This window comes from Watersipora subatra, chromosome 7 (genome assembly GCF_963576615.1).
Source record: "Watersipora subatra chromosome 7, tzWatSuba1.1, whole genome shotgun sequence".
Classification (NCBI taxonomy): domain Eukaryota; kingdom Metazoa; phylum Bryozoa; class Gymnolaemata; order Cheilostomatida; family Watersiporidae; genus Watersipora; species Watersipora subatra.
The window spans coordinates 15,481,173-15,553,261 of NC_088714.1; positions in this window are offsets into that span (position 1 = coordinate 15,481,173).

The window sequence follows — 72,089 nt, forward strand, 5'->3', positions numbered from 1 at the left end:
GCCTCATGCAGGAAATTCTTTACAAGCATTGAAGCTAAAGAAACTCCATGTAATCAATGAATAGTTTGAAATTTTAGGGAAATCGTGCATTTGCACAAGTGAAAGGTTCTAAAAAAGCTACAATTAAGCTACAATAATGTTTGGCATACTTGCTGGACCAAGTAAAATGACATGTGTACAAATTTTGAAGATTGTGTAGCTTTTTGTTTCGAACAGTTAGATAATTTTTAGCTTTCTAGATCATTTTAAAGTAGCTTGAGCGGACAGCTTCAAGGGCAGCTGGTGAACCGTCAGTTTGTTTTTAGCTTTTCTTTAGATTTACTACTGCATCACTATTCATTTAGATTTATAATAATAATTAAATATATATATATATATAATATTATATTTATTTGTATATATAAATATATAAAATATATTATACACAATATAAATTATAATAAGTTAATAATTTATATTTCATTTTTATAATAGAAGTTTCGGCATAAGAAAAAGCATGAGCATTCATGGATCATGCTGTAAGGGTTGGAAAATTGAGGTCAACAGCATCATTGCAGGCGAGCTAATCAAGTGCGATTACCACTTCATACCAGCAACAAAATTGGAAAAACTTATAAAAGCTTGGTTTTGTTCGGTTCACAGAACCAGTATTGGTTAATAAAGTGTTATAATACAACACATTGAATTTAGTACAGAAATTACTCACATGATATCCAATAGTTCCCAAAGTTATAATAACTAACAAAAAACTTTTTCTGATGCTTGGTCATCTTTTGTGCGCTGCTAGTTGAACTGTCAGCACAGGCTGGTGCTTGCAGTGCCACAGTTAATACTAGGTCAAGTTTTTTTTACCAAGATCAAAATAGTATTACACTGTTTTAGTTATGAATTTGAGCAGAAATAAACTTACACCTCTGTTTTTACAACTACGGCCAAAGGGAATATTGATAGAGATATCTGCACTTTCCTAAGAAGCTATTCTGTCACTCTTTACGTTTTCCGTGGAATAGCTAGCTGAATGACGGATTCAACGAAAGAAAATGGTTTGATTGAATCAAAATGTTTATGCAGTTTCAGTCGTTGTTGATATACTGCGATACTCTATGTATAGATTGGTAGTTTTTATGGCAACATGGTTGATGACCTCTCCTACTATAACAACATGCAGTTCTCTACTTACGACTATCCGGATGTCTACAACTGTGCAGTGACCCAAAGAGGCATTTTTGCTGTTTTGGCATGATTTGTATTTAGGTCTCTCGTCCTCTCATCTTTAGTACTTTATTCCGATCTACACACTTTCTTAGTCCACAAACTTTACACACCAAGTATCACTGCCTTTTTGATGTAACATTTAGAGAAGCTCCTTAGCTGCTGATTTTTTCTGAGACAAGTGTTTATTACAGTTTATAACTTACTGTAAAACCTCTATATGAGCAACACCTCTTATAGAACGCCATTATAGGGCAAGGGCTAAATAATACAGCACCAATTTTAATTGATAGCAAATTCTATTTAACCATTTAACCATTAACTATTTTCCATTGTTTTAATTTTTATAAACCCATAATGTAAAGCGATCAGTGGATAATACTTTGCAAAATGGTACAGATAATGACTAAGTTACATTAATAACAATTAATTTTCTCGTCGCTACCAAGGTTTTAGCGAAAGTGTGCCTGAAGAGATCAATCGTCACGATCATTAGAATTACACTTTGATTTGAAGTCAGAAAGTCTAAATCCAACTCATTGTTTTAAGATTCATTGATAAGGGTGCTTTAAAACCTGATATGAAGACTTTGAAACGCAGTAGCGCAAGTGGCGCTACTGCGTTTCAAAGAACGATGATAATAGTTTTTAGGAAGACCGTATGACGGAGTAACGGTCATTGTTCCAGCGTATCGAAGTCCTTTTTCTAACTCTAGAGTTTTGTCTTCTTTTTAATGTTTTGAAAGCACCACCATCAAAAGAAGTATTAATTGCATAGGTTTGACATGTTTTACTCAAAGTAGTTCCGTTGTTTAACTCGGTATGATATTTCGACGTATATGAGAAATCGTTTAACAAAAATGCTGACGCCGATAGCATTTCTGCCTTGCCTTAGAGAGAATGTAAAATATAGGCGAAGTTACCATCAAATTTATTAAACTAAATTAGCATTAAATTCATCCTTCCAAAGCTTTTGACAAGTTAGTCAAAAATACAGCGCTGTCATCTATTTAAACATCACCTCCAATAGACTGCCACTATAGGGGAATAGTTGAAAGATACAATGCAACCCTCTATTTGAGAGTTACCTTTATTAAAACGCCACTATAGGAAAATGCTTGAAAAATACAGCACCATGGCACTTAAATAGAGGTTTTACACAAATTGAGATTTATTTTTCATATATAGTTTTCTGTTTAGTCAAGTACCACTTTGTATTTTACAACTCTGTATGCAATAGTGTAAAGGTCTGGCCCCGGTAGCTGAGCCAGCTTTACTTCCCTAGCAAGGCAGTGCAGTCTGAACACTGGGCCTTCCCCTCGTCGGCCTGCCTGACACACCTAGCGGTCTGATCAGGCCGCGGCGGGCTGTCCTCAGTTCAGGCTCGCTTGGAAGGCTAGCACGGCCTGCTCTCTGAGACCCTATCTTGGCTAATTTAGGTCCCGGCTAGCTTACTGGAGGGCCTGATCTCCAATGCTATCGCATTTCTGATCAGGTCCGATCGTAACGCAGCCAACCCCTAGCCTTCCTTAGGTGTCTCCCCAAAGCAGTTCGTGCTTGAAACCAGATCAGTTTTGGCAGAAGGATCCTTATTCAGCCGACCAGGCAGGCATCAAATGCAGGCAGTTTGTAAGAATAAGTATATAGTGTATTTAACGTATCTCAGCACATGTACAACTTCGTCTTGACAGTATCAAATCCATAAGAAGAATCCCAAAGAGTTGGCCTATGCCTTCTCCTTTTATACCATTTACCCCGCCCACAATTATATAATATCCATTGTATTGTGTCAGGCCTGTAAGGCAGGCCCAGACAATAGGTATAATGGTGTGCTAGCAGGCCTGCGAAGCGGGCCCAAAAATATAGTGTTACGTAACAGGTTCACCAGAGTATTATGTAACTGGGTAAAGAAATATACATAAAGTTAACTAGGAATAACGTTGTCCCAAGCACAAGCACAAAGAATAGTGTTATTTAAAGATATGGTTAGTATTGTCTCGTCCTCCACAATAGTTTAGAAATGCTGGCTCTTATATGTTATGTTGAATATTTCACTTTTTGAAATTAAATTTTAAAACCAGTTAAGAACAAAAACATATCATACCGGATTTGGTTGCTTTAGATGTGAATTATTACAACTACAGGATAGTTTCATCCTCTTTTTATACAAATTATTCAACGATCAACAAAATGTTTGAGCAAAATTTGTTTTGGTATCCAAAGTACCATCTAACATACGAAATTCGACGTCTCTCGAAACATTGCAGCCTCTAAATCAGTGGCTATATTAGAGTTCTTCAGTTCTTCATACCTTTTTTATGAGTTTAATCATAGATCATAAGAAGGTGAGTGTGAGGGGTAGTAGAGGTAAAAAAATAAGCAGATGATGTTTTGTTTAGAATTTCAGCAAAGCATAGAAAAACATGAGCAAAAACTTTTGGATTTTTTGAAAAATCCGCAAAGCTGTAGAAGCGAAATGCGATGCTTACTCGAAATTCTGTTTCCCCTAGCATTCCCAGGTACTGCTGTAGACGTCTTTAAATGAGCCCATGGAAATACTTATTAAAGTTGCTACTCCAATCTTGATGAAGAGCTTATCATTGTTAAATAATAATCAGTCAGCTTTGTGTAAATTTTATGTTACATATAAGTCACTGAAAAGTCATTTTCCAAAGGCTTTGCTACACTTGGTTATCATTAAACCTATGGACATATTATTCATGAAACAACTCAAAAACCACAATGTTTGAGATATTATTTTTGGTATTAGGTCACTTACCCCCTGGCCATAATTATACCCCTGGTCATTTACCCCCTGGTCACATACCCCCCCTAGGCTATATACTCCCCAGGTCATTTACCCCCTCCCCATGATATCTTTGAAGAGTGAATGACAGGTGGTTGCATTGAACCTGGAATTACCTCCTACATCCATAATGATAGACTTTGAAAATGCTATTAAAATGCACTTCACACTGTATTCCCTGATACTACATTACAAGGATGCTTTTATCATCTATCGCAAGCAATCTACAGGAAAGTTAAAAATGAAGGCCTCCAGGTCCAATACCAGAATGATGTAGATATAAATATGTGTATTTGCTCTGAGTCAGCTCTCACATTCGTGCCTGTAAATGACATCGTGGAATCATTTGAGACATTTTCAGATAATATACCTGCAGTCACCCAACCAGTTGTGGAACATTTTGAAGACATGTACATTGGGCGACAACAATGTAGAGGTCGGCGTGAACCAAGATTTCCTCACACAATGTGGAGTATTCACGAAAAAGCTGTTAACAATTTGCCTCGCACAAGCAATAATGTTGAAGAATGGCACAGACACATGCAAGCAAACATCAGTGCCTACCATCCCAACTTCTGGCATTTCTTGATCATACCTCATAGAGAGCAAGCAATAAATAAAGTCCCCATCACCCAATTGATAGCTGGTGAACCGGCATCAACACAAAGGCCAAAATATCGAGCTATACAGTATTGTAGAGACTACAGACAATAGTTACGGACTATGATAATAGACCAATTTTTGAATTCTTACATGGTATAGCACACAATATTCAAATGTAACTTCATGATTGTCCAAAAATAAATGTCCATACACGTACTTGTATTGCAAATAAATGTAAATTACTGTCTGGTTGTATTAAAATAAAATTTCGTGATTAGATTTTAAATAAATGCATTTATTTTTAAGTGTCTTTTTAATTTTTCATTATTAACTACTAATTAAACCATGACAAATTAGCAAGTGGTTCATGTGATTTAAACCAAAGATTAACTGATTTAAGTTAAACTGTATTATGTGTTATGGGAGGGGGGTACTTGACCTAGGGGGTATATAGCCTAGGAGGGTATGTGACCAGGGGGTAAATGACCGGGGGTATATGGCCAGAGGGTAAGTGGCCAGGGGGTAAGTGACCTAAAATCATTATTTTTCTCTGATATAAACTTGCATTTTAGGCTGCATTCTCTTTTATCAGTTAATATTTAATGTGGACAAATGACACCTTCATTCATATGTTGATCGTTTCGTTGTTGCAAAGATTTTTCTTGAGTAGGAATTAGTTAAAGTGTTATATATTTATATAGACTAGTCCTTTCATAATCTTTGAGTCAATCTTTTTGTTTTTATACCAGCTGACAAAGTTGTAAGGCCGGTTATCATTTAAACATCTTTTTTGTTTTCTGAACATCAAGTTTGGTCATGGCAGCTGCAATCAGAGTGCAGTTACGGTTAACCAAATGACAAATAGTTTATAATGAGTTTCAATTGCAATTTAAGAGATACTGAATGTTAGGAAACAATTTTAGGTAGCAATTTTGAAGATGTTATGTTTAAGAACTCACTCAACTCGGTTTTGAGACATGATTGCCTTCACCCTTAGCTCCTTTGTTGCTGCAAGATGACAAACTTTGTTCCAGTAAATTGGCAGCTTTGCAGCTTATACCCCAAAAAATAAAAAAATTTTTAATTTTAAAATAGATGTAATACTTTTTGTTAAAAGCGTTGTATGCTTTATTGAACTCGAAGTTGTTGTCATAAAACTAGTGCTACGAGATGTTTTATATTGAGCCTTTTATTGGCCTTTTATTTAACTTGATAACACCATGTGTCAAAATAGTCATCAGTGTCATCAAAACAGGGATTCCAACTTACTGCCGTTTTCCTGATGGCTGTGATTAATTGTTTATTTTTGAGATTTTAAGAGCTTGCAATCACATTTCTACATATTTTAAACCTGTAACACCGCAGGGTAAAACATGGTAAACCTTTTGATACTAAATAACCGTAATGCAGCTTTTTGTTTCAAGTCAACCTTTAATAAAAAATGTTGCAGCTTCCTAACAGTAGATAGACTGAGTAAGTAGAAGGCCGCTAATGCACAACTGTACATCTTTTAAAACAATCTCTATACAAAGTGGTACATACCTGTAATAATAAGAACCCACCTTTTAATGATATATTTTATATATCATTTCGAAAAAAATTAAGTACAGTAAAACTGTTTTCATTTTTGGGTTGTGTTAGTCCTCAAGAGTAAATTTGCAACCAATTTTCAACTGCTATGTTTTAATGTATTCGGTTTTATTGGCACAAATAGTTGCTAAACACGGCTCACACAAGGCATAGAAAGTTTATCTTTTCTGATATTCGCCTCATAAATCGCAATGGTAATACACTAGAAAATTTGATCTTTTGAATATTGCAATGTAAAATCTAAAACAATTACACATATTTCAAGTGATTTTATAAGGAAAAACTATTTAATCAATACTGAATACAAAAACTTAAATTATGTAGATAAAAAATTAATTAGTAAAGTAATAATCGGTAAAAGATGCTTTTTTATTGTTACTTCATTTTAGAGACATGCAAATTTGTGGCCGGAAATGTGTAGGTTGGGAAAGTAGTAGTATGATGCGGTTCAATTTATTTGAATCTTTCGATTTTTATTACTTTTATATTTTATTGTCAATTTCTAGCAGCTGTTTTTCCATTTAAAAAGTTGTAATATTTCTAGGAATTTCCGATGTCATGTATTAAAAATTATTTCATATGTCCAGACAAATATTTGCTCAACTTTTTGTACTATATATTGGAAGGTTAGTGTATAGGAATGATCATAAATTGATGTTTGACTGTATATAATTCATTTTAGTCGACATAATCTGATCTCTTACCAGTTTTATACGACTAGAATTACTAACAGACTCCTTAAAACCACCCTCCATGTAGAGTATTAACTTCTTTGTAGTTGGCTGATTATACAACTACTGCAGCTATGCACTCTTGAATGGATTCTACTATAGCGGAGGTTCGTTTACACCTTTAGGGGGTTTTTATTATAGCGTTCATTAGAAGGATCGGTTTGGCTTTGGATACTCCCTTAAATATACCAGAATGTTGGTTTCTCAAAAATGGGGTTAAATGAATTTGGCGAGGTAGCATACAGACAGACAACTAGAGCTACCTATCAAATTAAATAGAGGTACATAGAGCTAGCTTGCTGGTTTGTAAAATAAGTAGATGTTATAAGTGTTTGTCTATGTATATATAGGAGCTATAAACATTCATATATCATTTATAAGTATGTTATTCATATAGAGCTATAGTACCAGATGTTTTACATGAATTTAGCAAGATAACTTACTTTATATTTTGCCATAGGCTAGTACCTATAAGATAACTTTTGTACACTATTGAACAGCTGTTGTCAAATCACTCTATATTCCTGAGTTTAATAAAATGTACTTACAGTTTTATTTCTTTTGCTTTCTCTTGTATTTTATCTGTTGCTTTTTGACTTGGCATTGTTGAATCTTTGCTTTTGCTAATAAATAAAATCTCTATATATCTCTAAATTTAAGTATATAGGAGTATGGAATGAGTGTACTGGTCAAGAGGAGACTCGCTAGTACATGTTCTGTTTGAGTAGTCGGATGCGTCCCACTATCAAAATATTTTTATAGGATTTACGTACATGTATGTAGGACACAGGGATTACGTGTTTGTCACAATTTCCATTTCCATAACATTTCCATAATTCATTTCTATATTATTTCCATTTCCATAACATTTCCATAATTCATTTCCATATTATTTCCATTTCCATAACATTTCCATAATTCATTTCCATAGTTTTTTCCATTTCCATAATATTTCCATAATTCATTTCCATATTACTTCCATTTCCATAACATTTCCATAATTTATTTCCATATTATTTCCATTTCCATAACATTTCCATAATTCATTTCCATAGTTTTTTCCATTTCCATAACATTTCCATAATTCATTTCCATATTATTTCCATTTCCATAACATTTCCATATTTCTAAAATAAAATTTCCATATCCATTTCCATAAAATTATGGAAATATTTATGTTTATGGAAATGGATATGGAAAAGTAAACATTTCCATAATATGTTTAGCGATCCCTGCTTGATAGTCAACAGAATGGGTACGCTATATCAATATAGGTTCTTGATAGTCAACAGAATGGGTACATTATATCAATATAGCTTCTTGATAGTCAACAGAATGGGTGCATTATATCAATATAGCTTCTTGCTAGTCAACAGAATGTGTGCATTATATCAAGTAGATGGGCAATAAGGTTGGTATTTATTTCAAGGCTATCATATTTAATAACAAAGCTTCTCCCCGTAGGAGCAGCAAACACACCCATTTGCTTTCATAAATATATAAATCTAACAAAGTTCTCAATGGCTGGTTTGAATCCACCCACATATGTATGAGCACGAGCTAAAACAGGCCACGCTGTCAGCCTTATATGATGACAGATCAGATCGATTCTGATGACAAAATGAGTCATAACTTGGCTTACAGCAGCCCCACCTAGATGTTGATTATATGATTTGTGGCAGTGTTGTGTAATGTAGGACCTTCGTGGCAGCGCTGTGTAATGTAGGACCTTTGCTCAAAACTCTGCAGATTTACCTCTCGGCTAGCTAATCTGCTGTCTGTATTAAAAAAATGTAAAAGCGTAGCTCTGACGCTGCTCTTGCATAAATGCTGACTTTATTACCTCTCACACGACCTGCTCTAATCTGCCGTTCATGCAGTCAGCCTAGTGCGCTCACTTTGCCCACTTGCTTGCAATAAATTGTGCAGTTTTGGTCATAAAGCAACAAATCTCGGCGGAATTTTAGCCTGCTAATTGCTTTATTACATAAAAATGGCTGTTAATTTTGTATTATGTTTATGAACTCGTTAATTGCGGTCTAGTGCTGTCGAGAGCTGATGCTGCCAGCTTTAATGAGCTTTAGATGGCGGTGGAATTCAATTCTAGCAAAGTTGTTTAGCTGGTAGCTGAGCATGAGGAGGAATGGTAGCTCATCCGCGTTACTGGGCCGCGCTATCGTTTATTGTATCACCTGTTGAGTGACTTCAATAGATGATGACTCACACATTGATACCGTCGTGTCTGGTCTAAAGTAGTTGTCGATATTAAAGTAAGCACGAAAGCTTATTGCATTAGCCACTCTTTTAAGTGACCATTGTTTCTAATAAAATCTTTATACTTTTCATTAAGGTGTAATTATTTATCTATATATTTGTTCATTTATGCTTATGCCTACCAAAGATTTCTCAATAATTTTATTTATTAAATAAGTCAAATTTTATGAACATCAAACCTTCAGAGGTATTCAGACGCAACACTAAATGAATATTTCACAGAGTCATGGTGTATACAAGGAGCGCTTAGTATCTTTTATTTGGAACAGAAAAATTGCCGACAGTATTTCAGCACGTATTTATAGTAACTTTATTGGGACAAATGTCATTCAGGAATAAATTTTTAAGATAAATACATAACTAAGTAATTACCTAATTACAGATAATAATATATATTTTATTCAGTTGTTGCTTTCAGCCAGTAAAATGCTGAACTCAAACATCTCACAGCATTGTATAGGACTATAGGGGAATGTATAATATATGTATCACTAGGCTAAGAAATGTACAATAGATGTATCATTATGCTGGGGAGTGTTTAATAGATGTATCACTATGCAAGAGAGTGTACAATAGATGTATCACTGTGTACGTATGTCTGCGCACTTGCGTGTCAAATGAGCGTGTGTGTGCAATCGTCAACTCTTCCCGAACATGTGATTAATTTATACATAATATGAATATGATATTTGCTTGCTAATATACTTTATTTAGGGTCCAGGCAACATCAAAGCTGTATGCTACCATTGCCTATAACTAAGCCAGAGACGATTTGAGATAGTTTCTTTCAGACTCCCTTAATAGTTTCTGTAATACCACTGACGTTAGCTGTTTGTGTATTACCATTGTCTATTCATGTAGCCTAGTCTATACAATATAACTCCCCTCTGTTTATATCTTGGATTACGTGAATGTTACAATTTCCATAATTCATTTCTATATTATTTCCATTTCCATAACATTTTCATAATTCATTTCCATATTATTTCCATTTCCATAACATTTCCATAATTCATTTCCATAGTTTTTTCCATTTCCATAACACTTCCATAATTCATTTCTATATTATTTCCATTTCCATAACATTTCCATAATTTATTTCCATATTATTTCCATTTCCATAATATTTCCATAATTCATTTCCATATTATTTCCATTTCCATAACATTTCCATAATTCATTTCCATAGTTTTTTCCATTTCCATAACATTTCCATAATTCATTTCCATATTATTTCCATTTCCATAACATTTCCATATTTCTAAAATAAAATTTCCATATCCATTTCCATAAAATTATGGAAATATTTATGTTCATGGAAATGGATATGGAAAAGTAAACATTTCCATAATATGTTTAGCGATCCCTGGTAGGACACCATCAAAAAAAATGTTTCTTAGTACACCAAAGCATCTAATTACATGTATGGATGTTGCAAGTATACTGCAGATATGCACTCTTGAACGGATTCTAATATAGCGGAGCTCCGCACTTACCTTTCTAGAAATATCTATGATAAAATTTATTGGAAGGATTGGCTCGGTTTTGAATACTCCCTTAAATATACCAGAAAGCTGATTTCTCGAAAATATGACTATATGAATTTGGCGCTATCTAGATAACTATCTATTGCAGATAACTACTCTATGGCAGATAACTAGAGCTACCTATTAAAATAAATAAAAGCACATAAAGCTAGCTTGCTGGTTTGTAGAATAGGTAGATGTTGCAGATGTGTGTCTATGTATATATAGGAGTTATAAACATTCATATATCATAAGTATGAGTATATATCATTTATATAGAGCAATAGTACCAGATGTTTTTCATAGATTTAGCCAAAAATAACTTACGGAATATTTTGCCCTAGCTTTGTAATTTTGCATTAACTTTTGTACACTATTGAAAAGCTGTTGTCAAACTACCTTCAAATTCATGCATTTAATAAAATATACTTACAGTTTGTTTTTTTTCTTTCTTTTGCATTTTTTATGTGATTTTTTGACTTGGCATTGTTGAATTTTTGCTTTTGCTAATAAATAAAATCTCTATATATCTCTCAATTTAAGTATATAGGAGTATGGAGTGAGTGAACTGGTCAAGAAGTGACTTGCTGGTACATGTTCTGCTTGAGTAGATGGCTGAGTAATATTTTTATACGATTTAAAAATGTAGCATACCACCAACAGGAATGCTTCATAGTAGACCAAGGCTTCTAATTAAATGTACGGATGGTGCAAGTATTCTGGGGAATTTTATTGTACACAATTGAGTTAATTATGCTTTTCCTGTCTGGAAGGAAACTATTGCATTCAGGAAACATGCCCTGTGCTGTCTCAGTATTTGCCACGTCTGAATATTGATTTACAGTTTCTCATCTTAGCAATTTCCAAAAGTGTCTTTTAGCATGTCGAGTTCCTAACTCATATCATTAAATGTATATGTTGTCAAACAACTCTTTAGGATGGTTAAACTCGTTTGCAGTAAATATAATCACTCAGTTCTATGCCTGGACTGATAAGTGCCATTGTACACAGTGTCTATTAGATCATATGTTTCATGTTGTTGTTGTGAGTGAGTGATATTTCCTTGAATTCTACTTTCAATAGAAGTTAACTTTTATCTTTTTTCTCGACTCAAATGCCAATTTCCTTTGGTCAATCGATTGATTTTTTGCAAGTTGTTGATTGGCCGCAGTGTAATAGGGTACTATTGATTATCCAATAAAACTAAGGAGTGTGACCCATGAATTACCTTTGAGATGAAGTAAGAGTCAAGTAAGTTGCAAAATTACTGAACTATTAGGAGCCTGACAATGGCGACTCTCTTACATATAAGTGCACTAGAGACATAAACGTTTGTGAAATTCTTTGTTTCTGTCGATCCTACCCATTTTTATTGTGTACCTTCCCAAAACAAAATATTTTAGTAGTTGGTCAATTACTTGACTCCTAAAGCGATTTTCTATAAAGGTCTAACTTTCTTACACGTGCGAAGCATCTCAGGTGTTACCTTGAGTCATGACTTTATTACCTAACTTTCTCTCTCCAAGTACCATGTCCTGTCAGGACATAAGTGGTCATCATTCTCCTCCACTTCCTATAGCCATGACTTTGCTTGGCTGATTTCAACAGTGGTTTGTAATTGCCTTTTGTTGGGTGTTTTTATTGAGACACCATCTCTAGCTAGCGGGTTCTTAGCTTGCCGAGAAGCTCTTTTGACCTTTGTCAGGTTTTGTTTTTAATCTTGCAGGGTTACTAGGCACCCGCCTCATTCACACTGGAGCACAGATGATGGGGCGGTTCAGTCACCGATCCTCCTAGTGGACGCAGGAGCAATTTGCTTGGATGCCCCTCACTAACACCACCAATGGTCACTATGCTACTCCAACCACTGACCTATGCATCATAAGCCAGCCTTAACCATTGAATCACGGCTGCTCCATCCACTTTAATTAAAACACAATGATTCCATCATGGCTAAAGGACAAGTGGCAATTTCACCATCTAACCACTGCTGCCCCTGTGCTGTATTTTAGATTGAGAAAGTCAAGTGTGACCAACCTTACGTCTTCTATTCCTTAATTTAAAACTTCAAGTGCATTATTTATGAGTGAAGTTCGCAGTTGAAGTAATTTTCTCTTTAAGCTGTTAGTGAGTCCCCTGACGTCCTCTATCTTCATTCTGCAAAAAAATTTCTGGAGTCCGGTGCAAATTTTTAGATAGCAGTGTGACTTCTACAATGAGCCAACTTTTTCTTTTATTTCGCAGTCTCTGTACTGGTTATCAATGTAATAAAGGTCTGCACCACACTTCAACAAATTATGCAGAAAGCTTATAGCAGGTTTAACTTCATTTATTTCTTCCTAAAATATCTTATTGTTCTAAGTTTCAGGGAAACTATTTCATAGTATTATTTCCTTATTAATCCATGCTTGAACAAAAAAGAAACAAATGCAAAATGTGATTAAGCCTCAAAATGCTGCTTCAGTTAGGCCTTATTTGCATATATACCATTGCCGTGTTGTAAGCAAACACCAACCTTAAAGGATCCCATATCACAAGAGGAAATTAAGGCCAAAATCAATAAATATGAGAGATTCTAGTGATCAATACAAATGCATAAAATTCACTAGACCATTTTAATATATGGCTATATATGGCATCCTGTGTGTCATATCCTGTCTGATCAGGTGACTTCCTTTTTAGACACTTGATATACTTGGTTTGCTCTGGGTGAACATGCATGCTGCTTATCATTGAGGCAGCACATTTCTAGAGAACAAGACCTAAAAATGACCTCCAGGATCATCAGCCTCCAACTGGGTAAGTGTATGGTTTAAAATATACCTAAAAAAATAATTATACCTCTTACAACAAATAACTAATTTTTTAAAATTAAAATGAAACGATTATTCATAATGAGCTTTTCAATGACGCAAACAGACTGAAAATTAATGATTGTCTTGAAACATTAAATATACCATATTTGGTTAAAAAATGTTTGTTCAGAATGTACATTAATACTAAATATAGACCATGCTATTTCATTTCAACGAATGAACTTTCACCCTCACAAAAATTTCCTTGTTTTTAAAAGAATTAAAAAAAACTTGTATAAAAAAGAAAATGTGGTACTTCTGTTACTATCTGCTATTAGGTACAAGACTTATCAGAAGCTATTTCCTAGCAGAGTTATTCAACACAATGAATAATTGTATTTATATCAGAGACAAGGATAAGCTACATGTTTAAAATACTGGCCTATTTGAGCATTCTGTTTTTTACATCCAATTTATACATATATGGACTTTGTAAGGGGTAAATCACAATCAAAATGTTTTAGAGCTCTTTGTCGTAAAAGAGAAAAACAATTAACAGGCCTTAACACAGGTTAACATATTTTAACATAAGTTAGTATATCTTAACATAAATTAACATATTTTAACATAACCTAAAATATGCTAAAATATATTAATATATTTTAACATAGGATTGAAATATGTTAACATACCATGGCATATTTTAAGTATGTAATGTGTCTTGACATTTGTTAACATATCTTAACGTAGACTAATATATTTTAAGGGAAATATATGTTAATATACATTTATATATTTTAGCATTGGCTAACATAACATAAAGCTCTTATATTTTATTATAGATTGACATATATTAACATAGGTTTCTTCATCTTCACATAGTTTAACATAGCTTAACATAAGTTTCTTTATCTTAACATAGGTTAACATATCTTAACATACATTCATATACCTTTAAGAATAGAATAAAACAACTTATTTCTTACAAACCTTAATATGGGACATAGTAAAAAGGTATAAAGGCAAACTATAACATGTAAAACAAACAGTATTGTCAAATAGGATAATATTTAAAATTTATAGCTTATAATTATCTTTCCAGAAAACAAAACTACCTGAGTTGAACGATTCTGTAATAAAATTAGGACATGATTTAAAAAGATTTTTGATGACTTGTATCTATAGATACGCTCTAAAACATATGTCCCTAATACTCTTTTATTGGAGAACTGTTGTAATTAACATTTGAAAACGCAGAACAAAGAGTATTTAAATAATGATATATATCTATTTTGACTTGTATATCAACACAAATATTATTAAATAAGAAGGTTTTACAGATAAATGCACAAAAAGAAAATTTAGCAAGAAGAAAAACCAGTAGGTCTATATATGTACTCAGCTCAGTACAAAATTGTCTTTAAAAATAGATTTATATCTTCATATTTTGTGTTCACTACTCTTCATTAGCTTTTCTTGCATATTTATTATTTTGGTAATTATTTACTTCGGCAGTATATTTACTTTTATTGTGTATAAATATATATACTGTATTTAGGAAAATAATTATACAGATTTATTCACAATATATATAAAAATACATATATAAATACACATAAAAGTATATGGGTAAAGTTTATTCAATTTATTGCTCCAACCATTGGTTTCATACAGCCAGCAAGCTAGCTGCAATCGTCAGTTAGTGTGAATGTGTATAGAGCAGTTGTTTTCATCACTAAATGTTAAAAGGATTAAAAGGGTTAAAAAGCTAAAAGCTTGAAACTCAAAGTTGGAATTGCTATCCATAGAGGTATAATTGGCCATTATGTGTTCTTAAGTAAATATTTGTTTTTGTGTCTACATAATGACACGAGCTCTGATTGCTTATTTAAAGTTGCCTGCTCGGGTCTAAATATAATGTACAGCTTCTCTGTTCGGCATAAGTTATAAGTCTTGGTTACGTTGGAGTACAACTGCGCTTTGGTGACAATGTTCCATGATGTTGTATATCTTATATTGCTGCTCTTACTTTAGGTGCCATTTGTGTTTGCTCAGCTCAGTAGCGTTTTGGTTTTTTGCGTGCGTGAAGGATGACTTGTGGTTGGAGAATCATGTCTTGAAGCTTCCTTCAGTGAGTCCTGCATAGCTTTCTGTCTTGTTGTTAGATGTTACATTGCATTAGTAGATGACACTGCTCTCAAGGCATTTTCCATTTAACGGGCACTGTGCAGGTTGTCGACAGTTGCATTCCTTTGAAGGTGATGGGCTTTCTTTGTTGCTTAGAGTTCTCTTATTTTTGCTGTCAATGATTTTAGCAATGTTTGGCATTCATGAGTAGCTAACCTTCAGTGTTGCGCGTTTGAAGATTTTGCATAGCTTGTGATTGGCTAGAAATTGTTATGGCACAATTTTCAGGAACTCACGGCCAATGTTGGTTTTTACACTCTTGCGGTATGGTGGGTTATACCAGATTATGCTACGCTTGCGTTGTTTTCCACATTGTCTGGGTGTCTCCTCTCTGTATTCTAGCCTATATTTATATCCACTCTTATCAATAGCTTCTTGTTATATCTTGACTGTCTGGTAGAAGATTCCTCGTCGGATGATATAGCTGATAGTCTTCTATTAATGGATTCTGGGATGTTTTTAAGGATAGAACGTGGGTGATTTGATTCCTGATGCACGTATGTAGGTGTATTTCCTGGTTTGATGTAGGGTTGATGTTTGCCAGTATTCAGGTTGAGCGTTACATCCAGATAGTTAGTTGTCTTTGTGTTTGCTTCAATTGTGATACTTAACTCATTATCTTTAAAAGTTTTGCATATTTCTTTTTTATTTTCTCTGTTTGTTGGAGAGAATAAAAAAGCAGATGGAAAGCAATTCCAACTTTGAGTTTCAAGCTTTTAGCTTTTTAATCCTTTTAATCCTCCTAACATTTAGTGATGAAAACAACTGCTCTGTACACATTCACACTACCTGACGATTGCAGCTAGCTTGCTGGCTGTATGAAACCAATGGATGTAGTAATAAATTGAATAAACTTTACCCAAATACTTTTATGTATTTTAGCTCTATTTTATATTGAGCACTCTTAGTGTACATATATGAAACAAAGTATGTATGCGTATATAAATATACATGTGTATAAACAATTGTTTATATGCACTCACATATATATTTTCCTTTATGCATGTATTTCTATAAATCTATTCTATTTCTATATATATATATATATATATTTCTCAAAGTCTGTCCTTGTGTCGTCGACGGAAATCCGGCTATAGATCTTAAAATCTTGGAATAAATATTCCGTACCGAAGAGGATTCAATCTCGGACCAAGTCGTTCACCAGTCTGACACCTAGCCCACGAGACTACGGAAATCGAATTGCTAGCTTGCCAATATAAGTCATTATATCAGAGCAAAACCAAACCGCTTTGCGTCTGACGGGGGTCGTAGCATAACGTCACGAGAAGCTGTTCGCTCACATTATTAAACTGGCTAATAGCAAAACTCTCACTACTTCTCATTGTTTATAAGACAAAAAACCTTTCTCATGATATGTAGTTTGAAAGTTAGAATGGCAAATGTTGTTATATGTTAAATACAAATCAATTTTCTGTCCAAATACTTTTCTATTACACGGGCAACGCCGGGTGGCACAGCTAGTGTTTATATATGTATGTTAGCAAGAATCAGGCTTGGCTGCAACAATTAAGATGCATTGTTTTAGTTGCATTATGCACTAATAGCATTGCATTTGATTATCTAGAAGTTATTTTAGGAGACCATTATTAATGCTTGTGGATTTCATTGAGATTGACATTGAGAATAAATATTTTTTAATTAATAAATGCCTTGGAATCACTCTAATAAGATAAATTCTCCTGATCTTATAAGTGCAACTTTTATTCATAGTGTAAACCATGATAAAAGCAGACTTAAAAATTGATACATGCATGTGGAGGTTCTTGTTGAAGATAAACTTACACAGATGTTTACTATCTTTTATTAGAAAGTATCAGTATTTTTCTATCGTTTGCATTAATTTGTTTGATGTTTGAGGTCATCCGACTGCCGGAAGGTTTCAAGATTATAATCGATGAAACATGATCACAGTTAAAACGCTCAGAAAAAAAGTGACAAAATAAAGTCATTTGCTAAACTGTCTGTCTCTCTTTATCGATAGCGGCTATTGAGTTCAAATTGCAGCGGCACGTCTAGCTATTCTGTTGGTCTCTTTGCTGAAGTGCAACTTTAGACGTCATAATTGCACGTTCGCTTGAATCCTAGTGTTTTAACCCTAATCAAGTGTTGTCGATTTTCATCTTGAAATATCCTGACAATCAGATCATCTCAAACATCTTAAGCAATTGCAAAAGATAGAAAATACCGATAGTTTCCAATAAAATTTACTACAATTCTGTGTAATTTTACCTTTAAGCAACAAATTGCAACCTTGCTGAAACTCTGCAATGTCACACTAGTCGGCACAGCAAATGCTTCAATTATACCTGCTATGGTAATGTCTCTAGCAATCTCTTACTAGCTTGTTGCTTTGAATGTCCAGTCTAGCTTGTACATTGCTGTAAACACCCAGTTGCTGATAAGAGTTGCTGATAAATTGAAAAATGGTTGAAATAGCTGAACTTCTAAATTGAAGTCATGCTTTAAGGATTGATGTTTGTGTATTGAGACTAAGTTGTGAAAAACTTACCATTTCTCACAGAAATAATAGAGTGCTTAATTGAATATACTTTGATTAACATGGTACAATGATTGATTCATACATAACTGTCCAATCAAAGACACCATTCATATATAATTATCCAATCAAAGACAGCAATCATATGCAGATATCCAATCAGAGATAGCATTCATATATAACTATTTGATAAGAGGTAGTATTCATATGTAGCTATCAAATCAGACACATCCCTCATACTTAGCTGTTAACCAGAGACGTCACACAAATTTATTAGATTAAATTGCCCAGCTTACACTTTGTAATGGCTGTCACACTAAAATAACAATAAGCCTTCTGATTTTAGGAGGTCTTCTGATAATCTTCACAGCGGCCATTCTTGAGGCATCATTCCTTCAGTTGCAGACTGATCCCAGCCAATGTAACCTTGAGGTATGGGCAGGCATGTCCAGCATATCAACGCCCAGTTCTTTTATCCCGATGATTGCAGGAGGGTCTGAGGCATACCTTGTTGGCACTTCAGGAGAGCTTGCTTCAGTCACTGAGGGTGGTCTCAGCAACAATATTTTGCACATAATGTAAGTCTATGTCTACATAATGTAAGTTTGTCTACATAATGTAAGTCTATCTCTACATAATCTAAGTTTATGTTTACATAATCTAAGGATATATCTACATAATCTAAGTCTATGTCTACATAATCTAAGTCTATGTCTACATAATCTAAGTTTATGTTTACATAATCCAAGTCTATGTCTACATAATCTAAGTCTATGTCTACATAATATAAGTCTATGTCTACATAATCTAAGTCTATGTCTACATAATCTAAGTCTATATCTACATAATCTAAGTCTATGTCTACATAATCTAAGTCTATGTCTACATAATCTAAGTCTATGTCTACATAATCTAAGTCTATGTCTACATAATCTAAGTCTATGTCTACATAATCTAAGTCTATGTCTACATAATATAAGTATATGTCTACATAATCTAAGTCTGTGTTTACATAATTTTATTTTATATTTTTAGTTTTATATATTAAAACTTATTGAAAGAATACAGTGAACATTCTGGATATAAGTGTTTTCAAACTTTTAAACTTCATATCACATTTTATCCCCCAATCGGCCACATCATAAAGCGGACATGATTCCTGGATGAGGCACAAACATGTGTCTTTTTAATAGTTAACACCAGACATTGTTAGTCAAACTCTACTAATTTATGCTGTAGCGATAGTAAGGATTAGACGCATTTTGGATTTGTAAAAATATATAAAAACACAGCCTGGCCAGTTGTCTTACTTACATTTATTGATACAGCTTGATGATAAAACTGAGCCTCCTGATGGTTTGATGCCTGCATTTGTGCCAAGAATTGTCTATATAGATCACAACTGACTTAAATTGATCAAGAATTATTGGTTTGATATTGTTACTTACTATTACAACTGATATGTTTCAAAAGTCACTTAATAAAATGCGGAGGTGTAAGTGAGTTGTGGCATGTAAAAATTCTGCACTAGTTGTATACCAGCAGTGCTATTCATCACTGTAAATAAATCCTTGTTAGATCAGCCAAACCCAAGGCGTTCTCATAGCTTACCACCCAGAGTGAAAGTATACATGTAAGTTCTCTCCATTCAATGGTACACACACATAAACTGAGTTAATTTTTGTTTTTGGTGTTGAGAAAAAAGAGGATCAGTTCCCAAAATTTACATAATCTGCAGCGACCTTGCATTTTTCTATAAACAAATGCTCAATCATGAACTGTCGGTTGGAAGACAGAGTACCAAATATCAACAAAGCCACTTCCTTTTTTTCATCAGAGCAGTATAGTTTCACAGAGTTCTGCGAGCAATGGAAGCAAATATGGAAGCTCACTCGTTTCTAAACAAACAGGCTGCGCCAACTATTTTTTTATACTGCAAGTTATAATGGAGAGGCCGCAACATTAACCAACAAAAACTACTCTCATTGGCAGTTGCTTTAAAGTTGATTGTTGTATTATACGCCATTTGAAAAAGGACAAAAATTTCCAACAAAAAACTACAAATTTTTTTCTAAATAAAGTAAATGCAAAAAGTGAGATGTTTAGAGCGAGGTAAGAATATGCCATTAGAGATCATTATGTCGATCGAGTTTGTTTGGAGACAAGCGTTTTCATTTCCGGTTTTTGATGCGAGACTTTGAAGCTATACGGCCCTGGTTTTGATAATGTCATATAACGTGTCACAAACGCGCTTTCTTGGCTTCTCTCACGAAAGTTTTGGGGTGCTAATTTTCTCTCGCACACGGCTTTTTGGGCGTTTAAAAAAAATGTTTTTGTCATAAAGAGGCATTGTAGTTCAACCCTAGCTTGTACACAAGATTTAAAGAAATTTGGTTAATGTTCTAAATAATTTAATGAAACCTTCGGTAATTGGACAAATAACATAGGCTGATAAACTGTGTACCACATTTTCGTACCTGTAAATTGGTCCATGTCTCAAACAGTCTACGTTTGTTACAGACACCTTCGGCAATTGGACAATGCAATAGACTGGTGAAATGTGCACGTTTTTCTCGTGAAATGCGCACGGCTTTATGGTTTTACTATTTGTCGCATGGCTTGATGGGCGTTTTGTTGGCCGGTCTCAATTTTGATTAAAAAGGCTTGTCAGCTTTCAATGGCGATTTTAGGGCAAATTAATCTTTTTTAGTTATGCATATTCCGATCAGATGGGTAAGTTTTAGGATATTGTCGACACTTTTCAAAGACTTGGTAACATATTTAAATAGGTTTATATGTGTTTTGTATCATTATTATACTTAAACGACTCCACAGAAAAATGGTTAAAATTTTGATGGGATTTCGTTACAAAGGTTTGGGTTTGGTGTCGATGGATAATTTTCGGGAGTTGTGTGCACATACGCGTTTATCATAAAGCTCCCAAACACTCGCTTTGCTCGTGTTTGAACGCGGGATTACTGTCTGACAGATTCTAAAAGCAGGGAGCAAATATGAGCATAGATTTACTGCATTTAGACATGGTATTTGAAGGTCATCCAGAGGTTACATGAAAATGATATTAAACAAAATTGCTACCAGTACAGCTTAGAACTTTGCAGCTCACCTTTACAGCCAAGTATTTACAGTAAAACAACTCTAAATCACATTTACATTTGAAAGAAATCAAGCTTTTCTTATCTTTGTAGAATTGAATGGTTCATTTCTTAAATTTATGAAAAGCACTGTCTCATAAAAACTCAATGTTTATGTTAAAGTGAGACTGGTGTTGATGTTGGAGGAATCGCTCTGGATGAAGATGACAATGTGTTGTTCACTGAGACTTCTAGGTATTGTATCCAAACGATCCTTCAAACAAATGCCATTACAACATGGGCTGGCGACTGTGGAGTCTACAATAACATCCTCGGTAAAATCTAGATACCTTTTACTGCTTAGATACACTGTGTTTCCATGACGCCCATGGTACGCAAATTTGAGCCAATCCACAAATTAACTGCATCATAGAAACGTCATGAGCCCGCAAGCTAAGCAAGTTTTGCAATTCCCAAACTTTTATTGAATCCATCATGCTTGCGAATGATGGAACCGGCGCTTGCGAATCATGCGCATTAAATATCTCTGACTATTCCATTCTAAACATTTTCACGCTTCAGTCATTTTTATTTCGATTTGAGCAGTCTCAATGCGCCCATGTTAAGTCATTAGTTAGGGTAATACTTGACCTATGGGATCAAGTATTACCCTAACTCGTGTTAAATATGCATCGGGCAGATGATCATCGAAACTATTGCAACTCATTGTAACTCAACTGCAAAGTAAAGCCAGGTTTTCACATGACAGCACAATGATTGTGCACGGCGCAAAGATCGTGCGCAATGCATTGCGTCGGCTGCGATGCAGTGTTTCCATAGCCCGCGTAGGCGCCGTGCTTGCATCGGACAATAGTGGGTAATTTCCACTTACTCTTTTGTATAGGAGATCGATTTATTCGCGATGTAAGCAACATGGTGACAGGCAGACGGAGGCTTCTACTTTTGCTGTACCTCAGGAGAAGGATGGGCCATAAAATCAATGCACTCAGAAAAGGAAACAACTTGGCCAATATCATACTCTTTTTATCATACTATATATACTGTATTATACTCTAGCTTTATCATACATAGCAGGATATTCTCGAATTATTGAGAGTAGCTCCGAGATATTAACCGCTACGCTTTCCTCTTCATTTTTTATCGCCACGTGCTCCGCCATGCTGATTTCTTGTAATGACTAAAACAGCTCTTCGCTTGCATTGTGGGATAGGTTGAAAAGGTCGAGCGGTGTATTGTGGGATACATCATCACACGCACTCATCGCAAAGATCCATTCGGTTCGATCCTTGCGATCAGCGTACATTTGTCGTAAGTTCGTCATACATTCGTCTTGCGATGAGGTTTCCACATCACAGCCAGCCTATGAACGATGTCGTGCGCCTTGTTGCGTACCTTGCGCCGTCATATGGAAAGAAGGCTTTACTCAACTTGCGAGCAGCCACAAAAGCGCCTGCATCATGCGAGTCATAGAAACATATCGAGAAACAAGTTTGATCTTTTTAGTCGAAACTGTTTGCCTATCTGATTGAGATCTGATTGACACCTTGATGCACTGCATCTAAAATGATCAAGCAGTCGCTTGCACTTATAGCTTGCTACTAATTGCTATGAATAAAGCAAGTCACTACAGTAAACAATTACTAGTCAGGCTTTCTCGTAGGCAGTATTAGATTAAGGATATTCTGCGTATGCTTGAACCACCATGCAGGTCTCATGGACTGCTAATGTTCAGATAATGCTGGTTTATGATTAAGGAAAACTACTTTGCTTTCTGTTCTAGGTACACTGGTTCATATGTATTAATAAATATGCATAAACATAGGGTTTGTGCATAACTCAAGCTGATGTATTCTTTGAGAGACATAGCTACTTGAACCTTTGCGGATTAGTTGCAGGTCCTACAGCTGTGAATGCTTGTACATGCTACATCTGATATGCAGGCATTATTGAGTCCTATTCTTATGGCGATTGTTAGTCCATATACTATTCCTTTTATTTGCTAAGATCTTTGTATTTCTTTTAGTGAAATCTATTTTTTTTCCATTTTCTGTTCCTATATTGGCTGTATTCTAGTCTCAACTACCCTATCAGATATGCTTGCCCTTTTGTGTTTTGCTTGATTTCTCAAAAATAGTTATCTATTCTAATTATATGGAAATACAAAAAGAAACTTGGCTTACCCATTTCGACCAGTTTTATCTGCATTCTACACCCTGTGGTTTGGCTGTAAGAAAGTCAATTTGTCACATACTACCACAACAGTCTGTGGATGTTACTTGGTGCTGTAAATATCTGCCAACTATTTGTACCTGCCCGTATCTGTTTTTGTATCATCTCATTTTCAATTGCTCTTTCTACGATAGATCTGTGTTTAAAGTTTTGAAGTTGACAGCACTTACTCTCATTCAGCCAGGATTCTTGAATTTATATCGGCTTCTGAATTGTCATTGGGTATCCCCTTACATTATTTGCTAAGATTCTTACTGGCTGAAAGCTGTTAGTCACAGACACTGTTAGTCTGCTACTTTGGCTCTTTATCGTCAGAGCTGAGTTAATTTTGGAGGTTGTCTATAAAAGCTGAAGAAAAATTTTAATAAATAAACATTTACATATAAATATTTATACAATATCTATCAATATTTATATAATAATGTAATATATAATATAATATTTATAAAACATTTGTATATTTTATATTCATATAAAATATAAAACATTAATATTTTAATAGTAATATTATTAAATATTAGTATTTTTTAATCAAGTAAGCCTCAAATCTTTGTAGAAATAAAGCAAGCTAAGCAGATGCCCAATAAACATGTCAAGGCTCAATGCAGTTTATAGTGAACCAAAACTAGATCATTGGAAGCCTGTAATTTCAGTTGAATTCAATGATTCCCTATATTCATGTTTTCATTCTAAAATCACATGCTTATACTGCTTTAATATCTTTTATATCTGCTTAATCAAAAGAATGCCTAATGTTTTAGGCACGAGGAGTAATGCTAGATTTGGTCAGCTCTATAACATTGCTGCCAATGCTGAAAGAAACAAGTTTTATGTGGTTGATAGGAGAGAAGTGATTAAAATGATCGAGACTGGTGAGTTTACATTCCTACATTCTTTATAATTTATTTGTGTTTGTTAATATGACCAGCTCAATGCGTCACATAACTTGGGTAATAAAATCATTACCTAATGAATTCGAATGACTTACCTAGTAAACCTTACTAGGTAATTCACTCAAATTTTAGACCTTAAGTTAATCTAAATCTTTACTATAATAATAGCCGTAAAGCCAGCTTGATATTACGCATCATGTCAAGCTGGTCAATAGTATTTTTGCAACCGCTGCATAAATATATGCCCTATATTATGCCACAGTATGGCAAGGACAGCATAGTGCATTGAATTTGGGTGCTGGTCTGCAGACCTGGTGGTTCCAAGTTCAAATTCAATGCAAACAGATTTTTCATTCTTAAAGATTTATTGCTATAAAGTTTTAGGAGTGAAAAAGTTCAGTTATATACATGTATATATGTATATATATATGTATATTATATTTATATATGTATGTATATATGTATATTAAATATATATATATAAATTAAATATATATATTTGATATATATATATTATATATATTAAATATATATAAAAACATTGTTTCCTCACTCCGGTCAACCCATATGGGTGGTAATTTCTACTTTAACTCGGGTCTCCTACCTAGACCTGGGAGTTTGAGCACTTGCCTCAAGATCTTAGCTGTTCCCAATAGCACACTTTTCTGCAACTCACCTGCGTTGATTGCTGTCGGTATCTGAGCAAGCCACATTTTATGCGCTGGTGTTAGTGCGCCCAGTGCCCCAATGACTACTGGAATTACAGTCATTCTTACATTCCAGCATTTTTCAATCTCTTCTCCAAGAAAGAGATATTTCTCTACCTTTTCTGTTTCTTTGCCGGCTATATTGTAATCATTGGGTACTGCTACATCTATTATAGTAGCCCTCTTGTTCTCCTTGTCCACCACCACTATATATCTGGTTGGTTTGCTAGGACTTGCTTGTCAGTCCGGATGTAGAAGTCTCAGAGGATCTTAGCGCGGTCATTTTCATTGATCTTACCAGAAGCTTCCCACCAGTGTTGTGGTTTATTAAGGCCATACTCATCACATACACTTCTATACACAACACCTGTGACATGATTATGCCGCTCAGTGTATGCGTTTCCTGCTAGCTGCTTGCATCCACTGATGATGTGTTGGATGGTCTTAGGTGCACCTTTGCACAGTCTGCATCTAGGATCATCTCTAGTGTGATAGATTTTTGTTTGGAGTTGCCTTGTTGGGAGCACTCGCTCCTGGGCTGCCATGAGTAGCGACTCTGTATTGGCCATCAGGTTTCCTTTGTTCAGCCACATATATGTCTGGTAAAGATCGCCAACCTTAGATATTTGTCGGTGGTATATATATAGGTATATATATACATATATATATATACTTCATTAATCCATCAACCTTCTATATATATAAATATATATATCTATATAAATATATATATATAAATATATATATATAAATATATATAATATAGACGGGTTGAGGAAGCATGCGATATTTGCTATAATAAGAGCCGTGTCTGCCTGTTGTTCCAAAGACGCAGTGTGAGATTTGGAAAAAAGATTGCACAGTAAACAAACCATAGTATTCAGTTTCTTAGCAAAGTGCACTACCATCTGCATCACTCAACCACCATTCCATAACTAAGAATAATTGTACACATAGTTATTACACATGACGATATCTCACATCGCTATCACTCATGATGATATACCACGGTGTAGGAGACCGTCAGCATACAAGTGAAATGATAATAAGAACTAAGTCTGTCTGTCTGTCCAAAACTATGGGTAGAAGTTGGAAAAAAGGATTGCTTTGTACCAGGTTCAAACGGGCAACAATGGGCTCCAGCACCAGGCACCTACCACCTGGGTTACTTACTCACCTTTCATGCTAGTGAATTATTGTGCATGTACTTAATCTCTGCGCTATGTGCTCTGGCACTAATTTGCCGACATGCAGAATGATCTCTCATAGCTTACTGGACTGCAAACGTGTAAGTGCCAAACAACATTATGAAGACTCATATCCTGTCAGTCCTGTGCGGCATGAAAGATCGTCAGGTGTAATAATTATCTGCACAATTATTCCAAAATATAGTAAGGCGGTTGATTCGCCCTGGTGTTGGTGTGTCAGCCTAGGAAGCTGAGATTCGTGATTTCAAATCACATTTAATGTGATCTTTTTTCTCAACATCCAATCATGGCTTTGCATATACGAACAGACAGAAGTTGCTTTTATTATAGCAAGGATTGAGTTATATCGTAAACAAATTCACTATTTGTACTCACTTTGGCGTACTTAGTTATTGACATACTATTTGAAATTTGCAAATTGCGCAAATATTTTGCTCCACATCCAACATAATTTTGTGCAAATTTCTTTTAAAGTCTCTCAAAGTTTCTGAAGTGAAATTTGAATGGGAAGAGAAACTTAAAGATACAACAAACAGTAATAAGAAATTAGCAAATAATGTGTTAAGTATCCTTATCTAGTCTTTACCTACATGTAGGTAGTGTATCTTCATCACCACCTATACTTCTTAATCTTGGCATCGTCAAGCGTACACTTCCATTTTTGTGTCTCATTGGGTAAAACAATGATAAAAATGTTAGTATATTGGCTGCAGTTCAATTTTAGTTTTCAGCCACAACATGTTTAAGGGAAATGTTAAAAGAGTGATACGCTTTAATTTTAAAACAATTTTTTCATTACAAAACATATCAATACTTTTTATTCATTCATAACTACAAAATGACTTGTAGTTTCAAATACCTGATTGCTTCTTTTAGTGTTAATGTTGTAGATACTGACATGGTAAGCGAAAAGGTAACAGGTATACAACAGCTGTATGCGTTGGTGGTAGCAAGCAACGGGGATTTGTACTTCGCTGGTCAACAAGCCCTATACAAAGTTGGTGAAGATTCAAACACTAAAGAGGTGGTTGCTGGAGCTCCTAACCAGTCTGGGCATGGTGATGGCACACTAACGGAGGCTCGGTTTTATAACCTGATGGTAAGTGTTTTCCACAAGTAGGATTACATGGCAAACAACAGCTTAAATCCTATTCATAGCAGCCTAGTTAACTAGTTCATTTGTGCTACTTACCATTTCTGCTTTTTCAAAACATTTGCATGTCAAATTTACACAGTACCTTTTGAAGATATTCTTAAATTTTTTCTTAGGTTTTTTTTAGCTGGGATGTAAATATTTTTGGAAACTTTACGGAAGCTATTTCGAACATGGCCCAACATTTTTTACCATGATTAATTGGTAAGTTTTTTACCATAACTCTTACCCTAATAAGAATTGATCTAATGGCTACGGAATATAAATAAGAGTGACCAGTACTTTATTTCAACAACATGAACTAATTTTAATAAGTGTAAAAAATGCTAATTATATTTATATTTTTTTTACAATTCGAGATTACAAAAATCACAAAGTTGCCATGAAATATTTCTCTCCTCTCGACTTTCCTTAGAAGCATTAGTTATAACCAAATATTCTAAATTGCTTCTTTATGCATATGCAAATAATACAAAGAGCCAATTTTTAATACTTGGAAGCTCTGCTAGTAAGAAACTTATTAAAAGCATTCCTTTGCTTAAAATTATTTTAACATCCTCTCAACTCATTAAACCATTTTGGTTGAACAAACTCTTTTTCTTGACTCTATCTATCTGGTACTTGTCATGGTTTTACCTGAACCTCCCTTCACCTAAATTTACTTGCTTTATACATCTGATGTATATTCTATTATTATGATCTTGCAATAAAATTGAATCACAAATATGTATCATATTCTCTTACAATATAAAAAGAGCTGCCATTAGTTTCTGTGTTTACAATTTTTGTCCATCTGTGCAGTAAGTGTGGATATGTGTAAGTAATTTATGTCACATATTACCCGCCTGATACAAAACTGAAAAATATACTCTATATGATTTAAAATAGAAAGATTGTCTTTTATGCCAGACTTAGTAATGACACATGAGAAGACAATCTTAACCATAATTATCTTAATATATTAGAGGGATTACTCTAATCATAAGCTGTGTAGAAGGTGAGTAACAATGGTTTGAGCTGTTTACTCCTACTCCAAAAGCTGTACAGCTAATTATAAGTGTATGATAATGTAACAATCATCTCTTCCTGTATGAATAATTTTTAAACAGTTTTTGTTCTAGCCCTTAGTGAAGTACTTCTTTGTTTCACAAGTATGCTAATCCATTGCACCAAACAAAATTTTTTTTTTAAAGTGTCAAAAAATAAGACCAAACTTTATACCTTTCAGTAATATATATGTCTGACAGTTTACCAAGGTTCCACTCAGTCATCTTTCATTCTCATAGACAAATTCATGTCACCTAATTTGGAGCTGTCTGCAAACTTTGTGGTTGCGCTTTATACATCTATTTTCCATTTTTTTAAATTATTTCAATTAGTCTGGTGAACAATCTTTATAGGCATCAGTGTCACAGCAATGGCAGTAATGTTACAGTAGCAGTGTTGTGACAACAGCTTTGTGGCAGTAGAATCATGGTAGAATCTGTCACATTCGTAGAGTACCACCATAGTATGCTATTTATGTGATTTATTCACGTCGTATTCATGTAAATATAACAGAATATTTCGATGTTTTTCTGATTTGTTGGCTTTGACTATCTACTGTAACTTGACAAGCTGTATTTGGAGTTATGCACACCTGTACTAAACTTTGAAATGTGTTAAGTAGATGGTCAGGTTTTCCTTGTCAATTATACTGTAGGGTCTCGTTATTCTGGAAGACTCCAACTGGATCGTTGCAGCTGACTCAAAAAATTCTTTGCGAATTATTGACTTAGGCGGAGAGACAGTCAGCACCACTGCCACAGGTAGCCATATAATTCACAGTGTTTATAGCTGCTGTGACCTTTTTACGATTAATTTAGTAGAAACTCATTGATTCACATTGGCCTTGCAATAGCTGAGTTGAAATCGATGTCTTCACATAGGTGATTGATGGCTCGCTACTTTTCAACTGTATCAAGAGTGAGATGCTCCCAAATCAAAAGTTTACAAATATTAACTTCTGTAAAGTAACTGTTCAAATAAATTTTACTACGCGAGTGTTATTGTATTTTGGATATTTAATGATCATCAGTCCATGTACATGTAAATGTTATTATTTATCACATTTCTTGTTGTAAGATATGTGTAAGTGATTCATTCACTTTTTGCCCAAGTAAACATATTTTAACCTACTGTTATGACTTAATTTATATGAGATAAACATTTACATTTACTTGTTTTGATTGGCTCAGTTGTTTTTGAATGTGATTTGGGGTTTACTAGTGTAAAGCTGCTAGTGTATAATACATTGTGAACAATTTATTATACACTAGCATATTATATATAGTATAATAAATATATGTAGTATATTTAGTACATATATGTATCAATAAGAATTGGAGCTTCACGATATCCCAAATATCACCAGATAATTCGATAGAGCAAATAAACGATTCACGATGCTACGATATTATTATGTAAAAAAAACTTGCTAAGTTTTCTTAACATTTTCTTGTATATTTTAACTTAAACTGACACTGTTTTGTGTTTGTTAAAATTAGAAATATTCATTTTATTAATGCTCATGACCGTGGAAGGCGATAAAATGTGCTTAGTATAAGACTAATAGGCCTGGGAGTTTTATTTCCAGTACTGTTCACTCTGAAAATTGTCAGATGTGAGATAAATTGCCATTATATAAATATTATTTACATGATTATTCTACTTTTTGTTTATACAGTATTTCTTTAAACGATGGCAATTTTTAAATCATGTACTTTAAAAATCGTCACCAAACAAATAAATCCTCATATAGTAAAGCGCTAATAGGAAACAGGTTTAGCTGCATTGTACAAGCTTTAGAATGTGCACCATAAACTGCTACTTACAACTCTGAATTTTAGGGTCTGAGGATGTCACGGACTGCACTTTGGATGAATGTAAACTGAAAAATCCTCTTGCTATGCGGCTGGAAAATGGTCGCCTGGTTATGGTTGACGATTACATGATCAAGCGTATCACATGCCCAGGTAAAACTTGTTTTTGTTATAACATAAAAGGAGGTCTCAAACAGAAAACTTGTGTCTAAATTAAAACATAACAGCAGAGACATAAGTGGTAGAAAAGGCAAAACAATCAACCCTTCAACTACTAACATTGTCGGAAGGAATAGTCTGAAAAAATAAGATCTGATGAACTTTGGGTGAGCTGTCTGTATTGCATTAATTTTCAGAAGAAATAGATGTGAAGACTTTTACGCTGAAGGGCACCATGATATAACCTTTAGCTGTCGCTGACCATTTATATAAACATTGTTTGGTGAAAAGAATATCACTTCCATTTTTCTCTCAATTTCCTTAGATCTAGTTCTAATGCTACCACTGAATCTGTTATAATAGGCTCACTACTAGCCGCCGCAACAACAAGCACAACTCAAGCTCCCACAACAAGCACAACACAAGCTCCCACTACTACGAGCACAGCTCACGTAACAACTACAACATCACAAAATGCCCTTCAACCTAATGCTACAATGGTTTCTATTATGTACAAGTATACAGTAATTGGAGACAGAACTGACACTGCCATGGTGGTAGAGAAAACTGGGCCTGGTCAGTTTATCTGTTCAGGTACAATGCTGGAGAGTTTCAACACCTATCAAGTGAAAAACTGTTTGTTTTTCTGTGTGAAAATGCCAAGTTGTGAGTGCTTAACCTACACTCAAGGGTTGTGCCATGCTTACACATTGTAAGAATTTTATTAGATGGCTGCTAACTTTCACAGCCTCTGGTAATAAATACTTAGTGAACTGTTATAGCTAAGATCGAACTTGGTCGTGAAAACTAAAAGATTGCTGTTGTATTTGCTATAGGAACAACAGTTTGCTTTGCTTTTGAAGACAAATATGCTTCTTTCTGACTGTATAGTGAATAACGTACGCAATGTTGTATTTTTGTGGTCACATTATGTTTAAGCTATGTGAATATTCACAGGTAAATGGGGTGATTTATGTCAAGTTGCTAGTAATAGTATTTATATAAACTGGAATCTCTTTGAGTTGGGACTATGTAGCTGGATACAAAAAACTGAGGCTGTAAGAAAAAGGAGTGTCATAATGAATAAAGGTGAATAGAAATGAGACGAATAGTCTTTTGATCATGACAAATAGCAGCAGGTGCTTCTGATTCTAAGAGCAATAAAGCTAAAAAATAAACAGCTAAGCCACTTTAAATGCAGTATTTTGGCAATAATAAACAAAACTATTTTAATCACATATTGACAGTTCTGACTTGAATGAATTCAAATGGTTTGAAAGTATAAAAATAAACGTTTTATTATTGAGCTTGAATTCTTTTAGTCAGCGGCTGCCTCAAACTAGCCTGACACAGTCGAAAATCAACCAAGTTGGTAGTTTAGTATTTTGAAGGTCTGTCAAATATTACCCTCTTAAAACAAAAATATGTTCTACAAGCCGACATCATCTTTAGTCTAGTTATCAGTGCAATAATAAAATTTCAAAACAGATAAACCTTTTAAAATAGTATTGCTTATCAGCAATTAAGTATATATTCAACAATGCACAACTAAATGCAAGTCAGATGTAAAATAATTTCACTAGTATTTTATGTTAAAGTACGTGTATATTGAAAACCATTAAAAAACTCGAGTTTGACACATTTTCACACACCGTGGTGACTATTTATATCATCCTACTATCATGATTGTCATTATTGTACCATTTTGTACTTATATTTTACTGTATATTTGTTTGTAATTATTGTACAGAAGATCTGGCTGGCTGAATCATATTAGTATTTGTTCATAATCTTAAGAATGAGGAGAAGTTTTCATGACACAAGTCCTCTCTCTATTGTTGAGAAGAATACTACACAGTGAAACACACAAACATAACTTACAAAGCAATATATAGGTCAGATGACCATTTTAGGCGCATTAAGCTACATGAACGTAACATATGAAGCAGTAAGCCAGACAATCGTATTAGGTATGCTACTGCACTTACACATGACCTATAAACTAGTAAACCAGAAAGTCGTATTAGGTATGCTAGTGTACTTACACATAACCTATAAAGTAGCAAGCCAAACAGTTGTAATAATTGTATTATGCACACTGCTTGAGATGTTAACAATAGTCCACTTTAGTATTCTGCGACCATTCAGAGACTTGTCGAAGATATCAAACACTGTACTGTCAGAGATATTATTGCTTATTTACATATTTCTTTGTATATAAATTCTAATCAGCTACTCATGAAATCTTTGTTGTTGAATAATTTGATCTCCGAAAACCTGGTGTTAATTTTTATATCTGCATTTTTAACTTTTGAATTAAGAAGCCATATAAACAAACACTTTAGTAAGTTCCAACAAAATTAGCCCTTTTATAAGATGCTGTCATAAATGTGCAATATAGTTACCAGTTATCAGTGTGGTCCTTTCATTCATTCGAATAATAATAAATGGTAATTAGGAAGGTCTTTTTAAACTGAGGAACATCTTTGACTGGATTATATAGTTTTTGTATTTAGCCTTACGTCTTGCTTTTATCATCGGATAACCCTTGACCCTTGCCAAATTTCATTAAATGGCGGTTGCTGGCAATTAAACAAGAACAAGCCTGGAAACAAGTTATAAATACATGTAGATGAATGTTTAGAAAGAAACTACTGTGTATGTCAGGAACATAGTAATTTAAATTATCCGAACTCTTGCATGAACTGACATTCTATGACAAGCAATATGCATCCAAAATAACTTCCAGTAAGTATTACTAGCACCCTGGCAGTCTCAGGTACTCTGAGAGATCATCAGGTGAGCTGATAAAGAGCAGATAATGTTTATATACACAATAGCTTGAAGATATGAAAGGTGAATAAGTAGTGCAAGTGGTGACATACCGATGGGTGATGTCCATCATTGAAGGTTCAAATCTTGGGAGGTGCAATTCCTTTTCCCAATCTCTAATAGTAGCTTCTGACAGACGGGTGAGGCCATCATTTTCATCTATATAGATGTTACTCAAGATATGTCTGTGGATCGGTCATTCTGGCTATAGCTATAGCGCATGCTGATTATTTTACCGATGTGACCATGTTTTAAGATGCCCTGTTAAGAAATGTTTTTGTAAGGTGTGATTACTCTATCTGGGATCAAGGCCAATTCTTCTTGCGCAGACAATTATATTGTCTCCGTATCGCCGTATTCAAAGTTTTGATAAATAGCTTTTGGTGGAACAGTAATCTTTTTTATACACACGCTTCTATGCAAGACTTGTTATTATTAACTCTACATATTCAAAGTTTTTATTTTGTTTTCTCAGTTCGTATTAATTGTATCATTACCGAGTCATCTTTTATTGTAATTGTAGCAAAACCAAATTAATTTAGCTATTACTTGCTAATTATTTCACGTTTACATCTAGACCTTTTTATAGTTGAGTTATTTTTTAAAATTTATTTAACCTGCATGAAACATTTTCCTCCTGATATGAAACTTAAAAGTTGTTTGACAAAATCGCTATGAATCGCGATGAAGAGTTTATCATTGTTGAATAATAATCTTTCAGCTTTGTGTAAATTTCATGATTCGAACAATTAATTGAAAAATAATTTTTAAAGGCTTCACTATATTCGGTTATCATTAAACCTATGGAAATATTATTCATAAAACAACTCAACAGTCAATAAGTTTGAGATATTCCTTTTCTCTGATATAAACTTGAATTTTAGGCCGCATTTTCTTTTAACAGTTAATTTTTAATGTGAGTCATTTTTAATGACGCTTTCATTCGCATGATGATCGTTTCGTTGTTGCGAAAATTTTTCTCATTGAGTTAAGGACCATTTAAAGTGTTATATATTTTTATAGACTAATTGTTTGATAATTTTTGAGTCATTCTTTCTGTTTTTATGCCAGCTAATCAAGTTGCAAGGCCGATTATCATTTAAATATCTTCTCTTGTTTTTTGAACATCCAAGTTTGGTCATAGCAGCTGCAATCAAAATGAAATTACAGTTAATCACGTGAAAAATAGTTTATAATGAGTTTTAATTGCAATTTAAAGGATTCTAAATAGTAGGTAGCAATTTTGAAGATGTTATGATTAAGAACTCAGTAAAACCGGTTTTGATATATGAATGCTTTTACCCTTAGCCTTTTTGTTGCTACAGGATGACAAACTTTGTTCCAGTGAATTGGCAGTTTTGCAGCTTATATCCCAATAAATCAAGTTTTTTTAAATTAAAAACAGATATAATACTTTTGTTTAAACTTAAGAAAAATGTTGCAGCTTCCTAACAGTGGATAGGCATAATTAAGTAGAAGGCCACTAATGCACTACTGTAAATCTTTTAAAATGATCTAAATCCAGAGTTTTAAATACTTGTAATAGTAAGAACACACCTTTTAATAAGATATTTTAAAATCATTTAGAAAAAAATTCAATGCATTAAAACTGTTTTCGTTTTTTGGTTGTGTTAGTTCCAGAGAGCAAATTGGCAACCAATTTTCAACTGCTCTGTTTTAATACATTCGGTTTTAATGGCACAAATAGTTGCTAAAACATGGCTCACACAAGGCATAGAAAGTTTATATGTTCTACTATTTGCCTCTTAAATTGCAAAGGTCATACATCAGAATCTTTTGATCTTTTGAGTATTGCATGGAAAGATCTAGAACAAGTACACATACTTTAAGTAATTTTGTATAGAAAAATCTATAGAAACACTACTTTAAAAATACTAAACATAAAAACCTAAATTATATAGAAAAAAACAATTAGTAAAGTAAAAATCGGTGAAATATGCTTTTTTATTGTGACTTTATTTTAAAGAATCATAAATGTAGAGTCAGAAATGTATAGGTTAGTAGATTGGTAGTATGATGCAGTTCAATTTATTTGAGTCTTTCATTTGTATTACTTTTATACTTTATTGTGGATTTCTATCAACTCTTTTTTTATTTAAAAAGTTGTAATGTTTCAAGGAATTTCTGATGACAAATTTCAGAAATTATTTAATATATCTAGCCAAATATTTGCTCAACTGTATGCCTATGTCTGAAGATTTGTGGGTAGAAATGATTGTATGCTGACGTTTGACTGTATACAATTTATTTTCGTCGACAGGATCTGATCGTTTACCAGTTTATATGCTAGTTACTAACATTACTAACTGCCTTCTTAAAACCATCCTAGAGTATTAATTTCTTTGTAGTTGGCTGGTGGTACAACTACTGCAGCTATGCACTCTTGAATGGATTCTACTATAGCGGAGGTCCGTACACACCTTCAAGAGGTTTCTATGATAGGAAGTTTCTATGTTGGAATTTATTGAAAAGATTGGCTCGGCTTTGGATACTCCCTTAAATATACCAGTATGTTGGTTTCTCAAAAATAAGGCTATACGAATTTGGCGAGGTAACATACAAATAGATAACTAGAGCTGCCTATCAAATTAAATAGGAGCATGTTGAGCTAGCTAATTGCTGGTTTGTAAAATAAATAGATGTTATAGGTTTGTGTGCGTGCGTGCATGCGTGTGTGTGTGAAGAGATAGGTGTGTGTCTATGTATATATAGGTGCTATAAACATTCATCTATATACATGTATATATTTCTCTAAATATGTCCGTGTTTTGGATGTCGTATGTCTGTCTCCATTCCGGCTGTAACTATTATTAGAATAACTGCAGCTGGACAACAATGCTGATGCAATGTCATGAAAAACCGTCATTAGAAGCCTATCAGTTTACTAGAATTTTTCATTGGCAATGTGCCAGGCTAATAGCTTAAAAGTTGCAGTTGTTTGACAAAGTTTTAAAACCTTTACAGTTGTTTTCATTTTTCTTTCAAATTATTTCAACTACACAAAACACTTCTCTCATGATATGTAGTTTGAAAGTTAGAATGGTAAACATTGTTATCTGTTAAATACAAATCAATTTTTTGTCCAGACCTTTTTATTACCCGGCAACGCCAGGTAGCACAGCTAGTATATCATAAGTATAAGTATATGTTACTCATATAGAGCAATAGTACCAGATGTTTTACGGGAATTTAGCAAGATAACTTACATGATATTTTACCCTAAGCTAGTACTTATGCGTTAACTTTTGTACTCTATTGAAAAGCTGTTGCCAAATCACCTTATATTCCTGAGTTTAATAAAATTTACTTAAAGTTTCATTTGTTTGACTTTCTTTTGCATTTTTTCTGTTGCTTTTTTGACTTGGCATTGTTGAATTTTTGCTTTTACTAATAAATCAAATATTTATACACAGTATATATCTCAATTTAAGTAGGCCTATATAAGGAGTATGGAGTGATTGTGCTGGTCAAGAGGAGGTTCGATAGTCCACGTTATGTTTGAGTAGTTGGCTGCCTACCAGTTGGCTGCGTACCACCATAAAAAATACTTTTATATGAATTAGGTACAGTATGTAGCACACCACCAAAAGGAATGCTTCATGGTACACCAAGTCTTCTAATTAAATGTACAAATGGATCAAGAATTCTGGAGAATTTGGTTGTACACGATTAAGTTAATTATTGTTTCCTTGTCTGGAAGAAAGCTATTGCATTCAGGAAACATGCCCTGTGCTGTCTCAGTATTTGTCATGTATGAATATTTATTTACAGTTTCCCATCTTAGCACTTTCTGAAAGTGTCTTTTAGCATGTTGAGTCCCTAACTCATATCATTAAATGTATATGTTGACAAACAACTCTTTAGGAGGGTTAAACTTGTTTGCTGTAAATATAATCACTCAGCTCTATGCCTAGATTGACAGGTGCCATTGTATGCAATGTCTATTAGATCATATATTTTATGTTGTGTTGTGAGTGAGTGATATTTTCTTGATTTTCAATTTTCAATTTGATTAGTCGATTAAACAAAAGAGTTAATTGTGATGTTTTTTTCGGCTCAAATGCCAGTTTCCCCTTGTCAATCGATTGATTTTTTGCCAGTTGTTGATTCGCCCCGGTGTAATAGGGTACTATTGATTATCCAATGAAATTCAGTAGTGTGACCTATGAATTACCTTTGAGCTGAAGTGTCAATTGAAGCTAAAAATAGAGTACGCCAAATGTCTGCAGATGAAGTAAGCTGCAGAATTATTGAACTATCAAGAGCCTGACAGTGCTGACTGTATTACTTGTTATACAGTTGTTATAATGTTTTTGAAATACTTTGTTCCTGTCAATCCTATGCACTTTTATTATTTATCTTCCCAAAAACAAAAAATCTCAGTAGATAGTGAATTATTTCACTTATATAGCAATTGGTCCTTCCTTAATTTTCTTACACAGGTGAAGCATCTTAGGTGTTGCCTTGATTCATTACTTAATGACTTAGCTTTCGCTTTCTCCAAGTACCATGACTTGTAAGGACATAAGCGATCAGAGTTCTACTCACTTCCTACAACCATGACCATTTTGGAAAGCCTCAACAGAGAGTTGTCATTGCCTTCTGCTGGGTGCTTTTATTGAGACACCACTTCTAGCTAGCTAGTTCTTAGCTCGCCAAGAAGCTCCTTCAACCTTGAATAAGGATTTTGTAGTCTCGCAGTGTTGCTAGCCACCCGCCTCATCCACACTGGAGCGCAGATGGTGGGCCGGTTTGGTCGACGATTCCCCTACTTGACACAGGAGCAATTGTGGTTGAAAGCCCCTCCTAACACCGCCAATGGCCATTTTGTGACTAGAACCACTGACCTATATATCATAAGCCAGTGTCTTAAACCTGGTTCCCATATGCGCTGAAAGCACCACTGACGGCACCGCAGAGCTATCAGGGGTGATATGGTAACCTACGCGCCGAGTACCGTGGGTAGCTGCCGGCAGTCAGCGCAACAGCTCAACGCTGTTCAACTTTTGCGAAAAGTCGCAGGTCAAACCATTCCTAAAAGAACTGTACATGTGAAGGTCAGCATTTTCAAAACGACATGGCGAGTGAAGATTTTTTATGCGATTATCAGCGCTGCAGCTTTATGCGAACGGAAGCTGCCGAGCCTGCCGAGTGTTTTGCTGCGCAAGACTACCGCCGAAGTTTTGCAGCTGATACGAGAACCAGACTTTAATAGATGAATTGCTCCATCCACTTTAATTAAAATACAATGATTCCATCATGACTAAGGGACAAGGGCCAATTTCACTTTCCAACCACTGCTGCTCCTGTACAATATTTTAGATTGAGAAAGTCAAGTGTGACTAGTCTTACGTATTTTATTTCTTAGTTTAAAATTTCATGTGCATGATTTGTGAGAAAAATTAGTAGTTGAGGTAATTTTCTCTTTAGGCTGTTGGTGAGTCCCCTGACATCATCTACCTTCTTCCTGCAACATAAAAATTCTAAAGTCGGTTGCAAGTCTTGAGATAGCAGTGTGACTTCCACAATAGGCCAGTTTTTTCTTTTGACTAGAGTAAACCAGAGAAGACTGGCAAGTAAGGAAAAAACAATCTGTGCAGCATGAGATGACGAAATGAACTATAATGACATATGGCACACTCACGAATGCACCAGCTAAGAGTGAAGTAAGCACTAAATATTGTACATCAAATCCTATATAGGGCAATAAGAAAAGATGTTGTAGAAAACATCATTACAAATTGTCTCACATGTTAGAGATTGTATCCTTCACCATTGCTCTGAGAAACGGGTACATTAAGTGGTGAGAATGTGTGGCACAGATTAGCCACTGACAATTGTCATTATAAAAAGGTCCCCTAATTAACCCTTATAGATTGTGGACTGAGCAGATTTACGTTATGGGCAAGACTCCATGAAGACAGTGCAGATGCTGTTGCTGTACAATTATTGGAATAACTAGCTGTGCTACCCGGCGTTGCTCGGGTAATAGAAACGTCTTGGGACAGAAAATTGATTTGTATTTAACATATAACAACATTTCCCATTCTAACTTTCAAACTATATATCATGAAAGAAGTGTTTTGTGTAGTTGACATAAATTGAGAGAAAAATGAAAACAACTGGAAAGGTTTTAAAACTTTGTCAAACAACTGTAACTTTAACGCTATTAGCCTGGCATATTGCCTATGGAAAATTCCAGTAAGCTAGTTGATAAGCGCTAAGCTTCTAAAAACCGTATGCAATGACTTTGCATCAGCATTGTCCAGCTACACTATTCTAATAATAGCTATAGCTGGAAAGACACACATACTTTCACATTTATACATTATATATACTAGCTGTGCTACCCAGCGTTGCCCAGGTAATAGAAACGTCTTTGGACAGAAAATTGATTTGTATTGAACATATGACTAGAAATTGCCCTGTCATACAGCCCACGACCAAAGCGATAATGGAAAAAAGAAAGGGTACTGCTGGTTGTTGAACAAGTAGTTTTCAGCAGGAATTGACAGAGTACAGTGTAAATGAGAGTTGTTCGAGATGATATAAAATGTATTTGAGGGAGCACGACTCCAAAATGGTGCACCTAACAATTTATTTTGGGGGTAAAGTTGGGTTGAAACCAGGTATATCAATAATTGGTTGATTGTTGATATTATTAATATAAATAGATATATAAAGGTGAAAAAGTTCTATTTTAGAAGTGGAAGTATATAAAATGATAGGAATGTTGTGAATGGAAAGTATATAGGGAATGTAAAGTTATATATAAAGTAATAGAAATGGAATATGATATAGAATAATGTTGTAAATAGATTTATATGTAAGCCCTATATAAGTATATGTAAAGTATTTTGTATACAAACTAATAACAAAGAAAACATATAATAATAGAACAATATAGAAAAGGAGACATATAAAGTGTTTAGAAAAAAGTTCATGTAAAAACTAATAGAAATAGTTTTGTTAGATAAGTGAAGTGTTCTGTTAATGGTCGGGCAGTCTAGTCGCCTCTCTTTTACGTTGTAGGATTTGGTCATTGATAGCTAATCGAGTAATGCACTCCCTAGTGAAGTTGTTAAGTAGTAAGTCATTAATATTTCAAACTCGAGAGAGGGAAAAGTACAGTTCATATTGGAAAAAGTTTGTTTCCTGTTACAACGATAAAATAGTGAGAGTTGGTTTGTGCGTATTTAAACAGGTTTACATGTGTTTTGTATCATTATTATACTTGAACGACTCCACAGAAAAATGGTTGAATTTTTTGATGGGATTTTGGGACAAGGGTTTGGGTATGGCCATAGATGGATAATCTTTTAGAAGTTGTGTGCACATATGCATTTATCATAAAGCTTCCAAACACTCGCTTCGCTTGTGTTTGGTCGTGGGACAACATTTGCCATTCTAACTTTCAAACTACATATCATGATAAAAATGTTTTGTCTTATAAACAATGAGAAGTAGTGAGAGTTGTTCGCTATTAGCCTGGCACATTGCCAATGGAAAATTTAAAGGTTGACTTGCAACAAAATTCACATTACAGTTATTTGGTATCAAAAGATTCGCCATGTCTTACTCTGTTGTGTGGTAGGTGCTAAATATGTGGGAATGTGGGAATGTGATTAAAAGCTCTTAAAAGCTCAAAAACAAAAAGCCGCCGTAGATTGGAATCTCTTTATTTCGATGATGTATCCGCGCCGTTTGGTTATTGTCTTGTCACGTGAAGTTCTTGCGTGAATTGAAAGGCCAATAAAAAGCTCAATATCAAACTTATCGTAGCAATAGTTTATGACAAACACTTCGGGTTTTACCGAAGACCCCGTATCAAATATAGATGCTCGCTACTTTACAGTTTCAGCTTGGCCATTTCGTCCGGCTATTCAGCATACGTGTACATGTCCGAGTTGCGATCATAAAAAATGTCAAATTCTGAAAAGTTAAGACCCTGGCGTTTGTAGCCTGACGCTCTATCTGAAGAAGATACTAAACAGAATCAAACCTCCCAGCAAGTAAGCACCGCCACTAGCCAGCTCTTATGTGCCAAGCTAGCTAGTAGTAATAGTTTTAGCTTGAGAGTGATAAAACGAATATAATTATATATATATGATTTTAATGATGATAATTATCGCTTCAATATTGTGAAAAAATAATTACAGATTTTTCTCGAATGACAACCTTAACAATTTTAATATTTAAATCTAGTGCTGCACTGATATACTGTTGGATAACATCGACCTGATGTATTAGCTATGGTTGCATAGACATATCTGTTCATTTCTTGAGGAGCTAATACCACCAGCTACAGAGTGGTGTGTCTGCAAGCGCTGTCAAGACATGCCATCTCTTCCTGAATGTTTGTGCTGCCATGATACTGAGTTTGCGCATCGTCTCCATGACCACGGGGAGCATGAATGCCTGTGTATGCATCCTGGTGTGGACGAACTTGTGGCGCCCACCCCTTGAGTTGGGGTGAAATAATTATCTGCGATATCATAGTGAGTTGGATTTTCATTTAATGCCAATAACACCAAAGCTATGCTAATGTGTCATGCATTATCTACAATTCTTGTGTTACACATTTAATGCATCGGTTGAACACACATATTCTGAACTAGTGGAACACAAGGAGAATTGTTATATTTGGCTTGTACACTTACTACAGTAGAGAGTATTAGTTTTACGATTTTATTATATAAAGATGAGATTATTTTGATGATCAGCAATTATTGTTTTTCAATAATTGTTTTGGTAGATAATCTATTCCCATTTGGAGAGCCATCGCCAAATGCTTGGAAAAGGTTGTGTGCATACCGCAATCTTGTGTTTTGGTTTATGTCGCAAATCTTGTTTGCAAGTCTGCAAACTCTTCTTCATCATCCGTTGGCGAGAAAAGAGCCCGAATCTTAGACACCAAGCAGGCAGGTAGAGGCCGTCGCTCACCGCGACGAATTTGCGGCATAAGCCAAAACACAAGCTTGCGGTATGCACACAACCTTTGTAACAACATCCGTTGTAATGGACCTCACTCTCAGGCCGTGGGAAATTAGATCGGACTGGCACCGCTTGAAGCCTTCCAGCTCCATGGCGTTAGAGCTGGTGGTCTCCGTTGACTGCAAAGTAAAAAAGCTACGACCAACAATCACTTTCACATTATTTGAATAAATTATTTAGCTAGATCAGCAACTTCATGTTTATGTATTAATAACTACTAGAAAATTTGGGTTTTTGTCAGGCTGTGAAATAAAAACTGTCAAAGTTTTACCTTGACAAGATGGCTGCTGACTATTAAACTGCAGCTCTGATCCATCATAGTGTAGGCCCCGTATAGTGCGCAATGCCCCGGACTATCACATCTACTGTCACCTGCCAAATCAAGCTCCCAATCGATTGCTGCCATCGGTCCCTCGTTATGCAGGGTGTACTGCTCAGCAATACACTGTAAAATATTGTAAAACTTCATTATACAAGATTAATTTGTATCATTATCATTAGTCTAAGAATGTAGAATCCTCTTCCCCCTTTTTGTGATATATTATGATGAAGAATCAGAATTTCAAATTATAATATATTTCGCTTGAAGGATGACATATTTTCATTTCAAGAAAAAAATTGTTTCTAAATGTCGTTATTCAGTTAGTGTGCCTAGCTTTTACTCACATTTTCCAAGTTTATGGGTAAATATTAACACTCAGACCATGTAAGTATTCTCTTTGTTGGTAGAGGCAAATGCTGTGGCTTGGTACCTCGATATTCAGGAGTGACAGAAAACGGAGGTTCTGCGTAAGGCATCCGCCAGAAAAGAGTGATGCAGCTGCCAGCAGGGGGTTGACGTAAACTCTGTTCACCCTGACAGTTTTTTCCCAAGTGTACGATTGGTGACAGGAGGCACATGTAACCTTGAACTCTACCTATCTGCCTTCTCGCACCATCGTGAATGAGCAGGGGAGGGCGCAGGCGTGACAGTGAAATAGTCGCTGGAGTGCTGTCACACTTACTATTATTTTCTCCTCTTTGAAGGATTCGGGTCTGGAATCACAACACAATAGCTGACTTGCAATGAGATTTGTACAGCATCATTTCCTGTTATTATATCATATTTGCTTGATCAGAAAAAGAATAAATATATAGCCATGCAATCATGACACAGATTTTACAAAACCTTATCAGAATCCATGATATTGTAAACATAACAATGTGAGTAATAACTCTATGGATATTCTTTATATTTTGTCAAGTTTAGTTAAGTTCAGCTCTATCTTACATGTAATTGGAGAGTGTTTGACGCTGGCCAACATAGCACTCAAACTCTTCCCAGTCTTCAGTGGTTGGCACAAACTCTTCATAATCTGATACTAATAATAATCATCTAATAATACTAATATGCTATTAACGATGATACCAGAAAATGACAATAAATATTTCATGTAACATGTCTATAAGTGAGTGGGGTTAAGAAATTTGGCGAAATTAATCGTGAAACTTATAACATTATTTTATCAATTATAGATTAATATATTACGTTTTACAGATAGATATGCAGTATGAATTAGTTTTGTTATTATAATGAGAGTAATACACATAATTAAAAAGATAAAATACTAATAATATCATATTACAATTAAATGACATTAATATTGTAATATTAAATATAGATTAATACAGTAGTATTAGGAGAATACTAGAAAATAACCCGAGTTACTACTACTAATACAAGTGGTTCATAAAACAAATTACTCACGTGCTTTGGTGGAATGTAGAGTATGCAAACAGGTTAGAAAACATGTCGTCTTTGAAATGGCGAAAACAAAGGTAAGAGTAAGCAGGCGAATAAATAAAGTTTGTCACATCCAGCTTCACCCAGTTGCTCCACGCCCGGTGAAGGTCTGGTCTTTTCTCTGCTCTTGGCTAAGAAACAAGGTGCTTCTCAGCTTGCCAGCTGCACAAACACGATGTGGCGCGTTAGAGATTATGACGAATTGAAATTAACAAGTTTAATACGAGAAAGCTTATCTGTTATTTGCGATAGATCAAACTTGAACTGAAACTAACATTATCTGATCATGTGACTTACCATTCCCGCCATATGGCGCAAGCAACTTCTACAGCATTTTTCGACCATCATAGCGGACCAAAAGGCTCATCATTTTTATCAGTGGATGATATGCAATTGTTCAAGCTAAGTTTAAAAAATTAAACATATTTTTATGCTATGTTTTGAGATATCAGTGCTCAAAGTTGCAGCATTACGATGCCGAAAAAATAGACGCGTAAGAACAATAGACATGGTTTTTATCGCAAGCGTGAAGTATATTTGTGAAAATAGTTCGACGAATAAGGATGCATGAAAGTATAAAGATAAACCATTTGGCACACATACGCCACATTTTAGCCGTTTTGGAAAACGAATCCAAACTAGGGCGGTCTCGTTTCGCTGCGATTTTCTGTTTGTTTTTGAGCTTTTAAGAGCTTTTAATCACATTCCCACATATTTGGCACCTATTACACAACAGAGTAAGACATGGCGAATCTTTTGATACCAAATAACTGTAATGTGAATTTTGTTGCAAGTCAATGTTAATGTGAGCCAACAGCTTCTGTGATGTTACGCTACGACCCTGCGTCATACGCAAAGCCGTTGAGTATTTGCTCCAAAATTGCGACATTAATGGCATGGCTAGTCTATCAGTCTCGGTGGTCTATTGGGTAGGGTATTGGACTAACAAATGATTGGGTATAAGATCAAATCTTCTTCGGTACTGATACTTTATTACAGGATTTTAAGATCTACTTTTAGTCGGAGTGTGCACAGATCCACATACGATGACAGAAAACCGACGGACAAACTTTGAGAAATATATATATACTAGCTGTGCTACCCGGCGTTGCTCGAGTAATAAAAAAAGTATTTGGACAGAAAACTGATTTGTATTTAACATATAACAAAATTTGTCATTCTAACTTTCAAACTAAATATCATGAGAAAAGTGTTTGTTTAGTTGAAGTAATTTGAGTGAAAATGAAAACAACTGTACAGGTTTTCAAACTTTGTCAAACGGCTGTAAGTTTCAAATTTAATATCATGAGGAAAATGTTTAGTGCAGGTCAAATAAATTAAAAAAGATAAAATTAACATAAAAGGGATTAGATGTAAATGTGAAATAATTAGCTAGTAACAGCTAAATAAGGTCGGTTTGGCTACAATTACAATGAAAAATGATTTGGTAATGATACAATTAAAACCGACTGAAAGGACAAAATATTATTTCTGAATACGTTGAATTAATAATAGTAATTCTTACATAGAGGTGTGTGGGTATAAAAAGGTTACTGTTCCATCGAAAGCTATCCATCAAAACTTTGAATACGACGATACTAAAAATAATGTTTAAACTTCAAACAGGATATTCAAATTATTTATTATTATTAAATTTTAAAGAATGCAAGTTGAAATAATAACGACGATGAAACAAACTTTAAAAACTTATATGCAAACTTCAAAAGTTATAAGAAGTTTATAAATGTAATAAGAGAATGTAAATTTATATATCTATATACATGTATATATTTCGCAAATTACGTAAATATAAGAGAGTGAGGAATAACTGATACTTGTAATCTTACATGATAAATCTTACAGCAATCTTACAAATGTTTGTTGTGATATGTGAAATTAATTACGAATTACTAATTGGTTACGTTTAGAAGGAAAGATGTGTAAGCAAATACATCTATCTGTACAACCAGGCGTTAATCAGGTAATAAAAAAAGTTTGTGGGCAAAAATTGATTAGCATTTAACACGTAACAACATTTGCCATTCTAACTTTCAAACTATACATGCCACGAGAAAAGTGTGTAGTGTAGTTGAAATAAATTGAAAGAGAAAATAAAAACAGCTGTAAAGGTTTTCCAACTTTGTCAAACAACTGTAACTTTTAAACTTCATATCAGGAAAAAAATGTTTTGTGAGGGACAACTAAATTAAGAATAAATAAAACAATTGCAAATGTTTTCAAACCACTGTAAACTTAAAATTTATATATGCGTATATGTAAATATAGATATAGACGTGTATATATAGACGAATATATTTTAACAATGTACAGTGGAACCTCGGTTCAAAAACCCAGTTGTTAGAGATCTGAAACAATTTTTCCCATTAGAATGAGTGTAAGTAAATTTTAACCCATTCCAAGGCGAGAAATCAGCTTCGGTAAAGTATTTTACATTTTACACCATAAACTGTACTGTTTACTGCATACTATAAATAAAAACGAATAGATATAGATCGCGTTTAATTTTAATAAAAGGTTTTCTATTTATGATGATGGAAAAAGAAACAAAAGTAAACATTTTGTATGTTTTGCTCGTAACACATCAAAAACATTAAAGGTTAAAATACAATGACAAAAATTGCAGAATTTGATAATGAAACCAGCAAATAAATGCAACAGATCAGTTACATCAAAAATTGCAGAAAAAGGAAAATATAAACAGCAATGGCACGTTTACTTCACATCTTTGAAGGAGAATCCTTCTCCGAAAAAATTTAGGGCAACTCGACTGGACGTGTGTGTTATCTCTCTAAAAAATATATTTGGCAAATTTCTCCGTTCCAGATGGTTACTTCTTTTTTGTAAAAGATTTATGAAGTGTAAATTGCTTCTCCTTTTGTTAACAAATGTCCGCATGTTGTTACTGGAGCTGTTCCAATTTCAATGCGCATGATCTCAAATTTATTCTCGAGATCCGAGGCAAACAAATCTCAAAATCTTTGGTGTACAACCAAGTTGGTTGAGAACCGAAGCGTCCAAGAGCCGTTAAACTGCATGTATATAATCAGTACAAAGTTGACAAATTTTAAGTTTGATATAACTTATTGTCGATATCGTGTGGCCGAATAAATTAGTCCTAACGAAAAATAACAAATAAGCATCGCGTTGCATATATTTAGGTCCCAAAATATTTTTTAACAGGAGCATCGTAACTCATGGAGACAAGGCTAAAATAATTAGCACACGCATGGTGTATCCAATATATGAAAAGTAATTTGATTGCTATGGCATTCTAGCTCAGTGGAAGAGCGTCTGCCAATGAAACTTGTTGATGCATTAGTCGTGCGCTCGAATCCATCCTTAAACGAAACTCTTACTATCAAGATTTAAAAATCTATAGCCAGAAAACGTACAAACATACAAACATATCCACAGACATACTTTGAGGAATTTATATATATATATATATATAATAAAGAAGTTTGATTAGCAGTCTCTGTACTGGTTATCAATGTAATAAACATCTACATCACACTTCAACAAATTATGCAGGAAGCTTCTAGAAGGTTTAACTTCATTTATTTCTTCCTAAGATATCTTATTGTAGTACATTTCAGGGAAACTATTTCATATTATTATTTTTTTTAAACCATACTTGAATAAAACTGCAGCGAATGCAAAATGAGATTAAGCCTCCACATGCTTCTTCAATTAGGCCTTTGCATATATTTATGGTATATATTTGCATATATACCATAGCCGTGTTGTAAGCAAACACCAACCTTAGAGGATCCCATATCACAAGAGGAAACTAAGGCTGAAATCAATAATTATAAAAGTTTCTAGTGATCAATTACAAATGCATATATTTTACTAAACCACTTTGTTTTAGCCTAGGACACAATGCATGGCTATATATGACATCCTGTGTGCCATATCATGTGTGATCTTGTGACTTCCTTTTTAGACACTTGGTTTGCTGTTGGTAAATGTGTATGCTGCTTATCATTGAGGCAGCACATTTCTAGAGAACAAGACCTAAAAATGGCCTTCAGGATCATCAGCCTCCAACTGGGTAAGTGTAGAGTTTAAAATATACCTAATAAAATAAATATATCTTTCACAACAAATGGCCAGTATTTAAAAACAAATTAAGAAGTCCTGATCATACATAATGAGTTTTTCATCTACCCACACTGACTGAAAATCAATCTATTGTCTTGAAACATTAAATAGACATTTTTGGTTAGACAATTTTTTATTCAGAATGTAAGTTAATATAGGGTATAGGCCATGTTATCTCATTTAAACAAATAAACTTTTAGCCTCAAAAAATTGTTCTTCTTTTTCAAGGAGCTAAAAAAGGAAACATTTTCTTTATTTAAAAAAAAAAAGTTCTATTGCTGCTACTATATGTTATCAGGTACAAGAGTGATCAGAAACTATTTTCTAGCAGAGTTACTCAACACGATGAATAATTGTATTTATACTAGAGACAAATAAAAGCTACATGTTTACAATACCGGCCTATTTGAGCCTTCGGTTTTTCCATCCAACTTATAAATATACAGGCTTTGTATCAGGGTAAATCTCAATCAAAATGTTTTAGAGCTCTTTGTTGAGAAAGAGAAGAACAATTAACAGATCTTAACACTGGTTAACATATTTTAATACAAGTTAGTATATCTTATCATACATTAAAATATTTTAACATAGCTTAAAACATGCTAACATGCGTTAACATATTTTAACATAGACTGGCATATCTTAAAATACATTAATATGTCTTAACATTAGTTAACATAACATATGTTCCAATGTTTTAACATAGGTTGACATATATTAATATAAGTTCCTATATCTTAACATAGGTTAACATATCTTAACATACATTCATATAACTTTGAGAATAAAATAAAACGACCCATTTTTTACAAATTATTATATAAAACATAAAGAATAAGCGTAAGATCAAAACTAAAACATGTAAAGAAAATAGTATTGACAAGTAGTATTGACAAATACTACTATCTACGGCTGAAACCCTTGCAAAGTTTAAAAGTCAGACTTTACAAGCCTTTAGTGAAGGGAAGTGTGTGTTAGTAATTTTTTTGGATTTCAAAAAGGCTTTTAATACCATCAATCATAACATTTTGACAACAAAACTTGAAAAACTCGGCTTTCACACTACATCTTGTCAATGGTTTAAAAGTTATCTAACAAACCAAACACAATCAACTAAGATTCAAAATAGCATTTATTCGTCGCTAACATTACTTCATGGAGTTCCTCAATGCTCAGTCTTAGGTTCTTCATTGTTTATAATTTATATAAGCGATCTACCTAACTGTTTGTTACATTTTCCCTGTATACTATATACCGATGATACAAATTCATTTTATGAATCAAAAGACCTTAACAAAATTTCCAATGATCTAAACAATTACCTTCAAAGTTTATATACTTAGTGTACCTCAAAAAAATTGACTATTAACATGGAAAAACCCAATACATTGTTTTGCAAAACCACCAAAATAAGTTTAAATTTACTGATAAAATCCTTAACATGAACTTGCAAATTGTTTCTAAATATGACACTACTAAATTGTTAGGTATAGCGTTAGATAAACCCTTAAAATGGTCACATCATATTTATTCGATCAAAAATTACGTTTTAACACAGGGTTATTGTTTAAACGTTCCCTGTGTCTTCCTGTATATATTTTACTACTGATTTACTATTTTTATGTAAACGCAAAACTAACTTACTGCGTTGAAGTGTGGGGAAATGCTCTAGCTGTGTACTTAAATCATTTATTTCTTTTTCAAAAAATGCTAGGTCGTATTATTGGTAAAAAGGATTTCCTATATCCTACTAAAGAGCTTTTCCAAACCTTAAATCTGTTTCACATTTCTTGTTATATAAATATTGTACTTTGCTTATTATAATATTGTATATAAATATTTGCTTATATAATATTGTATTAAAAAATATGTGCCAAAATGACGCGACTAGTTGCTCAGCTGCCTGTATCACGTTATTGATAGCGGCCATCGAGTCCAAGTTGCAGCAGTACATGTCTCTATTCTATTGGTCTCCTTGCTGAAGTGCAACTATAAATGTCATAATCACACGTTCACTTGAATCCTTGTATTTTAACCCCAATCAAGTTTTAGCATATTAAAATATCCTGACAGTCAGATCATCTCAAACATCAAAAGCAATTGCAAAGGATAGAAAAATACTGATGCTTTCTAATAAAATTTACTAAAATTCTGTGTAAGTTTATCTTTAAGCGACAAATTGCAACCTTGTTGAGACTCTGCAATATCACACTAGTTGGCACAGCAAATGCTGCAATTATACCTGCAATGGTAATGTCTCTAGCAATATCTTACTAGCTCATTGCGTTGAATGTCCATTCTAGCTAGTACATTGTTGTAAACACCCAGTTGCTGATAAAATTTGCTGATAAATTGAAAAATGGTTAAAATGGCTGAACTTTAAAATTAAAGTCATGCTTTAATAATTGCTAATTGTGTAATTAAATTAGGTTGTGAAAAATTTATTATTTCCGCCGAAATAATAGTCCTTAATTGAATATATTATGATTAGCAGGGCACAATGACCAATTCAAACAAAACTGTCCAATATAAAACATCATTCATATGTAACGACCCAAGCAGAGATAGCATTCATATATAAATATCCAATCAGAGATAGCATTCATATGTAACTATTCAATCAAAGACACATCACTCATATGTAGCTGTCCAATCAGAGGCGTCCCAGAAATTAATTAATAAATTGCCGAGCTTGCACTTTGTAATGGTTGTCACACTATAATAACAATAAGCCTTCTGATTTTTAGGAGGTCTTCTGATAATCTTCACAGTGGCTATTCTCGAGGCATCATTCCTTCAGTTGCAGACTGATCCTAGCCAATGTAACCTTGAGGTATGGGCAGACATGTCCAGCATATCAACACCCAGTTCTTTTATCCCAATGAATGCGGGAGAGTCTGAGGCATACCTTGTTGGCACTTCAGGAGGGCTTGCTTTAGTCACTGAGAGTGATGCCGGGAATAATAGTATGACCATATTGTAAGTATATTTCTACATAATATAAGTCTACGTCTACATAGTCTAAGTATATGTCTATATAATCTAAGTCTATGTCTACATAATTTAAGTTTATGTCTACATATTGCAAGTCTATGTCTACATAATGTAAGTCTATGTCTACATAGCTTAAGTCTATGTCTACATAGTTTAGGTCTATTTTTATATAATCTAAGTCTATGTCTACATAATTTAAGCCAATGTCTACATAATCCAAGTCTATGTCTACATATTGTAAGTCTGAGTCTACATAATCTTAGTCTATGTCTACATATTGTAAGTTTATGTCTACATAATCTAAGTCTATGTCTATATAATGTAAGTCTATGTCTACATAATCTAAGTCTATGTTTACATAACATAAGGCTATGTCTACTTGATTTAAGTCTATGTCTACATAATCCAAGTCTATGTCTACATATTGTAAGTCTGTGTCTACATATTGTAAGTCTATGTCTACATAATCTAAGTCTATGTCTACATAATCTAAGTCTATGTCTACATAATCTAAGTCTATATCTACATAATCTAAGTTTATGACTACATAATCTAAGTCTATGTTTACATAATCTAAGTCTATGTATACATAATATAAGTCTATGTTTACATAATCTAAGTCTATGTCTACATAATCTAAGTCTATGTCTACATAATCTAAGTCTATATGTCCACATATTGTAAAGCTCATAACAACTTTGGTTTCGCATTTTTCGCTATCAGCTATTATGCTATGTTATGGTTCCTTGAATTGCCCAAAGCAACTCTGCTTGCTTCATTGCCATGTAGCAGGCAGCTTGCATTGTTTTAATTGAAAAATTGTAACCTATTTAAACTTTATATTGTCTAAAACTTCATAATAAATACTAATTAAATTTGTTAAATTAATTAACTTGCTTTTCTATGAATGTAAATATTACGGTCTGACAGATTCTAAAATCAAAGAGCAAATATGAGCATGGATTTACTGCCTGTACGCATATGGTCTGTGAAGGTCATCCAGAGGTTACATAAAAATGAACTTAAACAGAATTGTTACCAGTACAGCCTAGAATTTTGCAGCTAAGCTTTACAGCCAAGTATTTACATACATATAGCATTGTTTCTATGCAATTAGTATGAAGTTAAACAACTCTAAATCACATTTAAATTTGAAAGAAACCAAGCGATTCTTATCTTTGTAGATATAAATGGTTAATTTCTTGAGTTTACAAAATCCGCATCTATTACGAACTCAATCTTTATGTTAAAGAGATCTCGGTCTTGCTGTTGGAGGAATCGCTCTGGATGAAAATGACAATGTGTTATTCACTGAGACTTCTGAGTATTGTATCAAAAAGAACATTCAAGCAACTGGTACAATAGAATGGGCTGGCAGTTGTGGAACATACGGTGATGTTCTCGGTAAAATCTAAAAACTGTTAACTGTTTACATAAGCAACTGTGGTTTTGGTTACCCAAAACTGTTTTGCCTATCTGATAACAACCTTGATGCACTGCATCTAAAATGTTCAAGTAGGTGCTTGCACTTATATCTTGCTACCAATTGCTATGAATAAAGCAAGTCACTACAGTAAACAATCACCTGTCAGGCTTTCTCATAGGCAGTATTAGATTCAGGATATTCTGTGTATGCTTGAACAGCCATGCAGGTCTCATGGACTGGTAATGTTCTGATAATGCTGGTTCATGATTAAAGACAACTACTTTGATTTCTGTTCTAGGTACACTGGTCCATATATAAATATGTATAAACATAAGGTTTGTGCATAACTCAAGCTGATGTACTTTATAAGAGAAATACTTAGTTACTTGAACTCTTGCCATAAGCACTACAGCAGTAGGTGCTTGGGCATATGACGTCCGATATGCAAGCGTTACTGAGCTTTATTTTTCATAAATTACACTGTTCCTTCTATTTGCCAAGATCTTTGTATTTTTTCTTTTATTTAGGTCTCTTTTTCCTTATTTTGAATTTTTAAATTGGCTGCATTCTGTCACAACTCGCTCCATCTGATATAATAACTCGTTTCGTGTTCTGCTTGGTTTCCCAAAAATAGTTATCTATTCTTCATGAAATTGCAAAAGGACAAATAGGCGATACAAAGTTACATAGGCGAATTAACGTCGACGCGACGTTATAGAGGTAAGAACGCGACAGGACTACATCGCTAACTATTAAACCATAGATTGAAAATTGGTGACGCGGTCTTGTCATGTGTAGCAGCATTCGGAACATTACCGCATTCAAAGTTTTGCTGAAATCAAAATAAAAACTATTGAAGTGGGAAAATTTTCAGAATGTAATAGTGTGCTCAAAATTTTCTTGTTAATCATTTGCAAGTGGCGCTTATCATCATTTGCAAACATCAAAACATTTGATGATGATTTGCGAGCCACAAAACTCTTTGACTTGCGGATTTTCGCCATTTCCATCTTGCAGATTGATGCAAACATACGCATAATGAAGACACAGTGACTGGGATAACTATCAGCCAAAGTCACTTCTAATCCTTTTAGCCTGGAACTCAGACTCTTTATCTGCATAAATGAGTCATCTGTGAAAGTCATAGACGTAATTAAAGCTGAAGAAATAACTTGTTTGAATACTTATATAAACCAATCAAGTAAAGCCGATACCTAAAGAACATGTCCAGGCTCAATACAGTCTGCAGAAAACCACATTTTCACAAAAACTAGATCATTGGAAATCTGTTGTTTCAGTAGAATTCAATTACTTCTCACCTTTGTTTCTTTTTTTATAAACACATGCTAATGTTGCTCCCAAACATTTTTTAATCAAAGGAATGTCTAATGTTTTAGGCACAAGGAGTGATGCCAGATTTGGTCAGCTATATAACATCGCTGCCAACGCTGATAGAAATAAGTTTTATGTGGTTGAGACGAGAGAGGTGATTAAACTGATTGAGACTGGTGAGTTTACATTCTTACACTCTTCACATTCACATTGCAAATATAATGCAATAATAAAGCCAGAAAACTTTACCATACTAAGAGCTGTGTCCACTTGAAACCAAGCTAAAGGTGTTAAGAAAAAAGTGCACCACACAGGAAATGAACCTTAATATTCAGATTCCCAGCCAATCGCACAACCACCTGTGCCACTCAATCACCTTATAACATCTAAGAATATTTGTGTGCATAGTTATTACACATGACCATCTCTCACGACTCATGGGACTGACAGCAAATGAGTGAAATGATAATAAAAATTGAGTCTGTCGGTTTGTCTGAAGCCAAAGTTGGAAGTTTAAGAAGGATTGCATCATATGGGACTCAAACTCATAACAATGTGCCACCACCAGCTTTTCCCACCTGCACTTCCCACCTTCACTTCCCACCTGCACTTTCCACCTGCACTTCCCATCTGCACTTCCCACCTTCACTTCCCACCTGCACTTCCCACCTGCACTTCCCACCTACACTTCCAACCTGCACTTCCCACTTGCACTTCCTACCTGCACTTCCCACTTGCACTTCCCACCTGCACTTCCCACCTGCACTTCCCACCTACACTTCACACCTGCACTTCCCACTTGCACTTCCCACCTGCACTTCCCACCTGCACTTCCCACCTGCACTTCCCACCTGCACTTCCCACCTGCACTTCCCTCTTGCACTTCCCACCTGCACTATCCCACCTGCATTTCCCACCTGCACTATCCCACCTGCACTTCCCACCTGCACTTCCCACCTTCACTTCCCACCTGCACTTCCCACCTTCACTTCCCACCTTCACTTCCCACCTTCACTTCCCACTTGCACTTCCCACATGCACTTCCCCCCTGCACTTCCCACCTGCACTTTCCACCTGCACTTCCCACCTGCACTTCCCACCTGCACTTCCCCACCTGCACTTCCCCACCTGCACTTCCCCACCTGCACTTCCCCACCTGCACTTCCCCACCTGCACTTCCCCACCTGCACTTCCCCACCTGCACTTCCCCACCTGCACTTCCCCACCTGCACTTCCCCACCTGCACTTCCCCACCTGCACTTCCCACTTGCGTTTCCCACCTGCACTTCCCACCTGCACTTCCCACCTGCACTTCCCACCTGCACTTCCCACCTGCACTTCCCACCTGCACTTCCCACCTGCACTTCCCACCTGCACTTCCCACCTGCACTTCCCACCTGCACTTCCCTCTTGCACTTCCCACCTGCACTATCCCACCTGCATTTCCCACCTGCACTATCCCACCTGCACTTCCCACCTGCACTTCCCACCTTCACTTCCCACCTGCACTTCCCACCTTCACTTCCCACTTGCACTTCCCACTCGCACTTCCTACCTGCACTTCCCACTTGCACTTCCCACCTGCACTTCCCACCTGCACTTCCCACCTACACTTCCCACCTGCACTTCCCACTTGCACTTCCCACCTGCACTTCCCACCTGCACTTCCCACCTGCACTTCCCACCTGCACTTCCCACCTGCACTTCCCACCTGCACTTCCCTCTTGCACTTCCCACCTGCACTATCCCACCTGCATTTCCCACCTGCACTATCCCACCTGCACTTCCCACCTGCACTTCCCACCTTCACTTCCCACCTGCACTTCCCACCTTCACTTCCCACTTGCACTTCCCACATGCACTTCCCCCTGCACTTCCCACCTGCACTTCCCCCCTGCACTTCCCACCTGCACTTCCCACCTGCACTTCCCACCTGCACTTCCCCACCTGCACTTCCCCACCTGCACTTCCCCACCTGCACTTCCCCACCTGCACTTCCCCACCTGCACTTCCCCACCTGCACTTCCCCACCTGCACTTCCCCACCTGCACTTCCCCACCTGCACTTCCCCACCTGCACTTCCCACTTGCGTTTCCCACCTGCACTTCCCACCTGCACTTCCCACCTGCACTTCCCACCTGCACTTCCCACTTGCACTTCCCACCTGCACTTCCCACCTGCACTTCCCACCTGCACTTCCCACCTGTTCTACTAATTCACCTTATATGTTTGTGAATTATTGTGCATGTACTTAATCTCTGTGCTTTATGCTCTGGCACTAATACTCTGGCATGCTTGACAATCTCTCACGGCTCACTGGACTGGCGAGTTACCAGTGTTACATAACATCATGAATACTAGTACCTTGGCAGTGCAGTATTTGAGAGATTGTCAGATGTAATAACTGTCCGCACAATTATTCCAAAAAGTGGTAAGGCAAACAGGCGTACGAAGCTGGAACTCACGAGCTCGCTTAACGCCCAATTCAGTCAATTTTCTCAAGATTCAACCATGGCTTCAGACAAAAGAAGAGACAGGCACTGCTCTTATTAAAGTAAAGATAAGGTTATGGTGTACAAGACTTCTCTATTTATGACCACTTCAGCATACATATCTCCTGACATCTGGTTTGCAATTTGGGCAATATTTTACTCCCCATCTAACATCTAATATAATTTTGCAGGGATGTCTTTTAAAGTCTATCCAATTTAATGAAAATTTAAATGGCATCTAAAATTTTAAAATAGAACATACAACAATAAAAAAACAACAAATATGGTACATAGTATGTTTATTTAGTCTTTACCTACATGTAGGTAGTGTATCTTCATCACTACTCTTACTTTTCAATCTAGGCATCGTCAAGCGTACACTTTCATTTTTATGTCTCATTGGGTAGAACAATTATGAAGATGTTAGTATATTGGCTACAGTTCGATTTTGGTTTTTAGCCACAACTTATTTAAGGGAAATGTTAAGAGAGTGATACGCTTTAATTTTAAAACAATTTTTTTGTTATAAATAATTTTTATTCATATACAACTACAAAACTTCTTGTTGTTTTAAATACCTTATTGTTTCTTTTAGTGTTAATTTTGTAGATACTGACTTGGTGAGCAAGAAGGTAACAGGTATACAACAAATTTATGCTTTGGTGGTAGCAAGCAATGGGGACCTATATTTTGCTGGTCAATACGCCCTATACAAAGTTGGTGAATATTCAAACACTGAAGAGGTGGTTGCTGGAGCTCCTAACCAATCTGGGCATGATGATGGTATACTAGCAGTGGCTCGTTTTAATGACCTGATGGTAAGTGTTTTTTGCAAGTAGGTTTACAGTACATGGCAAGCAGCAGCTTAAATTTTATTCATAGCAATTTATTTAACAAGTTTATTTGTGCCACTGACCATTTCTGCTCCTTCAAAACATTTACATGTCACATTTACACAGTATCTTTTGAGCATATTCTTAAATTTCATCTTACGTATTTTAGCGGGTACGTAATTAATTTTTGGAAACTTAGCAATTTTGGACATAGGCCCACATTTTGTATTACAATTAAAATAGGATTAATCCAACTGCCACGGAATAAAAATGAGAGTGATCAGTACCTTATTTCAACAACATAAACTAGTTTTAATAATTGTAAACAATGCTATTAATATTTATATATTTTTTACCATTCGAGAATACAAAAATCAAAGATTTGTTGGGAAATATTTCTCTCTACTCTACTTTCCGTCGGAGCATTAGCTACAACGAAATATTCTAAATTGCTTCTTTATGCATATGAAAATAAAACAGAGGGCCAATATTTAATACTTGGAAGCTCTGTTATTAAGGGGGCCTACTAAAAGCATCCCTTTGCTTAAAATTATTTCTAACATCCACTCAGCTCATTAAGCCATTCTGGTTGAACAAACTCTTTTTTCTGACTCTATCTATCCGGTACTTATCATGATTCTACCTGAACTTCCTTCCACATAAATTTACTTTCTTTATACATCTGGTGTATGTTCTATTATTATGATTTTACAATAAAAATGAATCACAAATATGTATCATATTCTTTTACAATATAAAAGGAGCTGTCATTAGTGTCTATGTTCACAATGTGGTCCATCTGTGCAATAAGTTTGGATAAGTGTAAATAATGTATGCCACATATTCCCTGCCTGATACAACCTGAAAAATGTTCTCTATATGATTTGAAATAGAAATATTGTCTTTTATGCTAGATTTAGTAATGACACATGAGAAGACAATCCTAACCATAATTATCTTAATGAATTAGAGGGATTACTCTAATTATTAGCTGTGTAGAAAGTGAGTAACAACGGTTTGAGCTGTTTACGCCTATTGCAGAAGCTGCACAGTGAGTTATAAGTGTATGATAACATCAAAATTGTCTCTTCCTGTATAAATAATTTTTAAACAATTTTTGTTCCATTCCTTTTTTAAATAAGTTTTTGTTTCAGGAGTATGCTAATCCATTGCACCAAACAAAATATTTTTTGCGAGTATCAAAAACTAAGCCCAAACTTTGTACCTTTCAGTAATATATGTCTGACAGTTTACCAAGGTTCTACTCAGGCATCTGTCATTCTCCTAAACAAATGCATGTCACCTAATTTGGAGCTGTCTGCAAACTTTGTGGTTGCGCTTTATACATCAATTGTCCACTTTTTAAAGTTATTTCAATTAATCTGGTGAACACTCTTTATAGACATTAGTGTCACAGCAACGGCAGTAATGTTACAGCAGCAGTGTTGTGACAGCAGCTTTCTGTCAGTAGAATCTTGGTAGAATATGTCACATTTATAGAGTACCACCATAGTATGCTATTTATGTGATTTATTCACTTTATATTTATGTAAATATAACAAAATATTTTCACGTTTTTCTGATTTGTTGGCATTGGCTATTTAATTTTATTTTCTGCTTCACACTGTTATGTGCACTTGTACTAAACTTAATTCGTTAAATAGATGATCAGGTTTTCCTTGTCAATGATACTGTAGGGTCTTATTATTCTGGAAGACTCTAACTGGATTGTTGCAGCCGACTCCGCAAATTCTTTGCGAATCATTGACATAGACGGAGAGACAGTCAGCACCACTGCCATAGGTAGCCATATAATTTATGATGTTTATAACTGTTGTGACCTCTTTACGATTATTATAGTAGAAATCCATTGATTCCCACTGACCTTGCAATAGCCGAGTTGAAATCGATGTCTTCTCATTAGTAATTGGTGGCTCGCTACTTTTCAACTGCAAGAGTGAGATGTTCTCAAATCAAAAGTTTATAAGTATTAACTTCTGTAAAGTAAAGTAACTGTTTCAATAAGTTATTTTATTACGCGAGTGTTATTGTATTTCTGATATTTAATGATCAACAGTTCATGTACATGTAAATGTTACCATTTATCAATTATCTTGTTGCAAGAGATGTTGGAGTGACTCAATCGATCTTTTTGCCAAAGTAAATGTAGTTAATTTACTGTTATGATTTAACAATTCATATGAGATAAGCTTGTATTGATTGGCTCAGTTGTTTCTGACTGTGATTTGGGGTTTACTAGTGTACAGCTGCTAGTATACATTGTGAACTCTATCAGTAAGAATTGGAGTTTCACGATTTCCAAAAATCACCAGACAGTTTGATATAGCAAATAAACGATTCGCGATATATCATGATATTGTTATATAGAAAAAACTTGTAAAGTTTTTTTAACATTTCTTTGTATATTTTAACTTATACAAAAACGGGTTTGTGTTTGTTAAAATTAGCAACATTCATTTTATGAATACTGTGTCCGTGGAAGGCCATAGAATGTGCTTATTATAAGTCTAGAAGGTCCGCACATTTTATTTCCAGTATCGCTCACTTTGAAAATCATTATCATATTATCATTTACACGATTATTATATTTTTTATGAATGCAGTATCTCTTTAAATGGTGGCAAATTTTTGACTACTTTAAAATCGCCACCAAACAATTAAATCCTCATATTGTAAAGCACTAATAGGAAACAGGTTTAGCTGTATTGTACAAGCTTTAGAATGTGCACCATAAACTGCTACCTACATTTCTGAATTTTAGGATCTGAGGATGTCACTGACTGCACTTTAAATGAATGCAAACTGAAAAAACCTCTTGATATGCGACTGGACAATGGTCGCCTGGTTATGGTCGACGATTACATGATTAAGCGTATCACGTGCCCAGGTAAAACTTTTTTGTTATAATATAAATGAAAGTCTGTGAGCTGTCAAATGATAATCAAAATTAAAAAATAATAAATTAGCTAGAAACATAACATTTCTGACTGCAATAAAACCTACAAGAGAGTCATAAATGGCAGAAAAACAAAACAATTGCTGTTTTAGCTACTAACGTTGTTTGAAGGAATAGTGAGAAAATGAGATTTGATGAACTGTTTTGAGATTTGTGTGAGTTGTCGGTGTTAGACTAATTTTCTGAAAATTTAGGTGTGAAGAATTTTACACAAGAGGGCGCAAAGATATAACCTTTAGCTGCTGCTGACCATTCATATGAATATATATTTTGGTGAAATGAATAACATTGACTTTCTATTTTTCTCTCAAGTTCCTTAGCTAGCTCTAATGCTACCGCTAAATCTTTTATAACAGGCTCATCACAAGCTCCCACAACAAGCACAACACAAGCTCCCACAACAAGCACAACACAAGCTCTCACAACAAGCACCACACATGCTCCCACAACAAGCACAACACAAGCTCTCACAACAAGCACAACACATGCTCCCACAACAAGCACAACACAAGCTCTCACAACAAGCACAACCCAAGCTTCCACAACAAGCACAACACAAGCTCCAACAACAAGCACGACACAAGCTCTCACAACAAGCTTGACACAAGCTCCCACAACAAGCACAACACAAGCTTTCATTACTACGAGCACAGCTCACGTAACAGCTACAACATCACAAATTGTCCTTCAACCCAATGCAACGATGGTTTTTATTATGTACAAGTATTCAGTGATTGGAGAGAGAACTGGCACTGCCATGTTAGTAGAGAAAACTGGACCTGATGAGCTTATTTGTTCAGGTACAATGTTGGAGAGTTTCAACACTTATCAAGTGAAAAACTGTTTGTTTTTCTGTGCAAAAGTGCCAAGTTGCAAGTGCTCAACCTACACTCAAGGGTGGTGTGGTGTGTTCACATTCTAAAAGTTTTATTAGATGGCTGCTAACTTTCACAGCCTCTGGTAATAAACACTTAGTGAACTGTTATAGCTAAGATAGATCTTGACCGTAAAAACTAAAATATTGTTGTTGTAGTTGCCATATCAACAGCTGTTTGTGTTGTTTTAGGAAACAAATATGATTCTTTCTGACTGTATAGTAAAGAACATATGCAAATATAGTATCTTTGTGGTCATATTGTGTTTAAGCCATGTGAATATTCACAGCTAGTTGAGGTGGTTTATGTCAAGTTGCTTAATAACGGTATTTTATATACTGGGATCTCTTTAAAGCGGGAGTATGTAGCTGGATAGGTGAGATTCAAGCAGTGACAAAAAGGAGTGTTATAAGGAATAAAAATTAATAGAAATGAGATAAGTTGTCTTTTTATCATGACAAATGGCAACAGGTGCTCCTCATATCTAAGAGCAACAATGTTAAACAATAAACAGTTAAACCACTTCAAGTGCAAAATATTGGCAATAATAAAAAGGAATATAACAATAAGCTATACTAATTCCCTATCAACAGTTTTGGCTTGAATCAATCTAAATGTTTTGAAAATGTATTAAAAAAAAGTTTTATGATTTAGCTTGAAAAACTTTTGTCAGTGGCTGCCTCAAACTAACATGAGACAGTTGATGATCAACCAAGTTGGTAATTCAGTACTTTAAAGACCTGTCAAATATTACCTTCTTGAAACAAGCCTATACAAACCAACATCATTTTAATCTACTTATCAGAACAATAATAAAATTGCAAACCACGTAAACCTCTTTAGAATGGCATTGCTTAAAAGCCATGAAATATAATTATATTCGACAATGCACAACTAAATCCACACTAGATGTACAATAATTTCACTCGTATTTATTGTAAAAATACATGTATATGAAAAGCATAAAAACTCGAGTTTGACACATTTTCACACGCCATAGTGATTATTTATATCATCTTACTATCATGGTTATCATCAATGTACCAGTTTGTACTTACACGTATATTTTATATTTGTTTGTAATTATTCTATAGAACATCTGGCTGGCTGAATCATATTAGTATTTGTTCATAGTTGTGTTTGTAATTTCATGACACAGTCTTATCTCCATTATTGAGCAAAACACTACACAGTACACATGCACAAACACAACTTACAAAGCAATACGTCAAATGACCATATTAGACGCACTAAGCTACATGGACATGACATATAAAGTAGTCAGCCAGACAATTGTATTAAGAATGCTAGTGTACTTACACATGACCTATAAAGTAGTAAATGAAGCCACTAGTGTAATAATACTTATACAAGTCTACTTACACAAGACCTATAAAGTAGTAAACCAGACAGTCGTATTAGGTAAGCTAGTGTACTTACACATGACCTGTAAAGTAGTAAACCATACAGTTGTGAAGCATGCTGCTTGAGATGTTAACAATAGTACAATTTAATTAACTATTCAGAGATGTATCGAAAATGTCAAATATAGTACTGTCGAAAATCTTATTGCTTATTTACATAATTCCTTGTAAATAAACTCTAATTAATCACCCATGAAATCTTTGCTGCTTAACAATTTCATCTTTACAAACCTAGTGTTGATTTTTGTATGAACAGTTTTAACTTTTGAATTAAGAAGCCATATAAACATACACTTTGCAATATTTAATAGTGCAGTCGTTTTATGTGTTAGAATGAAAATAATTAGTAATGAATTATATAGTTTTTTTTATTTAGCCTTGGGTTTTGCTTTTATCGTCAAATAACCCTTGACCCTGGCCAAATTTCATTAAATGGCAGTAACTGACAGTTAAACAATAGCAAACCTGCAAACAAGTCGTAAATAGATGGATGTTTAAAAGGAAACTGTGTATCTCATGAACATAATAATCTAAATTATCTGAAATATTGCATGAACTAACATTATATGATGAGCAACATGCATCCAAAATAACTTCCAATAAATAGCACCCTGGCAGTCTCAGATACTCTGAGAGATCACTAGGTGAGCTGATAAAAAGCAGAGAATATTTATATGCACAAGAATTTGAAAATATACAAGATAAATAAGTAGTGCAGGTTGGTAACATACCGATGGGTGAAGTTTATCATATAGAGCTCTAATCCTGTTTGGTGCAATCTGTTTTCCCAAAATCCAATAATAGCTTCAGACAGACAGATGAGTCCATCATTATACTAAAAATTTCAATTGAACTTAAAGTTGCTGTAACTATAGCTGGAACTATAGCTGTAACTATTGCTGTAACTATAGCTGGAACTATAGCTGTAACCATAGCTGTAACTATAGCTGTAAACATAACTGTAACTATCACTGTAACTATAGCTGTAACTATAGCTGGAACTATAGCTGTAACCATAGCTGTAATTATAGCTGTAAACATAACTGTAACTATAACTGTAACTATAGCTGTAACTATAGCTGTAACAATATATGTAACTATAGTTGTAACTATAACTGTAACTATAACTGTAACTATAGATGTAACTGTAACTGTAAATATAGCTGTAACTATAGCTGTAACTATAGCTGTAACTATAACTGTAACTATAGCTGCAACAATAGCTGTAACTATAGCTATAACTATAACTTTAACTATAGCTGTAACTATAACTGTAACTATAAGTGTAAATATAGCTGTAACTATGACTGTAACTATAGCTGTAACTATAGCTGTAAACATAACTGTAACTATAACTGTAACTATAGCTGTAACTATAGCTGTAACAATATATGTAACTATAGTTGTAACTATAACTGTAACTATAACTGTAACTATAGATGTAACTGTAACTGTAAATATAGCTGTAACTATAGCTGTAACTATAGCTGTAACTATAACTGTAACTATAGCTGCAACAATAGCTGTAATTATAGCTATAACTATAACTTTAACTATAGCTGTAACTATAATTGTAACTATAAGTGTAAATATAGCTGTAACTATGACTGTAACTATAGCTGTAACTATAGCTGTAACTACAGCTGTAACTGTAGCTGTAACTATAGCTGTAACTATATATGTAACTATATCTGTAACTATAGCTGTAGCTATAACTGTAGCTATAGTTGTAACTATAGCTGTAACAATAACTGTAACTATAGATGTAACTGTAACTTTAACTATAGCTGTGACTATTACTGTAACAATAGCTGTGACTATGCATGTAACTATAGCTGTAACTATAGCTGTGACTATAACTGTAACTAAAGATGTAACTATAACTTTAACTATAGTTAGCCATCAAGTTTGCTAGGAAACAAAATTATGCTAATCCTCTCAAGCAGGACAAGAGCAATTGATTGAGCAGCATTCTATCTTTTTTGTTACTGTATTATTAGTATTTCTATCAATTAAAACATATTTCTAAAAAGCTTTACACTTGCAATGCCCCTAAGCTGTGTTTTTATAACAATAAATCAGATGAAACATTTGCAAGCTTTTGTATAAAAAAGAAGCACAGATTATTTTGAATGGAGACAAAATCAATAGAGCTTCTGCGAATGTCTATACATACCGATTTCATTGATCACATGGCCAATGCATTTGCATACCATTGAAACTGCACATCAATGCCACAACACTCACATTTCTATGCATCCAGTACTTGACCTTCCTCATGCTAACACGGCTTCTTGCACTCAACTCTGATTATGCTTGGTTATCCAAATGATTTGACTGTTTGCTGTTAAGACATAAAGACAGGGCATATTCTATTGAAAAGCCAAACACAGTTATGACCTCTGGAGTTGTTTTTCTACAATTGAGTAAGTGTGGTGTTTTAATATCTGTTTAATTTTATATTATTTTAAAAAATTATTAATTTCTAAATGCTATTGTAACTATAAGATTGTTTCTTGTAAGCTAAACCCTTCTGTATTATAAACTCAATAGTTTGTATAAAAAAGAAAGTGGGTATTTCATAATGCTGTTATGTAATATGGTATGCCATCAGTATTGACTTGTCAAAAATGAACTAGTTGGACTCTTTTTGGGAAAAAAATTTAACGTAAGCAAGCAATTATGTATTTAACTTATACTTTTCGATTGAGCGCTTGCGATGTTTTAAAAAAGTAAATATTTACACCGATATACTAACTGAGGCATATTTTGCTTTAGAAATTAATTTTTCTGTTTTAATGTTTGGATTAGGCAATTCAAAAATCTATCCATGTCAAATTCAGATGCTAGTAGTTGCTAGGCTGCCCAGAAGCAAAAACCACTGAAGAAAATGTACATTAAACAGGCTCACTGCTATCGGTGTTCAGCGTAATATGGCTTGAGGCATCACTTCTTGACATGAAGAATGATCCGAGTGCATGTGAATTAGAGGAATGGAAAGAGATGAATAGTATATCAACACCGAGTTCCTTGCTTCTCGCGTCGTCATCTCCTCAGACGTACATTGTTGGCACTAACCAGGAGCTGGCACTCGTCACTGACAACCAAGAGCAAGTGCTTAATATAGGCATCTCGTAAGTTGTTCTTGGCAGAAAACTTTTCTGTTTCATGCTTCTGCATCTTAACTAGCAAGTACGTCAGCTAGTAGTTTTACGTTGAGAAACATTTTGCCAATTAGCTTTATGATTCTTTCTAGATAAAATATCATTTATCTTCAGTTTCTCTGGTTTTGTTTTTTGAAAAGCGTTAGGGTTTTTATTAATTGGTGATAATCTAAATTGTGCATTGAAAGGGCTTTTAAACGATTATCACGTTTGAGGATATTTTCTCTCTACTGCTCTATATCATAAGTAATTGTTGCCATAGCAGCATAATGCTTGTTGCTGTGCAGTGATTTTGTCCACAACCCATATACTCACTATGATTTGTTGATTAGTTTATAAATTGAAGATTCTACTCAAGTTTCTAACGATAAAAACTGAGAAAGTAGAATTAAGTAAAATTTGCAAAAGACTAAAATTTTTTTCTGTGCAGGCATGCATAGTAAAAAATGACTAACTCTTTTAAAATTAGAAACAAGATATGAGGTCAACGTTGGAATCTTAATAAATTTGTATAAACTTTGGTTTTGATACTTGAACTACTTTGAACATTAAACATTCTTCAAAGTCAAATATAGTTCATCTTTGTTTTATTTTTACTAGTTGAATGACCTGCATTGCACGGGTATTAAAAAGAATCTTTTAAGCTTAAAATTACCTTACCTACTGCATTATATTTACACTAATTTACCTGCAACTGTTTATAAGCTGTTTTATTACCTATGCAATTCCGGCATTCATCTGGTAATGCCAGCTGGTAATCATTACGTGTGGCACAGTCTCTTTATGCGTAATTTAGCCGGTGTACTGAACAGCATTCCTATCATGGATGACTACAGTTGATATAATTGATAGCTGTAGGTTCTTAGATAAGGATGGGGCCTCCAGAACTGGAAGTTCCTCTTAGTACTTTCACATAGGTATGCCAAATTTCACCGGCTGACAAGAAAGAGAGTAGCTACTTCTCTGTAAAATCCTCATGTGATTTTAATGACATTTCATCGAGATGACTTATGTGCAGCCTCTAAAGGAATTCATTAACAAAATGTTAGCATTGGTTTTCACAGATATTTTATAGAAACTAGTGAAGTGTTTTAGCTCACAAACATTCAATATTGATAAAAGTCTCAGGCCAAATTTTGTAGAGAGATTCCATAGTGACATGGACGAATTTATCGCTACCAAGGCTTCTACTAGTGGGTTCTCAGTACAAAACCCACCCTAATTTTTACTAAATTGTGAAAGATAAACAGTTGTAGTTTAGATGCTGAGCATTTACTTTAGATAAATACCTACTACATGTAAAAGAACTCATAAGAATTTGTAACAAGCAAATTCAGAAAACAGATAAGACACATAAACGCATCTTTTTAATAGAGGTTTGCGTGACACCAAAAGCTATCTGCTCTGTTGTGAATACTGACCAAAATAAAAAGGCATCAGTTCCTGGTCCAATATTTCCTAACAGATAATAAACAACTAGATGTGATATATTTACCTAGCACCATGGTTTTTCACCTATATTATAAGGGTTCGGTAAATCATTCTCAGGATATCAGTGAGGGTCCGTCAAAGGCAACAGCAGAAGTCACACTAATTTACAAGATCGTGTCTTTATGAAAATATATGTAATTTGATGTGACTTCATGCACTGCATTAGTTTTGTTCTTTGAACACAGTGATTTTTGTACCAGTAAATCATATACTTATGTATTGAAGGTGAAAAGAATCATACTTTATTGTTACATAAAAATGACATTGGTGAAAGGGAATGTAAAGCTTGTCAGGTTTAGTACGTCTAACCATGTTGGGAACCGTTGGCCCAACAACTTTTTTATGCATTAAAAGGCATTTGGGGACCACTTCTCAACAGGTTCTCAATAAGCTGAGTGCGTCAATGTCTACAGAACTTCAAACTTCTGTATATGTCCCTACTGAGTAGATCTAAAATCAATACTACTTCAAATTCATATGATACACCGTATCGCTTGTTTGAGCCACTAAACGCGCAAGTGTCATGATAAATATTTAATTTCCAATAAAGTAGCACTTGTTATCGTCATACTACAAAGTATATTAAATTTGAGTGTTGCAGGCTCAGCACCTTTTGCTGCCTCAGAATGATTTACTAGAAGCAGAAACGTCTGCTATTTGTTGGAACTCAAATTTGGTAGTAAAACTCAACCTGAATTCTTCATTTTTAGCCTTCATTGTCAGAATAAAGTTATTGGTTTTGAATTGAGATTACTGGTCATACTATGAGAATACTACGGAAGGCCTCGCGTTGCACACATAATAAAAAGTTTTTTACATCGATAATTTATTTTTAATTGGCTAAGTTTTTTTACCCAATAGATTTGAGTAACTTGAGCTAGTCAATATTACGATGATAAGAGCCATCATTATAACATAAGTTAGCATTAGGAGAAAAAAATTCTGTCACGCTTTTTAAGTGTGCTAGCTGAAGGGCTAGTGTTTTAACTAATCAGCATTGAAGATTGGCAGGTGTAAAAAGTATGATGCACACTATTATTCATCACCACGGCCAGTTTAATATAATAGTTTAGCATGCTTGCATGCAGACCTGCAGATTCCGGGTTAAAATCTGGTACGGAGTATCTTTTTCATTGCTAAAATTTTATCGCCGTAACTGGGCGCATGACAAACCAACAAACAAATATCAAACACTAAGATCTATATATATTTATTTATTATATATATATATTTCTCCAAATTTATTGTCGTTGTATTGGTCTAGCAATAGCTATTAGAATCTTGGAATAAAGAATCTGCAATCTGATGGCTATGAACTAGCAGAGGCTGCTACCAAAATTTTAAAATCCCTGCGCTCTACCACTGAGCCATACAATAAGTAATGATTTAAGTAGTTATCATATACAGTTCATAGGGTATGCACATGCTTCTTATCATAGCACTGCGCCCACGCGTTACGATGCTTTTGTTGAAAAATATTTTACGTACAGTAAATTACTATATCTGGGGTCAAGGCTAGTTTTTCTCATTTGGAAAATTATAAAGAAGCCTCGACATTCTCTCTTCATTCGGTCAGACAAAAACAGTACAATATTTCATTTTCACCTCGGCACAAGTATCGTCGTATTCCAAGTTTGGATGGATAGCTTATGATAGAACCACAACCTCTTTTATACATGCACACACTTCTATGCAAGAATTGTTATTATTAATTCAACACGTTCATGATTTTTATTTTGTTTTCTCAATTCATACTATAAATGTATCATTACCGAATCAGCTTTTATTGTAATCGTAGCAAAACCAGCTTAATTTAGCTATTACTTGCTAATTATTTCACATTTATATTTAAACCCTTTTGTAAATGTTTTATTTTTTTTAATTTATTTGACCTACACAAAACATTTTTCCTATGATATGAAGTTTAAAAGTTACAGTTGTTTGACAAAGGTAAAAAACTTTTAAATTTGTTTTTATTTTCACTTAAATTATTTCAACTACACAAACTACTTTTCTCATGATATGTAGTTTGAAAGTTAGAATGGCAAAGGTTGTTAGGTGTTAAATACAAATCAATTCTTTGCGCAAAGACTTTTTTATTACCCGGGCAATGCCGAGTAGTATAGCGAGCATTTATATATTAGTTTTGAAATCTTGTGTCTGTTTATTTTTTGCATTTTGTAAGTCTCATGTGTACTATAATTAAACAAACTCTCCTAATCTGCTTAGTTTATAAGGTTTACAGACAAAATGCAATATATATATAATAGAATCTAAAGTACAGTAGACGGTCCTACATTGGAAATAATAATCTGACAGAGTTTTTATGTGATAGGGAAAGTAAGGCAGCATTTTTGGTCAGTTTCCACCCATTAGTTGGTTTAAACTGCAAAAAGCTTTCATTTTATTATGATTTAATGTTGCATGAGGAAAAAAGTACTTTTGAGAAACAAAGAACAGCCATTGTGAATTTTGAGCTTGTGTGTTCAGATCTTTAGACAGCGTAACTAAGAACTATATGATATGTGAAGCGTTAAATACACGGAAAAAGCTTAATCAATTTCAAGATCTTTCCAAAATCATCTCTTTGACACTTCAAAATAAAAAAACTAAACCTAACTTTTGAATTGAATGACTATGCAGGACCTTTAGTATTATTGGTTTACAATATATTGACAGCTTTCTCCTTCTTTCTTATCACTTTCACTCGGTTGTGGGTCCGCGATTACGGTAATTTTAGGATTTTGAGTAGAGCGCACATCTTCAATGTAAATTTAAATCAATTTTTTCATTTTTATTTCTAAAGCAAGGTATATGTTAAAAAACTTTTAAACAACTAAAATTAAATAATAGATGCCCATAGACGTCGGTTTTCTACCAAATGTGACAAGAGAGCAAACAATACTTTTCAGGATAATTGTTTATGTCTCGTTATTCAAATAAAATTTGAGAGCTTGCATTGAATTGAAGTTTTGCAACATTTCTTACACAATATGACACAAAGAATTTACATAAATTCAGTGGATTTCATGTGAAAGAAGGATCCCATTATAGGGGGTGCAAACTGTATTTCTTTTGGCCTACCCTAAACTGTTTGAATATAATATTCTTTTATGGTGTAACTTATAAACATACAGACAATGTTATACTGTATAAATATTTGCTAAACTGATATAGAATCTACATTTGAAACAAATATAGTCATGAGATCTCTTTCATCTTTATTGATTCCTTTAAAGATGAAAAGCTATCATTTAACTGTCCTCTATCAAAAAAGCACAACTACCTCACCAACATGGTACCTCACACAAAGGCACAAATGATAAAATTACAGCAAAAAATGTGAATTTTTTGGAAAATATATTGAAGACTGTTGTAATGAAACAGCTATTGTCATTAAAATATAAAAGTGTTAGCTATCTATAAGTACTGTTCAGGGTTTTTAGTTTGTTGCAAGACAAATAGACATCATCAATAGCATCGTCAACTAGTGGCTAAAAAAATTAATTTTTTATTGAAGAGTGCCAACTCAATCTAAAGAAATTTGTTCATCTCCAGTAAAGCATCAGTCGGTGAGTAGTCACCTGCAAAAATGCGCACGTATAAAGCTAAGATTTTTGTTCTCTCCAGGTGAAAAAAGTTTCAACGTGTTTTGAAATAAGAGCACAACTCCAGGCTTGGCACTTTTAGTTGTAATAGGCATATTCTACTACTTGATTGCCACAATGATTGCTCAACATAAACACCAAAGTTTTCTGTCACCATGAAGGAAAAGGTTAACTCTGGGAGATTACTATCAGGCTACTGGCAGCTTTTATAGCTGATCTATGAAACTGCACAATGGGTTTAAAGGTCTTGAATAATTAATCTATTTCAAAGCTCTGTAAATCTAGCATTTACAAAGCTGCAAACAGGAGCGAGAAATAAGCCTAGTAGCCGTGTTTGTAACTGTCAGCTAGAGATGAATGCAGTAAATAGAGCATACGATGTCTAGAGTTTGAGTTTAGGCCATTCTGTTTGCTATTCAACCGTATTACCGTTAGTATAACGGTAATATGGTACCCTTATACTAACAGTAATATATACGGTATATTTGCTGTTGTATATTATAGCAATCAAAAGAATTGACATAAATAAATGCATGCTCAGAATCGACATGTTCATACATTATTTTATAATGTACATTGCAAATATGTGTTAAAATGGGTCATGCATTCGTAATACGCCGCAGGTGCTTGGAATATAAAACTTTCAACAGCGTAAGCAAGAAATTGCTTTGATGCACATAACTCTTTAGTACTGCTGAGTGTTATCCAGGGAGTAATCGATCAATAATTTAACGTTTATAATTGTTCTAGAGTTTAATATCTATAAGCCAAGAGAGTGTTTTGTGACAACTCTATGTAATGACAACTCTTCGCGTACTAATTAGAAATCACTTTGACTCAAACTTGAAACTAGCAAGATATTGTTTAAAAATACAAACGCTTCCATATTCGTTGAAATAGTTTACATTTACTTCTAGCCTAGAAAATAGTGACACTTTCAATCACTTATGAAATCAAAAGATTAATCCAAATGCATTAATCCATAATTTTTTTCACGAGCTTTTGTTCCAAAAACCCATATTCAAATCTCACCATAAATTGCTGCAACATTTTCTTCATATGCCAAAATCATTGTGTAATAAAACAAATATTCTTATAAAAATATGTTATATTTCATTCAATTTATTTGACAGCTTAGAAGCTCAAGAAAAAAG